The 60,948-nt window shown below is 33.5% G+C and overlaps 2 protein-coding genes across 2 annotated transcripts; both read right to left on the bottom strand.

The window, feature by feature from the left end:
* Positions 1 to 5,232: 5,232 nt before the first annotated feature.
* Positions 5,233 to 45,733, bottom strand: LOC140441521 (venom protease-like). The gene is made up of 7 exons (XM_072532299.1): positions 45,597 to 45,733; positions 43,474 to 43,668; positions 37,793 to 37,878; positions 34,896 to 35,005; positions 30,972 to 31,189; positions 11,429 to 11,640; positions 5,233 to 5,731 (listed from the first exon to the last, which is right to left on the bottom strand). Exons 1-7 carry the CDS (start codon positions 45,652 to 45,654, stop codon positions 5,531 to 5,533), a joined length of 1,080 nt encoding a protein of 359 aa, XP_072388400.1. The 5' UTR covers positions 45,655 to 45,733; the 3' UTR covers positions 5,233 to 5,530.
* A 5,479-nt stretch (positions 45,734 to 51,212) lies between these two features.
* Positions 51,213 to 58,463, bottom strand: LOC140440703 (aldo-keto reductase family 1 member A1-like). Its single transcript, XM_072531065.1, has 4 exons — positions 58,307 to 58,463; positions 57,044 to 57,337; positions 53,779 to 53,993; positions 51,213 to 51,561 (listed from the first exon to the last, which is right to left on the bottom strand). Exons 1-4 carry the CDS (start codon positions 58,364 to 58,366, stop codon positions 51,291 to 51,293), a joined length of 840 nt encoding a protein of 279 aa, XP_072387166.1. The 5' UTR covers positions 58,367 to 58,463; the 3' UTR covers positions 51,213 to 51,290.
* Between the last annotated feature and the right edge of the window lie 2,485 nt (positions 58,464 to 60,948).

The following is a 60,948-nucleotide window of genomic DNA, read 5'->3' as shown; positions in this document are numbered from 1 at the left end:
ATAAATTTTTTTTAAGATAAGCCTAATTCCAAATTTTTAGCAAAATCAAAATGGCTGTAGCCAATGCGGATGAATCAATCGCAAGTAAAATAAAAAGAAATCACAAAAACGAGTGGATGACGGAAGAGATACTTGAGCTAATGGAGCAGCGCCGACAGTACAAAATACATCAGAACCAACGTAAATACAATGAAACTCAACGTACGATAAGAGCAAAAATTAAAACCGCAAAGTAAATCTGGATGAAAGAGCATTGTGAAGAATTAGAATCACTACAAGAAAAGGGGGACAGCTTTGGACTACACAAAAAGGTTAAAGAAATTTCGAATATATACAAGAAACACCACGAGACAAACCTGAAAAATGATCAAGGCGACTACGTACATACCCAGGAAGAACTAGATAAAATCTGGACAGATTATGCTTCGTCCCTCTTTGCAGACGACAGACCGAATCTGCCAACTACTAACCTATCTACAGAAACTTTGTCCGGTCCTCCGATTATTCGCGCCGAGGTGGAGTACGCTATAAAAATAGCAAAACTGGGCAAGGCCCCTGGACCGGATGGCATTACTACGGAAGCCCTAAAACTGTTAGATGATGACAACATCGACACCCTGGTAACAATCTTCAATGCCATATATGACACCGGCCACATTCCAACGGATTGGCTTTGTTCAACCTTCATAATGATCCCTAAATCACAAAGAGCGACAAGGTGCAAGGACCACAGACTGATTAGCTTGATGAGTCATTAACTTAAAATATTTCTTCGCATACTCCACACAAGAATGTTCAGAAAACTAGAAGAGCTGAGTGGCGAGACACAATTTGGTTTCAAGAAGGGACTCGGGGCGCGCGAAGCATCATTCTGCTTGAATACCCTGGTACAAAACTGTATGGACCAACGAAAATATATAGTCATCACATTCCTCGACTACGAAAAAGCTTTTGACACCGTAAACCACGATGAAATAATAAAAATGCTACACAATGCTGATATTGATGAGAAAGATATAAGAGTTATCCAGAATCTCTATTGGAATCAAAAGGCACGTGTGAGGCTGAACAAATCAACAAACACAGAGGAATTCGAAATTTTACGAGGGGTGCGACAGGGGTGTATTTTGTCTCCTATGCTGTTCAACCTCTATGTGGAGAATGTTTTTGCAGAGGCACTTGAAGGCACTGATTGTGGTATAAAGGTCAACGGGTACCCGATAAATAACATTCGTTACGCTGACGACACCGCAATAATCTCAGATAACGAACATGATATGCAGTTGAGACTAAATAAAATAAACACCACAGGAAAAACATATGGCCTGAAGATAAATGCTGGAAAAACAAAATGCATGACAATAAGAAAGGGCGCATTTTTCAGAGTACAACTGCACGTAGATAATGCTCCAATCGAGCAAGTGAAAACAGTCAAATACTTGGGAATGATGGTGAATGACCAATGGGATCCTCAACAAGAAATAAAATGCCGTACCGAACAAGCAAGACAAGCTTTTCTTAAATTTAAACCGCTACTTTGTAACCGCAATCTTTCCTTCAATCTCCGTTACAGAATGGTTATGTGCTATGTATGGTCCATATTGTTATACGGCATGGAGACATGGACGTTGAAAATATCTTCCATTAACAAGTTGGAAGCCTTCGAAATGTGGACCTTGCAAAGAATGTTCCGCATACCATGGACAGATAGGGCGAGAAACGAGGAAGTCCTAAGAAGAGCAAATACTGAGAGAGAATTGCTCAGCTTGATCAAGGCACGAAAGATTGGATACCTGGGCCACATCCTGAGAGGGGAAAAATACGCAATCCCTCAACTAATTATCCAAGGAAAGATTGAGGGCAAGAGAGGAGTAGGTCGCAAACAAATGTCGTGGCTGCGAAATATAAAGAACTGGACAGGCGTAACTAACACTGGCGAACTTTTGCATGCCGCAAAAGACAGACGTCTGACCTTAAGATAATTCGCCAACGCACTATAGGTGCACGGCACCATAAGAAGAAGAAGCAAAATCGATTCAGTTATAAAAAATTTAGAGGTATTGACCTCTTTTCCTCCACAGTGACTGGAGTAAAAGTGTTGAAAATGTGTTCCGAGTACGACAGTGAATCTCTTGACTCCGAAGTCGGTGAAGAACAAAGTGGCAATTTGCGCTTCATAGAGGCTTTATCTAATCAAAAAGTTTTATTTGATAAATCGCAGTTGCCAATAAAAAATAAGGAAATTTCCTTAATTAAAATGCATCAATCATACCAAACGATTTATGGCAAAAGTGTTAATGTAAAACAATTGAAAAAAAAAAAGATTCAAAATATGAAAAACGAATTGAAAAAGAAAACAGATATGAAAGCAACTGGAAATAAAAAAAATATTTTGAAAGATTGGGAAAAAATTGCTGGACATTATAGATAAAGATGAGAAAAACCAAACATTGCATAAAATTCCTGGAGCGGCGACAACGGGATTGAAGCCATTGGAAAATGTAGAAATGCAAAAACCAGCGAAGACAAGGCACGTTTTAATCAGACCTCCTCCCTTTCCTCTTATATTACACCATCACAAGCAAAAAGAAATAAGCTGGAAGGGCAAGAAACAGATGAGACTAAAAAATTATGCACAACAGATCTACAAAGACTGGTTCTTCTTGAGCAGTTAAAATTTACGCGCATGCAGATCGAGCGAGAATAACTTTTATTGAACAAGCTACGTCAAAGTCTACCCGAAACCCAAGGTCACGAAAGCGAAGGTCCCGAAATTTCAACTTCTTTATATTTAGATAAAATATATACAATGTTATAAATTATGAAATATGATATATTTTTTAAGGTACACACCCTGTACCCTGTTTTCTGTTATAGTATTCGTCTCCATGCTCAGATGGTTTCGGAATTCTTATATGTGTACAATCAACAGCACCAAATGCACAAGCAAACTGATACTTAGCACTCCACTCTTGTTGTGCTTCAGCAATGTTATTTAAAGGAAAACGTAACCAAATATGTGATTTTTGAATTATTTTAGTCAAAACAAATTTCACAGTTTTATTCACTGTTGTTCGATGAACACCTTCATCCTTGCCAACTCCAATTTAAAATCCAGGATCACTTAAAAATCGAAGAAATATCTGCATTTTTTGTCTGGGATTTAATGCTCCTCCTCTTGTTTCTCCAGTGTCTTCAAGGAAATTTTCTGCTAACTTCTTCTTCTTCTCGTGCCACTCCTAGCGGAGATTGGAAATCATCATGGCCGCTGCGACTTTGTTAGCAGCGCGCCTAAAAAGTTCAATCGAACTACACCCGAACCATTCACGTAGATTACGAAGCCACGATATTTTTCTTCTTCCCACACTTCTTTTGGCCTTATTTTTGCCCTGCATGATATTTCTTAAAAGTTCGTACTTTTCACCTCTCACAATGTGCCCCAAGTATTCCATCTTTCTAGTTTTTATCTCATTTAGAATTTCGCATCTTTTGTCTAAAGTTTGGAATACTTGCGTGTTAGTGACGCGGTCCATCCATGATATTCTGAGAATGCGCCTATAGCACCACATCTCGAAAGCTTCGATGTTTTTTGTGGTCAACTGTTTTAGTGTCCAAGCCTCTACTCCATAAAACAGGGTAGAAAAGACATAACACCGCAGCATTCGTATTCGTAACTTTATATTGATATCACGATTGCAAAAGAGTTTGCGCATTCTATTAAAGACTGATCTAGCGATTTCTATTCTACATCTAATCTCTTTTGTTTGATCAGTATCGTCTGTGATCCAAGCACCTAGATATTTATAACAGGACACACGCTCAATCGTTGTATTGTCTATTACAAGATTAGCTCTGATGTTTTGCTAACTACTCCACATTAATTCTCGAAAAACGATATAAATTATGATATTCCTCATCCCGAGACTCACTTCGTTGGGAATAATATTTTCGACGTCTGATGTTCATAAAGTGAGCCATTTTTAAACGTGTTCGATTGAAGTTCTATACAAGACTAATTTTTAAGCTGCACATTACCTGGCTTGAAAAATTCAAAGTTGTTACTTTAAAATTTCAGTAAATGCTGTATTTTATTCGCATCTAAATAAGCTTTTACCACAAAAAGACAGAACATACTTAAAGCAAACAGAATAAACTTATGTTTAAGCTACGACTTAATATTATTCACAAAAATGTTAGCTTTTGCCACGAAAAAGGTACTTTAAGTGCATACTACAATTTTATTTACACTGCCCACTATGTACAATTTAATAAAATACAACAAATTATAATAAACCAAAGATTCCGCAACGTTATAGAATCGAGTAAAGCTTATTCAGGGGCACATATAGCAAGTGACCAGAACCTGTTTTAGAAGACATACAACTTAAATGAAAGAAAATAAAAAAAGCCACAGAAACACCTTAAATTACTCTAAAAAGATTAAAAGAAACTGATCTCTACTAACAGGCCAAAGAACAAAAACACAAGAGAGTTCAGAAAACAGAAAGACTAGGACAACGTAATGCTACAGAAAAATCGAAAGAGTGAAAGAAAATCCTGAGAAACATTATGCAACAACAACTGGAGGGCGATACATCCAATAAAAGCAAACAATGACAAAGAGAAGTAATAAAGTTATTGATATCGTAAAGAAGAAAATAAAAAAATAAAAACGAACAACACTACAGAAGCTTAAATAATACAATCAAACAAAAAAATCAAAGAAGCGAAGGAGTTGTGGCTATCAGAAAAATATTTAAAAATAAAAAGGTTAGAAAAACGACATGACAGCTTCAACATATACTTGAAAATTAAAGAAATAGCTGGCAGATACAAAAAAGATGTATTGGACAACATAATGGACAATTTAAATAATAATTAAAAGTGAAGAGAAAATACATAGATGGGAAGAATACATAAAAGAGCTATTTGAAGAAGATGAAAGAATTGAGATCATAGAACCAAGAAGCAGAAATGGATATTATATAATTACCAAAGGGGAAATTTAAAAAGCTCGAAATTGTATAAAAGATTGTTAAAGCCATGGTACCGGATGAAATACATACAGAAGTCTTAAGACTACTAACAGAGAATCACATTGATATACTAGTAGAATTATTTAATGAAATTTACTATATCGAAAAAATTCCAAAAGAATGAAAAGAATATCACACTACAAATTTATACCAATATTAGAAAGTTGGTGCGACAAATTGGCAATGATTTAACAGATACAATAAATCAGAAACTACAATGAAGAAAACCTCAGTGGGTTGAATATGTAATGATGAAGAAGCTTCATCATACTTGGAACAAAGAAATCAATTTAGCTAGGAAGGAGTGAAGCGTAGAGGAGGAGTAATTGGAGGGAGAGAAAGACATTGAGACTAAGACTGTCTGTATACACGTAATGTCATTCAATACTTTGTTTTCTTAAAACGATCAGAAAGTAAAATTTTATTAACAATACTTTAATTGTACAAAATATTATATCAAAATAATTTTAAAAACCATGCCACTCTGGTGTGATTTACGGATGCGCCATTTTGTATTCCTCGGGCCACACAATACTCTCAATCCAGTCAACGTAATAAGAAACCCTGGTGTATATGGATGGACTGTTAGTGATACCGCATGCTTTACCAAACGATGTGATTCCAACTATTCTAAAACCTTTTCCATTACCATATTTGTAGTCATTTTTGACTTGAAGAGGTCCTCCTGAATCTCCCTAAAAATATAAAAGACTTTAGATAAATATAATTAGCGGTTAATATATTAACGAAAGTGAGGACAAAATATAAAGAAAAGAATAAGACCTTTTTACCATACAGAATACAACAAACACAACGGTATTCAACCACTATAACGAATCAAAAATGAAACGAGTATTTTGGCCAGAAAACACAGGGGACACTAGAATCTTCAATGCAAAGAAAGAAAAAGGAGTTAAAGAGGAAAGGTTTAAAGTAGAAGCGTTGAAGAACTCTGAGATAGCTAAGAGATTCGAGAAAAGTCTCGAAAGCAAGCTGGAAGGCTGCACGGATGTTATAGTTGAAGATATTAACACCTATTGGAGGCAGTATAGAGCCATATTGGAAGAAGTGGCAACTGAAGTTATCGGAAAGCAAAAACGTAAAAAATTAAGGCCAGACTGGTACGATGAGGAATGCGCACAAGCAATGCAAAGAAAAAATCAGGCATATAGAAGAATCCAAGGGCGAAAAACGAGACAAACAGGAAGAGTATAGGCAGCTGAGATGAGAGAAAAAAACAAATACTTAAAAAAAGAAGAAAGAGCATATAGAGAGCCAACTAAAAGAACTAGATAACTATAAGGCACAAGCAAATACGCGAAAGTTCTACAAAAAAATTATCCAGAAGAGGAAAGAATTCAAACCTAATTTTTCAATCGTTAGAAATAGAACAGGGGAGATCATTGGTGATCAGGACCAGATACTAAAAAGAAGGGCAGAAAACTTCGAGGATAGGCTAAATATAAGAGGTGAGACAGGGCTTCACGAATCAGAAATCCAACTCGAGGACATTGACGACGAAAGAGAGAATGATAACATACCAACAGAGGTAGAAGTCATACAAGCTATACAAAAATTGCAAGAAAATAAAGCTCCTGGAACAGATGGCATTCCTTCAGAACTTTTAAAGCATGGCAAAAAAACCTGACATACTATATATGTAGACTTGTAGAACTGATCTGGAAGCAAAAAAAGACTGGAATGTAGGTATAATTTTACCTATCCACAAGAAAGGAGATCAAACAATATGTGACAACTACAGAGGAATAACCCTCCTAAACGTAACATACAAAATATTGCATATATTCTTTACTACCGACTATCGGGATATTGTGAAGATATAATAGGTAAATATCAGTGTGGGTTTCGTAAAGAAAGATCAACGACCGATCAAATATTCCTTCTAAGGCAAGCTCTGGCAAAAACATATGACTATGGCATTGATAGTCATCACCTGTTCGTTGATTTTAGATGTGCCTGTGATAGTGTTGAAAGAAACGCACTGTACAAGGCCATGATAGAATTCAGCATACCAGTACACTTAGTAAAATTGGTGAAAGCGACCCACTCAAGAGTCGGATGTAAAGTTAGAGTGCAGAACGGTGTTTCCAGAACGTTCCAGTCTCAGATAGAACTTAGACAAAGAGACAGCCTATCATGCTTTCTATTCAATATTGCACTAGAGAAAGCAATAAGAGAATCTGGAATAACAACCAGAGGAACTATTATCAATGGCAGCGTACAATTACTAGCGTACGCCGATGACATCGACATTATTGCAAGAAGGAAGGCGGACGTGGTCGAATCATTCAAGGTGCTTGAAGCAGCAACAAAAAGAATGGGACTAGAGGTTAACACTACTACTACCAAGGATTTCCACAGTTTTCACTGTCTTCCTTCACTCAACCGTTTTCTCCAATTTTCCCTGTCATTCCAGTCTCCATCTCGCAGGGTTCTTTTCTCCATAGCCTCATCGATTTCATCTCTGAATGACCTTCGGGGTCTTTCTCTCTTTCTTCTTCCAATCAGGCTCCATTCTGTGATTTTGTTTATCCAGCGTCCTCTGTCCGCTCTTCTGACGTGGCCGTACCAGGATAGTCTCTTCTCCTCTATATAGTCGATTATGTCTGATTGCACTCCCATTCTCCGCTTAATCTCTGCGTTTTCAATTCTGTCTCTTTTTGTAAGTCTACAGCTTCTCCTCAGGAACTCCATTTCTACTGCTCTTATTCTACCTCTATTTCTCTTGTTTATTGTCCAGTTTTCGGACCCATATGTCAGGATACTTCTTGTCAGGGTGTTATATATTCTCTTTTTTGTCTTTATCGTAATGTTCTTATCCCACAACACTGAGTTTAGTTGTCTTATACAGTTTCTTGTTTGTCTCAGTCTGTTGTTTATATCTTCTTCTGTTGTTCCCTGGTTCGATATTATGGTTCCTAAATACTTGAATTTATCTGTTCCATTTATTTGTCTTCCCTCGTCTATCTCTAGGTTTCTCATATCCTTGTTTTCTGTTGTTAGGTATTCGGTTTTCTCTAAGTTTATTTCCATTCCGTTGTTTTTATATTCTTCTTCTAGTTTTCTGAGCATAAAGCTGAGATCTTCTTCATCTTGTGCGATGACTACTTGATCGTCGGCAAAACTTAAGGTGTATAGGTATTCGTCTCTTACTGGTATGCCCATTCCTTCGCACTTTCTCCTCCATGGTTTGAGTGTCTTTTCCAAGAATATTTTAAACAGAGTAGGGGACGTAGCACAGCCTTGTAGAAGTCCTTTTGTCGTCTTAAATGGATTGTAGGCTTTATTTCCACATTTAATAGCTACTTTGTTTTCTTTGTATAGTGCTTTAACTGCTTTTATTAGTCTTTGTCGGATTCCGAGATCATTCATTGCTTCCCATAATTTGACTCTAGGTATTGAGTCATATGCTTTCTTTAGATCAACAAAGGCCAGATGGACCGGTCTACCTTTTGCCATTTTCTTCTCTATCAGTTGTTCTAATGTGTACGTATGATCTAGGCATGATTTTCCTACTGTGAACCCTGCTTGGTCTTCTCCAATTTTTCCTATTATTTCAGTTTCTAGTTTTTCTTTAATAATTTTCCCGTAAAGTCTACCTACCGACGATATTATACTAATTCCTCTATAGTTTTCACATTTTTTCCTGTTTCCTTTCTTATGTATGGATGTGATGTATGCTTGTGTCCATTCCGCAGGTATTTCTTCTCCATTTAGTCCTCTTTCGAACATTCTATGTAGCATGCGGAATAACTTTTCCGTTCCGTTTTTAATTAGTTCGTTTGGTATTCCTCCGGGTCCTTTGGCTTTTTTGTTCTTCAATGTCTTGATTGCTCTCTTAACTTCTGCCAGGCTTATTTCTATCTGGTCGTATGCCCCATTTCCTGCATGTTCTATATTCTCTTCCTGAAATTGGGGACGGTTTTCTGTAAGTAGTTCTACGTAGTATTCTTGCCACTCGTTTTCACTAATTTTGCCGATCTGGGTTTTCTCTGTCTTATTTCGTTGAAGTGCTTTTAATATTCGCCATGATTCTGAATTTCTCGTTCCTCCGATATGTCGTTCTATCTCTGTGCATGCTTGTTCCCATCGTTCGTTCTTTTCATTTGTTACTCTTTTCTTTACCTCTCTGTTTTTCGCTCTATATAGGTCTAAGTCTTCCTGTTTTTTGGTGTTTAGGTATTTTATGTGTAGTTTTTTCTTTTCTTTTATGCATTTCAATGTGTCTTCCCTTAATTTGATATTCTGATGGGTGTTCCTTTGGTCGTCTTCTCCAAGAGCTTCTAAGGCCGCTGAAATCAGGCAGGTTTTTATGTGTTCATGCATTTCATCTAACGTGTCATATCTGAATTCTTCTAGTTTTTGGTCTAGTCTTCTTTTGTATAAATCTTTTATTGATTCTTCCTGCAATAGATGTAATTTGAGCCTCTTTTCGTTTATTGTCGTTCCCGTTGTAACAATCGATGTATGTTTTTGTTTTGTCCAGATATAGGGGAATTCCATCCATGCCACCACAAGTTTGTGATCTGTTCCACACTCTGCCCCTCTTTTCACTCTGATGTCTTTCACTTTGATGGAGCTTTTGTGGTTCATGATAATGTAGTCAATAATGGATCTTAGTTTTCTTGTCTCTTGAGTCCATGTGTACTTACGTATATTTTTGTGTTTATAAAATCCGTTCATAATTTTCAAATCATTTACTTCACATAGTTCTATCAATCTTTCTCCATTGTCGTTAATTGTGTCTTCTTCAAATGGACCAACTGTTCTGTCATTGTCTTTTCTTCCGACTCTTCCATTTAGATCCCCCACTATTATTATTTCTTGTTTAGGTTTTCTCTTATCCATTTGTTCTTGAAGTTGTTCGATAAATCGTTCTTTCTCATTGGCTGGACTGTCTTCCGTTGGACCGTATGTTGCTAGTATTATAATTTCTCTGCCATACATTTTGATTTTCAGTTTGGCAATTCTCTCGGTTATGGGTTCCCAATCGTCTATAGATTTTTCCCATTTCTTCTTTAGTAGAATTCCAACTCCAGCTTTTGCGCTAGACGTTAACACTAGTAAGACGAAGTATATGTAAGTATCAAATTATATACAAGCAGCACAACCCGAAGATCTAACGATCGGAACATATAATTTCGAAGAAGTAAGAGAGTTTATATATCTAGGCTCACAAATTAATCAGAATAATTCCGTAAGTGCAGAAATTAACAGACGGCTATATCTGGCACATAGAGCATATTATGTATTAAAAAAAATTTAACAACAAACCTAATTACAAAAAGAACGAAACTAGTGGTATACAGAACTCTTATCAAGCCCATCCTCACCTACGCGTCGGAAACATGGACGGTGACAAAGAGCGATGAAGAAAGTTTAAGATGCTTTGAACGTAAAATCCTCCGGAATATCTATGGAGAACTACAGGAGGGCGGATTATGGCGTAGACGCTATAATTGTGAACTTTACCGCCTGTATGACAAATCTGATATTATTGGGTCCATCAAAATAAACCGGCTGCGGTGGTTAGGTCACATAGAGAGAATGAATGAGATGGAGCCGCCAAAACATATTTATAACCAAAGAATAGATATAGTGAGAAGGAGAGGCAGACCCAGAGCACGATTTAAGGATCAGGTGGAGGAAGACTTGAAAATGTTGGGAGTACGAAACTGGAAAGCCAAGGCGAAGAATAGGAAAGAATGGAGACTTATCCTTAAGCAGGCCAAGACCCACCATGGGTTGTGGAGTCAATGATGATTATGATATTTACGAAAGTGATAACAAAATGTCAAGAAAAGAAAAATGCCTTTTTAGAATACAGAATACAATCAACACAACGGTAAACACCACAAACGAATCAGAAATGAAACGAATACATTAGTTAGATAAAGTTTAGTACTTAATTAAAAGACTTTTTCATTTATTTCTTTTACATTTTTTATGTTAGAATTTGTTTTTTAATTTAAAGTTATACTTTTCGATTAGTTATTTTTCTTTCGTCAACTTATCAACGCTTATGGGTAAGATGACGAAGATTGCATATTTAAAAAAAAAAATTATAATACAAAAATGTGTTTAGCTATAGCTATATTTTGTAGGTTGATTACTGTGACTACTAGAATTCAAAATATCAATAAATAAATATTTTTAATTCGGAAAAAGAAGAAAGAAGAAATCCAAATTAATAATTTGGATATTAGCCTTAAGTTTGCCAACTTACCCCCCTTTTCCCTACAAATTACAACAAATTTATGGCACTACAGAAGTAAGAAATTGTTGGAATAATATTCTAAAGATTTTTAATCTGTCTAAAAATATTTTATTATCACAAATCGTCTTTTATTAGAGGTATACAAAGTACTTACTTCACATGTATCTACTCCTATTTCTCCTCCAGCACAGATCATCGTATCACCATCAACGCCGTGTGATAGAAACGATTTTTTTACGTCGTTATATAATAGGTTGCATGTCTCTGTATCCACTTCATTTAAACGAACTTTAAGCAAAAAGCGACTTTGCTCATCAGCAAATCCTACTTTACCCCATCCAGAAGCCGTCATATTATGATATGAATCTAAAATAAAACATACTCTAACACTATTGGTCAACGAATTCTCTGAAGTAATTGCATATTTAATCATAGAACAATTCGAATAACAAAAACAAACGAGGTAACAAATTGTCTTGCTGGGAGTAACAAATAAGTAAATTACATTTCTTTTTATTCTTCTTCTTTTTATGTCGTTCCATCATTTTCGTGGTCTTCCTACTGATCGTCTTCCTATTGGGAGACCCGGATCTCTAGCCGTCTTGACTAAAATTGGTGCAAGGTCCTTATCCGTAAAATGTTCTTCTTCTTCTTCCTCTTTATAAGCCATTCTGCTTATTCATTAGCGGATTAATACCTCTATGGAAGGTTGTCTCCTCCGTTCTGCTTATGTGGTTATTTCATTCTTTTTTATTTTGTATCCATTCATTTATACACTGTACATTACATTTTCTTCTAATATCTGCACTTCTCTTTAGATCTCTCAACGTATTTCCGGTAATTTTCCTCAGTACTCTCATCTCTGCTGTTTCCAGTAGCCTTTCTGTTGTGGCTGTGTCGGGTCTTGTTTCTGAGGCATATGTCATTATTGGTCTTACACTGGCTTTATAAATTCTTGACTTACATCTCAGTGTTAATGTGTCTGTTTCACCATATAGTGTTATTAAGGTATCCTGCAAGTCTATTTGCTTTTTGTACGTGATCTCTCACTTCTATATCCAGGTCTCCATAGTGTAATTCCCAGGTAGTTTATTTTCATTACTTGTTCAATACTGATGCCATCTGGTTGGTTCTTTGCTGACTACTATTATTTTATTTTTCTGAGATGAGATTGCTATATTAAATTCTTTTATCTGTGGACCAGTCTTTGCAGACTATCTTCATCTTGAGCTATCAATATTGCGTCGTCTGCGTAACAGACTATTTTTATTTCTTTGTTTCTCACTCTGTATCCTCTTCCTTTCTCTTTTGTTAATGCTTTTGATGATTTCATTCATGATCAAATTGAAGAGCATGGGGCTTAATGAATCCCCTTGTCTTATTCCAATGCTTATTTCTAAAGGTTGTGTATAATATTTCTAAAGGTTGTGTAAGTTGTCCATCTATTTTGACTTCCATTTTGTGGTTTTGGAAGATGTTTTCGATAGTTTTTGTAGTATTTAGGGGAACTTCTGTATTATGCAGAAGATGGATTACATGTTTAAGTGTTACTTTGTTAAACGCTTTCTTTAGGTTAATCAGACACAGAATTCAGAGGATGCAGTCAAAGAAGATCTAGAGAAAATGGGAGTGCGACAATGGGAATTACTGGCACAGGACCGACAAACATGGAAGGCAATAGTAAACGAGGCAAAGACTCACGAAAAGTTGTAGCGCCATTGATGATGATGATATTCTTTCAGAGGTATATTTACATTCTTGTACTTGGTGTAAAAAATTTTTGTGTACTAACATTGCGACTCCTTCTTTGGCTCTGGTTTCTTCGCAATACCACTGTAAATCATCAGGTAGTCACCGAGCATAATTTGACTCTTTCTCTTTTACTTTGTCTCTTGTAGTGCACATTTCATTGTCCTCTTTCTCGCTTAAGTCGTCGTAATAAAATCATTCCTGTTCCGAGGCATAATCCTGTTTCTATGAGCTGTATGGTTTTAAAGTCTATCAGTGGGGTGCTAACCTGGCTGTAGACCCCCTCCTCCTTTATCCGGGCGTGTAACCGGCAACAGTTATGTCGGGCTTCTCGATCCACCCAACAAGGTTGGGTGGGCGGAGTTAAAAAAAAGTTCGTAAAATGTTTAAGACCAAAATAGAAGGATTCCGATGGTTTTATGTTAGAAGTTTAGATTTTACATAAATGGCTATAACTGCTGGTTCTTTTGTTTTCACTTCTTGTGAATGGCTGCAGTCTGTCGAACAAGATCTTTTACTAAAAGTATCGGCATTGTAATGTTAAGTAGTCTTTAAATGCTTATTCTTTGTTATGATAAAGTGCTACAATTATGCTTCCTTTGAGCCATCGAAGACTAAATTCCTGCAGTGATCAAATTCTCTACATCTTCAACATCTCAGAACGAGTGTGCGGCTTTTATTTACAGATTTCTTTACACTTTTGTCAACTTTGTCACAAAGATCACCAAGTTTATTATAGCTATGGTAAAACTTCTAGAAACGTTTTTGATTGCTTAATGCTCTAGTGCATAGGCCAATATATGTCCTAACGTTTTATCACTAGTGTGATGTTGGTGCTAAAATAATTTAGCTCAGGCTCAGCAGATAGGAAAAGAGATCTTCTTTTTTTATTCGTTGACAAATATAACATATTGTTTCAATGAGATACGTTTATTAATAAATCAATATGATTTTACAATCTTTATGTAGGTCATTGTTTTTTCTCAAAACATTTTCTTCGTTGTCATTAAATTTAAGGGTCTAATAAACAGCGGTCAAGCGTGTGTAGAATAACTAAAATAAACATTAAATTTTTTTGTAAGGGTTTATTTAAGACTATTCCTGTTCCCACTACAAGGAAAACGAGTGCATCTATTCTTAGGAACTACTGTATTGCGGTAATCTTCTTAGCCGTAAAATATTTGCTTTTAACTCCTGGAGATATTCACCTAATTTCTGATGCATAGACCTAAGTAACAATGATACACTTGCTACATATATTAATTGAAGACATGAGATGATAAAGGTGCCATGTCCACTTTTTCAGATATTGAGTAATTGAAGGAAACGTGTTTTCACTTATATATTTTTTTAATAAATGTTATAAAAATTACCAATATCTTATTAGATTAGAATCGTTTTGTACTTTTTTATATAATATTTTTTGTTTTTCTAGAATTTAAACTTTTTTAGTAATTTTAATTTTAATGGACATAGCACCTTAATCAACCAACATTTTATGCAGATGTTGGTATAAACTTGAGTAGAGAAAGGTGTTATGTCACCTATGTTGTATTTAAATTTTAAAAAAATAATAAAAAAAAACTATTAAATAATCTGGAAATTAAATTTTATTTGCAGATTAACAAAAGCAAAGTAAGATACATTAAAAATTTATAAACAAAGACACAGAAACATTTAAATTTAACATGAATTACGCTTTTTCTTAGGGTTTTTCAAACATTCTTTTAAAACAATATCATAATACCATTTATACTCTGCTGGAATAAACGTAAGTTGATCTTGTAGATTTGAAATTTTTTCAGAAGTCAAACCACCGCATTTAGGTACCTTTTGTAAAACAACTTGATTACTTTGTACTATCAGTTCTCTTTTTTTTTGTAAGTCAACTTCCATAAATGGAGTAAACGGATCTAAACTAGTTTTGTAAAAGTATTTTCCAAAACAACTTACTCTTAGCCACTTCACTTTATCTCGAAAATTTATTTTTTTCAGAGCAGAGTAGAGTTTCAAAGCAATAAAAAAAAATGTTCCATGTTAAGGCATACACTTTGTTTGGTACTCGCAGATCTAATAATTTCCCGATATTGGTCTGGTTTATAAATATTCTGATGTTTTCTAAGAACCTTTTCTATTCTTCCAAAGTCTCTGTTAGAGTCAAGGTAACTGTGACCAACTTCGGAAAATTTATGGTCAATGATCTTAAACATTTTATTTAATATTAGGTATTGAAAAAGGTTAATAATGGAGAAGTTTTTGTTTTGTTCCCCACATTGATCTGACCAAATTATTAAATGACCAATTTGGGGATTTTCTTCTTTAAGAAGCAGACAAAATCGTAGCAAACAACTTGCTATTTCATTACTTCCCCTATTGGCAATATCCTCAGTCCATCTAAAAAAATAGGACTTATGACCAGAACTGGTTAAACAGTGGACTCCAAAGTTGTATAGCCACATTTGTCTTAAGTAAAAAGATTTTGACGTTGATAGCTTTGGTAAAGTCATCGTTTGTTGAAGATCCATTGTTATGTAAAATTTTTATTTGGAAATTTTTACTGCTTCGCGGTCAACTTTCTGCTGCGCAAAAGCAAGTTGAAGATTATTCGAGTGCTCTAAAGAGTTCTCTCCAGCATCGCATAAACTGCAAGTATCACTTTTTGGTACACCAAAAGATAAGTTAAACCTTGTTTCAAATATATGTCTGTAAAAAGAGGCCTTTACGAAATATTTAGTTTCGAGCTTTTTTGTTTGACAATCCTCTATATACAGTTGATGAAGTCGGTTAATATTTAGTAAAGGGAAAGGTATTTTTTATGTGGGTTTTTAGTCCTAGAATAATGTGATTCTTCTGAAGGAAACTGCTTGATATGATTTTCAATGCAGTTTATTACTTCATCGGATATTTTTTTTGGATTTTTGTGATGCCCTTGCTTATGTGGTGAGGGCATTACCTGGCCAGATTTTAAGTCATTTTGAGCTTTAAAGACTTTTTTTCGTCCAATTCAGTATAAAGAGCAGAAAGCATCTTTACACACTAGTGTATTTTCTTTATCACACGTAATAAAATATTTAAAGCTGTAAGCTTTCGTTTTTATATTTTTACGAGGGCGGTGACGATTAACTTCCTGCATCTTAATACTTTTAAAAATTAAAATATTTTTGGAATTTGTATCTAGCTTATAAAATTTTCTTAGAATTTCTTCTCTGCTTGCTATACTAAACTTCTCAGTACAGTTTAGTCTACAATTTTCTTTGCGCAGTAAATCTGTTTTAATTGTTTTTTCTTCCATCACTTTACCAGTCTTTTGAGAAATATATTCTTTACCTTGTCGTCTTAACCTTGCAGCTTTATTTCGTTTCCAATTATCAGGTTTCCGGACTCTTTTTTTAGTTATTTTTAAAACTGGTTTAACAATTTCTCTTCTACTTATTTCATCGGCAGTAACATGGAATTGCTGGTTATGGACTTCTATAGGTATTTCTCGAGGTATTTTCTCCTGCACTTCGTCAATCCTATCCGGGGTTTCTCTGCTGTTTGTCGAAACCTTAAAAATATCTTATTTATTAAATTTATACTTATTTCTAATTTCTATTTTTATTTCTTAATCTTAACTTTTTTTAGCTTTACCTTTTTAATTTCTTGGTTATCAGAAAACATTTTACGTTTGACTCTATCAACATCCGGATATTTGTTTATGGGACTCGTCGAATAAGAAATATTTGAGTTATCAGAATCCTCTTCTGAATCTTTTTCACTGGAAGGGGAATATTCGCTGCCTGATGTAACACTTTCATCAGTACAATTATCCATATAGTCTAAAAATTTAATTTATGTACATAGGTAGGTACACTTCATCTAATTTAGTTAACGATGTACGTCATCGGCGTCATAGCGTGTGACGTCACATGATACCAACACGAAATATTTAGGGTGTAGGTGTGTTCTTTTTTAGAATCACTTTACCGAGTACACTGGCATTACAGCCACTAGACATATTTTAGTATATACGCGTAGAACTAATATTTAAAAGTTTCTATTAATGTTAACTTAAAGAAATACACAATAATATGTTTCATTTAATTTGTATAAATGCATTATAAAGCGCTTTTATCAAGAACATTTGTTCGGAACACACTGTAACTGTAATTGAACGAAGGTAAAATTTTGGCATAAATTGGTAACACCTATTTGACAGTTGCGGTGTTGACACTTTTTGTACTTTATTATTTTAAATCTTAAAGTGAATACCTCTTGTTTTATATTTTTAACTATTTAATAAAATCTGTTCTTTTTAGAACAAAATTAGTGTGTTTTATTTCAAAAATGTCATGTAAGAATTTAAATAGTCGTTGTAAAGAGTATATTAATAATTATGTGACCTATTTGATTTAAAATGGATTCAGGATTTTTTTATACTTTGGCAACTATGTCAACTTCAATCTCTGACGTATATAATGACGTAAATCGTTATCTAAATGAGATGGACTGTATGTATGTAATAATAACTCAAGTAATGTATATTATATCTATATTTTTTTAAATAAAAAATTGAATTGCAGAAGGGGTAAATTTGTAACGAGTCCGTTACTTAAATAATCGTTTACCTTCTTTTTGTGACTGGAATCTTTTAATTTAATTCTAAATTAAATTCATATTGAAATATTCTTAAACTAAATATTTAAATAACTCCCAGTAAATTTTATTTTCTGAGGTTGGCATTAAACTGCGCCCTCAGTGGTAAAATTCTGAAAGTAAATTCATTCTGCGACGTGTAAAATCTCAACGTGGACTTGTTAATTGGATGTGATCGAAGGAACATCGATCTGAGTAGTGCGGCTGGGAAAGTGCCACTTTTTTCCCGAATTTGGTTTAAGCTTATTTTTATGTGAAGAGCTGTTTATGTTAGAAGAAACCATTTGAGTTATTTTGTTGTTTTGTACGAGGATATTTTCAGTTGGATCACCCTAGCCGGTAAGATAACATTACAAATAAATTATAAGGAAAAATCCTTCACATCATCCGCCATTGTTAGTAAACTTCAGACCTATTTTAATTTCGTCTTTGATAGGTATTTCATATATTTTATACATGTTATATTTCACCTTATTTCATCAAGGAAAAGTTTTATACCTAAATAAATTATAAGTATTAGATTCTATATCTATCTCAAATTTTTATTTCCTTTCAAGAGTTAAAGCGAACAATTATTTATTTCAATTTCATACCGTTTAAACCGGCTAATATTTCTTTTTTTTCCTATTCTATAATATATAAAGATCATGTTTTCCTTTAAAATTATCTATTTAATATATCCATACATTATAAAAACATTGTCATACCATTCGAAGGTCACTATTTACCGAAAACCATTAAGGTTTTTATTTCAATTAAGGTCACTTGCTGACATTTTTTGTATCGCCTTTCAAGATTGATAACCCTTGTGTTTTTACTTACCTTTTGTATGTACAAAAACATGGATTAACACAACTATTCCTTTTAGCCTACTCAAGAATCCAGTTACAAGTCAGGGGAAGAATTTTTTTTAGTTTTGGGGTTATCCTTACTTAGGACAAGGTGAAAAAGTTTCAAGTTGGTTTTTTATGGGAAATTAAGAAGAATTTTAAATTGAATTATTTGTCCAATAGTACCTGATCCAGGGAATACAGGTTTGGTGTCTTGTTACCACCTGAGTCCAGTTCTCCACCGGATCATCTTCGAGGGAAACCTACGGAAACCGGCAGGAAGAACTGACTTATTTTTGTTTATCATTCAATTACTTTAAATAATTTTTGCTATGTCCTCTTCAAGGTTTTAACTTTTGGTTCTATTTTTAATAAAAAAAACTATCCTTAATAATAAATATCTTCAATTTTTTTAAAAAAACATTAATCATTGTAACTTAATTTAATTATTCATTGTCTACCAAGGGATGAGGTTATAACTCTCCCTTGAATTTCTCTTTGTTAGGTTATTGTGTGCACACATATCCCGGAGAATTTTTACTTAAAAACCTAAACAATTTTTGAACGAAAACTAACTATTAGTGAGTAGTATATATTTATATTTATTATTTATACATTATTATTGGATATAATCTTTGTCACAATTTGAAATTTTAAGGGGAATATCAGGGGTAAATTGTTTTATAATTATATTCAGGGATTTTACTGTAAATATAGCTATAGTTAACTGTATATAAGAGGTGGTGGTTTAGTATATAAGCATTTAAAATAGTTTGTACCTAAGTTTGGTAATTATTAAAGGTGTGGTTAAAATTTAATATTTCAATTAGTACCTATCTTTCTTATTTCAGCAATACAAGATATCTCGGAAGAAAACATTTAACTTCCTGGCGCCCAAGCATTCACTAGAGCAACTTTTACTTTTCATCTGTTTATTTCTTGGTGGTTTTCTTGTCATTAGTTCTTATATCATACGGTCTCTGTAGGGCATGCAAATTGGCCGAATCCTTCTTTGAGTGTCAAGTGGTCATTCTCCTGCATAGTCGCTAGCCAACACTTAATTCTGCTATAATTTAACATTCATAGTTACTCTTTATTTATTTCTTCTACATAATTTATTTCTATCTAATCCCTTCCATCTTCTGTTATTCCACATATTAATTCGTTGGTGTATCAAGGTACATTTTAGAGTTTACCCTTTTGCTACACTGGATAGCGTCACCCAGACTCCTCTAGCACAATTTTTGTTACATTAACATATTTTTGTTACATTGGCGAGCCCAACGTGGTGCCTATTTTCAGTTCAGACCGTACATTCTGTAGTATATTTCTCTTTGCAAAATATTCTTTATTATTTCTAATTTGCTCCTGTTGCTCTTTGTTCAATTTTTTTTAACTTCTTTATTTATTTATTTTTCCTTATTAGATTTACATTTATAGGTATACTTGTATTGCTGTAGGTTACTTACATTCATATTTAAACCCTCACCTTTTTAATCTCATTGTGTGCAGTTAACAAGTTATTTTACTATTATTGAACTATAAAATTTAATAATTTAGATATTACTATTTTTATATATATATATATATTAGCCAATATTGGTGGGTTTTTTATATTCAATTATTTGTTAACCATATACTTGTTGAAACCATTGTGTGTTGCTTCAAGGATTCAACTTTAAATATTTAACTTAACTTTACTTAATTCTTTTTAAACACTTAATTATATATAGATATATATTTTTTGGATAACTTTAGTTCCTTGGATTGATTTTGTGGTGTGTTGGTAAATATATATTTATACTTTTTTTTGGAAACTTTAGATTATTCTTCGATTGACTTTGTGGTGTGTTAGTACATTATTTCTTTTGTCTATCCTATCTAGTCATCTATTATTTTTTGTTTTCATAATGTCTGCATTTAAGGTAGAACATTTGTTAGTGAAGGAATTGGATTACGAGTTAAGGATTAGGGACATCAATATTGATGAGTCTTCCAATGTGGATTTAAAACGCAAACTATTGCGTGGAGCTTTAAGGCAAGAAGAAGGAAACAGAAGCTTTCGACAAATTTCTGCCACAAGTATTCCTTTTCTAGAGCAGCAAGAAGAGATTGATGAGACTGTGGATGATTTGGCTAAAAGGATATCCGATTTTAGAGGGACTGTCCAAGATAGCCTATACTCCAGGCTGATATCACGTCTAGCTTATGTCTCAGGCCGTGTTCATTTATTGTCGTGTTCGAATGAGGAGCAGCAATCTTATAAACGCTCAATTTCAATCCGAATTCTTAGCCTAGAGGGTGAACTTGATTCACGAGTAAATCCAATTGCTACTTCAACTCCTATTTCTTCTGTCCAAGCAGCTAACTCATTTCTACACCCCAAACCTGTTCAGGTACATAAATGGGGCATTACATTTTCTGGTGAAGGTCATTATGACCAAGTAATTTCTTTTTTGGATAGGGTGGAATGTCTTCGAGTATCGAGAGGAGTAAGTGAAGATGATCTTTTTGCAGCTTCTGCTGAATTTTTTACAGGCACAGCTTTTACGTGGTTTAGAAACAACCGCAATAATTTTTCTAATTGGTCTCATTTGGCTCAGAAACTTAAATCTGATTTTCTTCCATATTCATTTCAAGATGACCTTCTAGACCAAATCAAAAATCGTAGACAGAAGCCAAATGAGTCTGTTACGATGTTTATTAATAACATTTTGGGTATGTGTAGTCGCCTTGAGACTCCTCTAACAGATTCTGCAAAAATTAAGATTATTCTGAAATGTCTATTGCCTTTTTATCACCAACAATTAGCTTTAGTAGACATCACCAGTATAGCAGACATCACCGAGAAATGTAAACGTTTGGAGGAAACTTTATCTTGGTCTTCTCAACCTCCCACCACTTCCAAACACTCTTCTGACTCTTTCGGTCACCAAAATCCTTTTAGACACCGTTCTTGGCAATCTAAGGGCCCTGAGCGTAATATCTCAGTTGTAAGTTCTGTAGTGTGCTGGAATTGTCGTGAGTCTGGCCATACTTTTTATGATTGCGGCATCCCTCGTACCCGTATTTTCTGCCACGGTTGTGGTAAAGAAAGTACCCTCAAACGCAATTGCTTTAGGTGTTCGGGAAACGAACGATCGGAGGTCCGTCCCCTGAGCGTTTCTCCGTCCACACCCCCATCAGGGAATCAAACCGTTACATCAAACGAAATCACTGGTCCAACCACGTCAAACCACCCAAACCCACCTTCCAGTCGGAAAGGGAAAGGGGTTGTTAAAAAAAAACCAACACACACCACACCAAGTCATTCCAAGAAGTAACTTCTCAATATAATACATTTGATTCGCATAGATTATCTTCCCCAAACATCTTCCCAAATTTTAGTAATAAACATAATAGTAGCAGTGTAGTAGTTCCAGTATCTATACCAGAGTCTACCACAATTCAGGAGGATTCTTTTATTTCTGATTCTTCTTGTTTGCCTATTGCATCCTCTGATTGTGTAGGTAGAGATGATAAGTTTAGTTTAGTACCATTTAAAATTTTTGATCAATCAGATAATAATTGTTTTGATTTGAATTCGTTATAAGTGAGAAAACATAATGATAATAGACCTTATCTTCCTATTAAGATTTTAGGACAATCTTGCTTAGCTCTTTTAGATAGTGGCTCGAACATTTCTGTGATAGGTTCACATTCATTAGCTTTACTGAAAAATGCTGAGGTTTCCATTATGCCCATTTCTTCTCTGCAAGTGTCTACTGCAGACGGTACAGTTCAGTCTATTACAGGCAAATTCGAAACCGAAATCACAGTAGCAGATTTATGTAAGCAAATTACATTCTATATCATTCCTTCAGTTCAGAATTCCATAATTTTAGGTATGGATTTCTTAAATGTTTTTAATAGCACACTAAATTGCTCAAATTTTTCCTTTTCTATTTCTCAATTTAATCTATCCTTACTTAGTGCTATTCAGGATTTTACTAGTTTATCTAGTTCCGAACAAAGGCAATTAGAGAATATGATCTCTAAATTTATAACTCTTTCGTCGAAAGACAAGTTAGGTCGTACATCCTTAATATCTCACACTATCGAGGTGGGAGATACCACACCTTTTAGACAATATCAGTATCCTATTCCTCAGGCTTGGCAAGTTGACTTAGAAAAGGAAATTGATTCCATGTTAGAGTTGAAGATCATTGAACCTTCCACGTCTTCTTACTGTAGTCCTTTGTGGTTAACCAAGAAAAAGGATGGATCTTTTAGGGTTTGCTTCGATGGTCGAAAGTTGAATAATAATACTACAAATCGGGATGCTTATCCTATTCCTCGAATAGACGTCATTCTAAGTAAACTCCAGAATGCTAGGTATATTTCTTCTATCGACCTATCTAAAGCTTTTTTACAAATTCCTTTGAGTGAGGAAAGTAAAAAGTATACAGCTTTTGCAGTTAGTGGGAAAGGATTATTTCAGTTTGTCACTATGCCTTTTGGTCTTGTTTCAGCTCCTCAGACAATGTGTCGTCTGATGGACTTAGTCATTGGTCCTCAGTTAGAGCCCTATGTTTTTTATTATTTGGATGACATTTTGGTTGTCACTCCTGATTTTTCTCTTCATATGGAAATTTTGGATAAGTTGTTTTTACGTCTCAAAGAGGCTAATTTAACTATTAACTTAGATAAATGTCAGTTTTGTCGTCCTAGTCTTAAATTTTTAGGATATGTAGTCGATAGTAAAGGTTTAAGGACTGATCCTGATAAAGTTACTGCTATCAAGGATTTTCCTATACCTAAGACTACTACCCAAGTCTGATACTGATAAAGTTACTGCTATCAAGGATTTTCCTATACCTAAGACTACTACCCAAGTCCGTAGGATATTAGGCATGTGTGGATATTATCGTCGGTTTGTGCCGTCTTATTCTACTTTGTTGTCTCCACTTACAGATCTCCTTAAAAATAGGAAAAAAGGCCAAACTATTACATGGACTTCAGAAGCCGATGATGCTTTCCGGCGTATAAAGAAGCTCTTACTAGTGCACCTGTCATGACATCTCCGAATTTTAAAGAGCATTTCTATCTCATGACAGATTGTTCCAACACTGCTTCAGGTGGTGTACTATTTCAAATGAAGGATGGTTCGGAACATCCAATAGCTTATACCAGCAAAAAGCTCAATAAAGCACAGAAAAATTATTCCACCACAGAGAGAGAACTTCTTGCAATTATCCATGGTGTTGATGCCTTTCGGTACTATCTTGAGGGTCGTAAGTTTACTATCATCACAGATCATAGTTCTTTATTATGGTTACATTCCATGAAAAATCCGTCACAACGTTTATCCCGTTGGATTTGTAGGCTTTCTGTCTTTGATAATAATATTGTTCATCGCAAAGCCAATGGTGTTGTGGTTGCAGATGCGTTGTCACGTACATTCGATATCAATCTTTTAGATCTGTCCACTTTATCTCCAGATAATTGGTATCGAAAGATGATTCATAATGTCACCCAAGAACCTACTAGATATCCTGATTTCAAGGTAGAGAATAATATCCTGTATAAACATGTAATCAGTCCAGTTGAATCTTAATCAAATATGTCTGATTGGAAAATAGTAGTCCCAACAGCAAATAGGGATGAAGTCTTGAGAACTTTTCATGATGATGTGACATCAGGTCACTTTGGTTTTTATAAAACATTTAGTAAAATAGCTGAGTTATATTACTGGCCTGGTCTGCGCAACTCAGTTAAGAAATACATCTCTAGATGTAGAGTTTGTGCAACATGCAAGCCGAGTAACCTACCTCAAGCTGGATTAATGGGTTCGTTTAGGAACATTAATTTTCCTTGGCAAATGATCTCTTTAGACCTTATTGGACCGTATCCACGTAGTTGTTCCGGTAATACGTATTGTTTGGTAGTTGTAGATTACTTCACCAAATTTCCTTTAGTTTGCCCTCTTCGTAAGGCTACAACTCCAGCTATTTTGAAGTTCTTAGAGGAGCAAGTGTTCTTACTATTTGGTATTCCCCAAATAGTATCATGTGATAATGGTCCACAATTTATTTCTAAAGCCTTCAAAAATCTTTTAAGTAAATATAAGGTCCAAAAGATATTCTACAATGCAGCTTATCATCCGCAAGCTAACCACACTGAACGTGTAAATCGTAGCATTGTTACTGCTCTTCGATCTTACACTTACACTGATCATAGAGCTTGGGATCAGTACATTCATTCAGTTGCTCAAGCCATTCGAACTTCTGTTCATGAAACCACTCAGTGCTCTCCAGCTTATGTTAATTTTGGTAGGCATGTTCCATTGTCAGGTGATTATTTCGGTTTAATTTCTGAAAATTCAACAACTCTTCCTCAAATTTCTGAGAAACTTCACCGTATGGAAGATCTCCAAAACTTACCTCCAATATTCGCTGACATTAGGAAGAAGTTGAAAGCTTCTTACCGTAGAAATCAGCATCAGTATAATTTGAGGAAACGAGATTTGCGATTTTTTGTGGGCGATCGAGTTTTGAAACGGAATTTTGTAAAATCAAATAAAGGTGATGCCATTTCTGCTAAGTTTTGTCAGAAATATGTTCCCTGTACTGTCGTTAAGGTAATATCTCCTTTAGTATATGAATTAAAAGACAATTCGACAAATAAACGAATTGGTCAATTTCATATTAAGGATTTACTCCCTGATAATACAACAGATGAGGCAACATCTTCATCTTCAGAGGAAGATTAACTTAATGTCTATTAAGCTAACCTATTCCTTTGATTGTTATTGTTTTGGCTCGGTTTGGTTACGATTTGGTATTTTCTTAGATTTTTGGTTATTAATCACCAGATTTGGTATACCTACAGCTTATACTTTGATTAGTATCTGTTTATAATAAGTTAAAATTATTAAGGCCATTAGAGTATTTACTTATATTAGATGTTGCACTGGTATGGAACTAAATATTGTAATGCTACTATACTGTGCTATATGTTTATGTGTTGTATAACCTATGTTCCCATTTTGCTTACTTGTTTTGCCAGGTTGGAAAGAATGTTGTAATTTTTTTTTATGGATTTGATTCCGTTTATTGGTCATGATCAAGTTATATAGGAACATGTATCTGGATTTGCTATGTGGGATGGTTTTTTTTATGTCATTAGGAATTTATATAGACAATAATTATGCATAATTTTAGGACACTCCTATATTATATAGACTATTCTGCCTGTGATAGGTGAATGAATACGTGGGTTCGAAGTTTTAGTTCAATTGTTGGCCCCAGTTGTTCAATGAATTTCGGAATTCACCATTTTCATGACAAGTTGTACAGTTATCTAGGCAGTAGAATGTCTTCCATAGACAGTAAATTATTGTTAATGTTAATTAGGATTTGAATATTTAGCTTTAATCCTTAATATTTACAGACTTTGGTCTAATAACAGAATTGTTCCTTAGCTGATTTATTATTCTTACTTATATAGTTTACTCAATCCATGACATATTCCCTCTACAGCTAGCATGTTTAGATTACAATTATGGATAGTATTTCATATTTTGGCAACAAATGACCCTTCATAGTTATTTTCGCTTCTTTCCTCAGGCACTTATCTATATTTTGATATATTGAATTAGGAATTATCCTGTTCTCTGTTTTTAGTATCAGAACGAATTATAAATTTGCAGTTTCTTCAGAAATTGGTCTACTCGTTCTTGATGTTTTGTTTTGTTATTACTTCTACCTTACTCTTACTATTTTGCTATGGTTGTTAGAGTTTACTGGCACATTAAACTCTTTTTAGTGCTCTTATGCTAGATATTCTTATAAATTTGTAGTAGCTACATGCTATAGTTATCGAGTATCAGCATAAGTTAATTTTGTTGTAAGAAGTTACCACAGCAGTTCACATGCTTTGGTACTTTACCTTTTTGAGCTCAAGTTGTTCAGCTTGGCATTTGCTAGGATGATTGAGTTTATAACACCTCCTAGTTTTATTTTTGGTCTTTATTTTGGATCCCAAATGTACTGATGGCAGATCATCAGGATGGAATCGATTTTATGGCTGTCCTTTTGTTCAAGCCGTTAGTCCCACATTTTGATCCAATAATTTATTTGATGAATTTTTAGGTTAGGCACATATTACCGGATGTGGGTATATGTGGACCTACCCTATTTGGTTTATTTGGTTATAGTGTGAATTGGGTCATTATTTGCCTGATTGATTATCTTTGGATATGCTACTTTATAAATCTGTTGTCCACTGTATGGTCAATTTTGGATTTACCATCCAATGCGACACTTATATTGTTGTCTATACATTTGGTATTTTTATTGTTACTTATATTGTTTTATATAAGTACGTTGGTATTTTTATTATTACTTATTATTGTGTATCGGTCCACCTATTTGCCTGATTGATTATTCCTTGGATATGCTCTTCTATAAATCTGTTGTCCATTGATGAGTCAATTTTGGAACCAGGGTCCGATTTCACATTATTTTGGATTATTTGTATTAAGTATTTGTATTACTAGTCTATACTATGCTAGGTTGGAGTTTTACCTTACTTTAACTTTACTCTAAATAGTATGTGACTTTTTACTTAGTTACATGTGGGTATCTTTAGATGAAACCATTTCTTTATTCCTACATCACTCATAATCTGTGGTTAATTATAATCATGTGAATCGATGTAGATTGTTTTGAAAGTATTTTAGTGAGTTAATATAGTTTATAGCTGTACTTGGCAAATTGTTGCCATGGCTATAATTTTTTATATATAAGTTTATTTTTTTTCTCGATTCTTGATTGCTCCACATATGGTTGAAGTATTGGTTAACCTACATCTAACCAATCAGTCAAGTAAAAAAAAAAAATTTTTTTTCACTAAAAATTTTTTTTCTCCAAGTAAGAGGGGAATGTAACGAGTCCGTTACTTAAATAATCGTTTACCTTCTTTTTGTGACTGGAATCTTTTAATTTAATTCTAAATTAAATTCATATTGAAATATTCTTAAACTAAACATTTAAATAACTCCCAGTAAATTTTATTTTCTGAGGTTGGCATTAAACTGCGCCCTCAGTGGTAAAATTCTGAAAGTAAATTCATTCTGCGACGTGTAAAATCTCAACGTGGACTTGTTAATTAGATGTGATCGAAGGAACATCGATCTGAGTAGTGCGGCTGGGGAAGTGCCACTTTTTTCCCGAATTTGGTTTAAGTTTATTTTTATGTGAAGAGCTGTTTATGTTAGAAGAAACCATTTGAGTTATTTTGTTGTTTTGTACGAGGATATTTTCAGTTGGATCACCCTAGCCGGTAAGATAACATTACAAATAAATTATAAGGAAAAATCCGCCATTGTTAGTAAACTTCAGACCTATTTTAATTTCGTCTTTGATAGGTATTTCATATATTTTATACATGTTATATTTCACCTTATTTCATCAAGGAAAAGTTTTATACCTAAATAAATTGTAAGTATTAGATTCTATATCTATCTCAAATTTTTATTTCCTTTCAAGAGTTAAAGCGAACAATTATTTATTTCAATTTCATACCGTTTAAACCGGCTAATATTTCTTTTTTTTCCTATTCTATAATATATAAAGATCATGTTTTCCGTTAAAATTATCTATTTAATATATCCATACATTATAAAAACATTGTCATACCATTCGAAGGTCACTATTTACCGAAAACCATTAAGGTTTTTATTTCAATTAAGGTCACTTGCTGACATTTTTTGTATCGCCTTTCAAGATTGATAACCCTTGTGTTTTTCCTTACCTTTTGTATGTACAAAAACATGGAGTAACACAACTATTCCTTTTAGCCTACTCAAGAATCCAGTTACAAGTCAGGGGAAGAATTTTTTTAGTTTTGGGGTTATCCTTACTTAGGACAAGGTGAAGAAGTTTCAAGTTGGTTGTTTATGGGAAATTAAGAAGAATTTTAAATTGAATTATTTGTCCAATAGTACCTGATCCAGGGAATACAGGTTTGGTATCTTGTTACCACCTGAGTCCAGTTCTCCACCGGATCATCTTCGAGGGAAACCTACGGAAACCGGCAGGAAGAACTGACTTATTTTTGTTTATCATTTAATTACTTTAAATAATTTTTGCTATGTCCTCTTCAAGGTTTTAACTTTTGGTTCTATTTTTAATAAAAAAAACTATCCTTAATAATAAATATCTTCAATTTTTTTAAAAAAACATTAATCATTGTAACTTAATTTAATTATTCATTGTCTACCAAGGGATGAGGTTATAACTCTCCCTTGAATTTCTCTTTGTTAGGTTATTGTGTGCACACATATCCCGGAGAATTTTTACTTAAAAACCTAAACAATTTTTGAACGAAAAGTAACTATTAGTGAGTAGTATATATTTATATTTATTATTTATACATTATTATTGGATATAATCTTTGTCACAATTTGAAATTTTAAGGGGAATATCAGGGGTAAATTGTTTTATAATTATATTCAGGGATTTTACTGTAAATATAGCTATAGTTAACTGTATATAAGAGGTGGTGGTTTAGTATATAAGCATTTAAAATAGTTTGTACCTAAGTTTGGTAATTATTAAAGGTGTGGTTAAAATTTAATATTTCAATTAGTACCTATCTTTCTTATTTCAGCAATACAAGATATCTCGGAAGAAAACATTTAACTTCCTGGCGCCCAAGCATTCACTAGAGCAACTTTTACTTTTCATCTGTTTATTTCTTGGTGGTTTTCTTGTCATTAGTTCTTATATCATACGGTCTCTGTAGGGCATGCAAATTGGCCGAATCCTTCTTTGAGTGTCAAGTGGTCATTCTCCTGCATAGTCGCTAGCCAACACTTAATTCTGCTATAATTTAACAGTCATAGTTACTCTTTATTTATTTCTTCTACATAATTTATTTCTATCTAATCCCTTCCATCTTCTGTTATTCCACATATTAGTTCGTTGGTGTATCAAGGTACATTTTAGAGTTTACCCTTTTGCTACACTGGATAGCGTCACCCAGACTCCTCTAGCACAATTTTTGTTACATTAACATATTTTTGTTACAAATTGTTATTAAAAAGAGATGATTAATTAATAAAGGTAGTAAAAAATTTTTTAATATGCTTACCTGCTTTAGAGTTGACCTTCTTTTGAAGTCCACTAGTGCTTGGCTGCTCCAAAATCATCGCATTGGTATTGACCTCTAGAGAAGTACAAAATACAGTTTCTATCTACAAAAAAATTCTCTATTCGGACTTACCTTTATTTGAAACACATATTTTCTAGTTTTTTACTAATTCTAACATTCTTTTACTTCTCGAACCCATGTTGAAAGATGTGATAAACAACAAACATAACCTTAAAATGTCACATGGCACCTACCATGTAAATAAAACTTTCCCACTATCTAGTGGATAAAGGTGCTATGTCCTTAAATATGGACATAGCACCTTTATCTAATAAAAAAGGGTACTTAGTCATAGGACATAGTACCTTTATCAATTAAAATAATCCTTATTATTAACAATTTAAGAATCTTGAGTTATTCAGGGGTTGTATTACGACTTTAGGTAACCAAATATACAAATAAGTCATTTTTTGAAAAAAAATGGACATAGCACCTTTATCAACTCATGTCTTCAATTATCATATATCATATCTACCTGAAACATTAAGTTCTTTTAGTCCTTGGAAGGAAATTACAAGTAATGTTGCTTTTTCTTTGTTGGATGGGAAGCTAGCCTTTGAAACTGACAAAAATGCTTTGACTATCCGCATTGCAATCTTCTGGGTCACTGATCCTGTGCATTTTGTAGCTTTAAAGGTTTTGCAACGATCACTAAAACCCACTTCTGACACCAGATGTTGCATGGAATTTAAAATCAAAACGCTTACTCAACAAAAACTCCAATACAACTAAACTTCAACGTTTAGTTGAAAGTTTCAAAAGAAAAACGTCAACTTGACACCTCGACTTTAAGAATCAGGTAGATAATCAAAAATAATCCTTCTTATGTCAACTCGGATCCTTTATATAGTAATCATTTAGTCTAGAATATCTAGTAACCTCCAAACAGTTCTATAGTTCTCACTGTATTCTAAATTCTGTGGTCATGCCGCTGTCACAAAAAGAAAAAAAAAATAATAACATTTAGACTTAAACAAAAATTATTTAGACAATTATCATTCCATAAATTGCAATATTTTTGTTGAATCCTAACTATTGGGAATAATTCACACACGCTGAGTAATAGAGTTTATAAATTATTGCAATATAAAAATTAAAAAAAAATGAAAAACATATATCTTAAAAATAGTAACCAACATTCAAAAAGAGCTATCAGAAAACGTTAGTACAATTTTTTAAACAAAACTCCTTAAACCAGAAAATATCTAATACGATCAAAAAATAAAATATTCTAAACAAAAAAAAACACAAAAATATTCAAGGAAGGGATACAAAAAAAATACCTACCATATATCTTCTTCGCAGTTTGTAAACAGGCTATTCCTACATATTCCGTCAAAACAACATTTCGATCCAATTGAAGTAGAGCAATATCGTGATATTTTGAAGAAAATGAGTAGTTTGGATGCGCAATTGCTCTAATTATTTCAAAATCCTGGGGTTCTGCGTCGTCTTGATCTGTGGAAATATCCAGATCACCTAGATGGACCCATTTGGCTTCACCACTGTAAGCAGATTAACCAAAATAACTTATTTAATTTCAAAATTATTTAAATACTGGTGTAGACATTAGTAGCTAAAACGTCAGATTTCTCGGCTAAGAAATGTTCAGGAATATTAGATTTTCATTTCAAGAAAGCTTATGGCAAAGGAACCGTGTGATAATCTTAGCTAAAAATGTAATTTATTAATGACGTAGTTGATTTTGAAATTTATTGTGTACTATTGTTACAAAATTTTGATAAATGTCAATATTTGTTGGGGATTTTTCGCATAACGGGAACGTATAATACAGTGATACCTCGACATACGAGTGTAATTTGTTCCGTAATCTTGCTCGTATGTCAAATTGCTCGTATGTCAAAACAATTTTTTCCATTGAAATTAACTGAAATGTCATTAATCCGTATACGGAAGCGTTTAATTTTCGTCAGTGGTCTTCGTCTACAGGTCGTTTAAAAAAAACTGTCCAACGAGGTTTATTTCTTCCTACCTTTTAAAATATTGCAGAAATGTGTTAGGAAAAATTCGTTAAACAATACCAATACACGACCACTTGTAACCTTTTCGGGGTGATTTTTATCCACAATCTCTGCAACTTTCTCCCAGATTTCCAGGATCTCCTTTATATCTCTTGTAGAGACAACGTCTTCCAATTCTGGCTCCTCTTCAAAACTAATTTTTCGTTGAACCACTGTATGCTGCTGCGAATGTAGTTCGTCTAACTCCTTGGTTGTCAGCTCCTAAGACTGTTCTTCGACAAGTTCGTTCACATCTCTTTCATCCACGGGTTCCAGTCCTTCGCAGACTCTTTCATCTACTGCCTTAGATCACAGCTTCTTCCAAGCAGAATTTAAGGTCTTTGTTGTAACACCTAGCCAAGCCTGCTCAATAATTCTTAGGCATATTACTATGTTTAAGTGGTCCTTCCAGAACTCTCGAAGGGTAAGGTTTGTGTTCTTCGTCACCTCAAAGCAGCGCCAAAAATGTGCTTGGTATACAACTTCTTAAAATTAGAAATCACTTGCTGATCCATGGGCTGCAAGATAGGAGTGGTGTTGGCTGGTAGGTAGAGAATCTTTAGAATTTTGAACTTTTGGAGTAAATCATCTTCGATATTTGGTGGGTGAGAAGGGGCATTATCGAGGACAAGGAGGATTTGCATAGGTAGGTTGTTTTACTGTAGATATTTTTTAACAGAAGGGGCAAACACCAGATTTATCCACTCCACCAAGAATTTCCTGGTGACTCACGCTTTTGGATTTCCTCTACAGAACTGGAAGTTTTTCTTTTAAAATCCTATGTGACTTAAAGGCTCTGGGATTTTATGAATGGTACACTAGAAGAGGTTTGATTTTACAGTCGCCACTCGCATTAGCTCAAAGTAGTAGAGTTAATCTATCTTTCATAGGTTTGTGACCTGGCATCGTCCTCTCTGCCGTTACGTAAGTCCTATTTGGCATCTTTTTCCAGAAAAGTCCTGTCTCGTCACAGTTGAAGACTTGCTCGGGGATGTATCCTTTGGCTTCTATCAGTTCGGAAAACGTTTTGATGTAAACCTCAACTGCTTTTACATCCGAACTAGCTGCCTCACCATGCCTGACGACGAAGTGAATGCCGGTCCTATTTTTAAAGTTGTCAAACCAGTCCCGACTGGCTTTAAACGGGTTTTCTGATTCATCATTTGTGGAAGTGTGTGGGATCTGCTTCAGCAAATCTTCGTGAATCGCTCGTGCATTCTCACATATGATGCTTTCTGTTAAAGTTCCTCCTTGAAACTGCTTCTCTGTCACCCACACCATTAGTAGTTTCTCCATCTTCTCATGGAGAGGTTTGGAGCTTAGAAATTATTGTAGCGCCTGTTACGGCACTGTGCCTTCGGCCGTCATCGATTTCGCTGCGGACGACGCATTTGATCAAAACAGATCACTGTCAGCCATAGAACGAACGGCATATCGGAGTGAATTGTTTACATTTAAATTAATATAAATTGAGTTTAATCGAGGAGTTTTAGTTAGGATAGTCAACCCAATCCAAACAAATAAAAAACGTTGTATTCACACAACAGCGCCCTAAGCTGGCAATATACCATTTATCACCTCTTTTCGTTTAAGTACAGTACATATCATTGATGTGGCACGTCCGTACATCTTCACGAAGTCAGTTACTAGTACACCTTGCACATGTTTTTCAATGATTTTACGTTTTAGTTCAATAGACATCATCTTCTTCTTTGAACCCATGGTTGTAAAAATAAATGTAAAATTGTAATGTACAAAAAGCACAAAACGCGAACCCAACTTATCAACAATACGTCGAAAATGAGGGAGACAAGCAAAGCAGACACACTGAGGTCTATAGTAAAAATTTACACAGTATAACTTACAGCGACATCAAGTGTGCAGTATGGTTAGTATTAGAATCCGAATTTTTGTCGGATTTAAATTCCAATGACCATTTAATTTGTCGGTCCAAGTAATAGTCACGTACAGACTCGTAAAATGATCTTTATGGCGAGGCCGTAAAGATCTATTACCAGTAAAACTACCTTTAATTTACAAAGCACATTAGAAGTAGTCAAATAAGTCGTATGAATTTGAATAAAAACCGATTCCTCGTATCTCAAATCTTGCTCTCATCTCAAAGTAAAATATTGCTCGCTCCGCGGCTCGTATCTCAAAACACTTGTATATTAGGGCGCTTGTATATCGAGGTATCACTGTATATGTATAAGAGCAACACAGACGCACCATACAGTGCGACTCGACGCCACCGTGGCAACATAAACATTGTGTGGACGCGCATAATTAACAATTAGAAAACAACGAAAAGCAATCAGAGCTTATTTCAATTAAGTCAACGACTTAATTGATTGCTTTTCAGAATTTTGAAAGTGAGTGTTTTAACTTTAAATTAGTACTTCGCAACCTCAAAAATAATGATTCAACTATGAGCTTCCCAGCCTTAAAAATGCGTATTTTTGTATTTTTCAGATTGTAAATCGCTTCTAACTCGACAACTGTCTGTTTAAAAAAAAATAACAAAAGACTTTTTTGTATCAAACGAAATAAAAATCTAAAAAGTTTCCAGGGCAAAAAAGGTGATTTTTGGAATTTGTTTAAAAAAATTGTTTAAAGATTTTCTTTTTTCCAAAATTTTTGCCAGGCAGGTTTGTTTAAAGGGGATATTTTTTAACAAGAATCTGCAAAAAAACCGATTCAGAAACATTTTTCCTAAGGAAGCGGTCTCACCATATTTTGATCAACAGATGTATTGTATTCCACGTTGATTTTTTTTGCATTGTTTCAGATTGTGCCTCATGAAATAGGCGATTTCACAGTATGTTTGCATTCAAGGTTACAAAATTACCATTATTCCCAGAATTACCATAATATTAATGCTATTTAAATATTAAATTTTACTATAATAAAGATTTCTACTATTATAAAGTTTTCTATACCAATTAGCGGGAAAAATCCTAATTAGTAGGCGAGTTTGTGCGGTGATAAATAAATCAGTATTTATCTACTCTATATTTATCTGCTATATATATCTTAAAATGCAAATATAAAGAGAATTGCGGTTACGAATAATTTCAGAAAATTAATAAACTATGTGTTTAAATATCTAGGGTTACAATGTATATGACAGATTTGTTACAAAAATTTAAACAAATCTGTAGTAAACAATAAAATAAACGAAGTAACTTACTAGTCAGTTGATTTAAGACAATGAGCTGCAGTTAAGACAAAATTATAACTGATCAACGAACCACCACATAACCATTGTTTATCCTCTTCTGGTCCAAACCCTATACGCGCCTAAAATATTTAAAGTAAACAAAAAATTAATGAGGGTGAATATCCTAAAAAAGATTGTCAAGTTCTCAACTATCATAAGATAATATCATAGCCTTAATAGACATAGAAACCGCCAGAAGACTGTGTAGTAGGGTGTCCCGAAAAATGGCTTTTTGTTTTTGTTTAATAGAAGACCTCTTAAAATTTATGTAATTGCCAATAGATTATCACAGTATTTTTTAAAATAAAATAAAAATATATCTTAAGGGTTCTACCGATCTTCAAAGTTTGGAAAAATTGTCATTTTTGTGATAATATTTTTCGGCTCCTGAACTAAAATAAATTGAGATTGTACTGTACTATTGTATAATACTGCGTCGTATTATAATTTTCGTTAAAGTTTAGAGAATTCTGTGAACTTTGGTTACGTCAGAGCTGCTTTAATGGTAGAAGAAAGTAAGGTAATTATGAAGGAGAAGGTGGCTCGGGGTGATCTATACATCGTTCGACATTCAACATCATCACAGTTGCGTTTGTTCTAGTGGCAAAAGCTGATTTTGTGAGTTTTAAATCATGAGTTCTAGGCGTAGTGAGACTACTTGTTCTATAATGGGACCTTACAAAGAATTTGACGATCGATAGCTACCAACTATAAGAGATGTTATGAAATGTATTTTATTTGTGAAGAACGATCTAAAATTAAAGTATAATGGAAAAGATCCATCCAATTCAACAATATATGCCATTGTTTCTGAAGGAGTTATTAATATTTGGACAAAAGCTTCGATTCCAATCGTAACTAAGGAACGGATTATTCAGTTACTAAAATATTATTTCGAGAAGTACAGAGTTTGAAAAGACATCCCAAAAGAAAACGAAATAACAGTTTTGAACACAAAGTGAAGTATTTTGTAGAGTCAACTGAAAAGCTTTTCGACGTTGCTGCTTGTAAATGTATTTTTATTGAATCTTATTAATGTTTAAAACATAAAAAAGTTCCCATCAATGATAGAGACTTTCTGTTGGATAAAAGAAATGACAGGAAAATGGTTATAGACGGTGTTGATAAGAAAGAAATTGCTAGATTCATAAAACGACAGCAGAGAAAAATAGAAAAATCTATGAGGGCAACAAAAATGTTGTGTGCTACTCAAACGACCGATTCTATATCATATCAGCAAATTGTGATGAAGAAGCAGTGCCTGACTCTTTCTCAAGAGAGACACCGTCGACTTCCACGTTTAATAGAAATACGTTGCGATTGCCAACAGTTGCTTGAGTCAGTGATAGATACGTTTTACCGATGCGATCTGTTGCTGCTGTTGCTTCTGCCGTTTTGTTTGACGTGGGTTTGGTTTCTACTGAAGATCTGACACTTGTTACTGATAAACACAAAATCCACAGAGCTGTCTGTAAAGCCCGAAAAGATGCTTCAGAAGATGTTGCAGGTATTGTTGTAAATAGCATTTACTTTGATGGACGAAAGGACAAGACCCTGATAAATGAGAAAATAGGGAATCGTTACCATCGCAAAGAGATTTTGGAAGAACACATCTCATTGTTATCATAACCCGTATCAATTCCAGTCGTGACACTGCAAATGGAATTTTTGACTTCAATCACAACTTTTTTTGAGGGTCAAAGTTTGAATTTAGATGATGTAATTTGCGTTTTTATTTGGAGAGACCGTAACAATGGTGCGTTTGTTTGCTTCATGCCAATAAGTTACCTTTTCGTTACTTATTCCTGACCATAGATGGTTCTACTTCGGGTCCTAGAGAATACTCCGGACCTATTGAAAAATAGTTAGTTGCTTATGAAAATAAACCCATCGTTACTTTTTCTGCTGTGAATGGTAATTTGCCTTACTTGCCAAAAAATGTAGTCAATGAATTAAGTACGGATCAAAAATATCTATATGAAATATGTCCAGCAGTATTAACCGGTTTCTGTACTTCTGAATTGGCAAACCGTCAACCTGGAAAAATGTCCTCAGAAAATCACGCCACCGTAGAGGAATAGACTTCCAAAAACCAAAGTATCTCAGCCCACTAGACTTCTCAACACAAAGGGGAACAAACTTCCCGATGAGTACTGGAATATCTTAGAAACAATCGCATTAAAATACCGTTTGCCAAAACGCTGATCTAAGAGTCGTTCCTAACAACCCTGAGAACTGTATAAGTGATAACTGCCTGGAATAGACAAAAAACGGTAAATAGTAACTTAACCTTAATAATAAATATACAATAAACAAATATGATTTTATAAAAATATATATAACTTTATAAAAATCACGCACCTGAGCAAGTGCTGCGAGCTAACACATACTTAAAAGCTTCTACCAGAACTTATAGTCCAAAACTACCCTTAATCCCCCTACTAAGACCCCCCGCAACAAAAAATGGATGGTACTTTTCCTTAGAGAGGCGAAAGCCTATATCGGGGTCATAATAATGTTTGTCGTTCGTTGCAAATCATTTTAATTTTTGCCTATCAGAACAACATCGTCGATATAGTAAATTTTTTTTATTTCCTTTTGGTATCTTTTTTTGTTTTTACTTATTTTACAACTTATATAAAAACTTACCAGGACACCAGACCAAAAGAGGGGCCATATAAAAAATGGTTTAAAAAAATTAGAGTAGATGAAGTATTTATTTGGGCTGTAGTACCAATGGAAGGAAAAGACAACAATAAAAAAGTAAAAGAACATATGCAATTTTAATGGGGTACGCACAGATAAAAGTAAACAGTCCATTCTATATCTAAATATATTAAATTTTAGTTCACTTGGACCATACCTACCATATGTGGAAATTGTTTTGGAAGTGACTTATTGCCACCTACTATAACTACACCAAACTTTTCTAGTGGATAGTATTCCGCACATTCTGAAAAAAAAAGAAATTGACAAAAAGCTATTTGAACTGTTTTATTATAAAAAAATATTTGAACTGTCGTTGGTAGAGTTTAAGAGCGATGGTAAAGAAGTATATATTTTTTAATTCGTTTGAGATGGTGTATTCTATCACAAAACGCGTTGAAATAATTTTCATATTTTTTTTTAATATGGAAAGTGTAATAACAACAGCAAAATTCGTATATTTAACATCAAGATAAGCTACATCATCACTCATTCATAAGTATTAAAGTTATTTGAAACATTTAATGAAATGGGATCAGTGGCCAGATCAGTAATGAAATTACCTAGGAGTAGAGATCACTAGTGACAGGGATATAAGAACAGAGACCACAAGGCAAGCATCAAAAGCGGCAAGAGTAAGTGGTTGCCTCCGAGAAACCATATGGAGAAACAAATATCTGACCATGGAAAACAAAATGAAAGAATACAAGACAACAGTAAGACCAATCCTAACATATGCAGCGGAGACAAGGACCGATACAAGAAAGACGAAACAACAAATCAACAATATCGAAATGAAAGTATTAAGATCAATAGCGAGCATATCATTAAGAGACAGACAAACCAACAGAAGTATACGCGAACAATGCAAAATTCAAAATATTAACAGGTGGATAAAAATAAGAAAAAAAACTGGAACGAACATGTAAACCGAATGGGACCAGATAGATTAGCGAACATCTGTAAAACCAACAAGCTGTGTAGCAGAAGACCCTTTGGAAGGCCGCCAAAAAGGTGGAAAGAAGAAGAAGAAGAAGGATCAGTAGCCGATAAAAAAATGATAATTTGGAACCTACTGTACTGTGTTTACTGTGTTTGGTACTGAATAAATAGCTCAAGAATCTAGTTATTCACGCACTGCTGTCTTCGATGAACATTGCAAATTTTATCCATAAAAAATACACTTGGTATAGGAAATAAATGAAGATGGTTGTGTGAACAACCGTAAGTTAGTGTCAAGATTTTGGCATCACCAACGACATTTTTATTTCTAAAATTGATACGAGTTGTTTACCGTGTTCGGAATGCACGAAAAGCCGTCGGTCTCCCTGGGCTAGTGTGTATCGACACTAGCTACGTAAAACAGGGTTAAAGATGAAATTGGCGGTAAAAAATGCAAAAGAATCTAGCTGGCAAAATATTTTTCATCTTCTTCTTCCTCAGCTTTTCTTTTTTCAGGTGTTACTGTTCCTTACTCTTCTTCGTCACTCATTTCTGTCCATCGTTTTTTCTTTACCTAACCTTTTTATCTCAAGTCCTCCGCATCACCGTCTTTTCATCTTCTCTTCGGTTTTCTTCTACCCCTCTTCCCATCAACTTCTAACAGCTCTATACTTCGTCTCACATAGTCTTTATTTCTACGTCTGTCGTGATCAAACCATTGCAGCCTTTATTCTTGAATCTTTTTTGGGACTGTGGTCACCCCGGCCTTTTTCGTAATCAAGTGAGTCCTGATGCTGTCCCTTCAAGTCGTACCCAACATCCACCATAACATTTTTATATCAGCTTCCTCCATCTTTTTTCCTGAATCTTCTTTACAGACGGCACTTCACCGCTGAACACACACGCAGGTCTCACCACACTCTGACGTATCTTTTCTTTTTCAAGTAAATCAACCAGCCTGTATCCTATGGGCAATTTCTCGACCTAGTGTCCCATTTTCCGTTATATTAGAGCCGAGGTTTAAAATGCTCTTACTCGTTCTAGTTTTTCTCCAAACAATTCTATGTCCCCGACCATTTATGTTCCTCTCAACCACATATACTCAGTTTTTGACGTGCTAACATTAAGTTCTCCCATAAAGCATTAACCAAATCAAGATTACACAAACACAAAGAAAAAATTAAGCCACAGCACAAAACATCGTCTAAAGGAAAGAAGAAAATTTAAAGAAAATCAGGATGATAACAAATAATCTGAGACAATACTAACGATGCAAATAACGAGAGTATTAGAAAAAAAACGAAAGCTTAAAAGTACTTAAACAAAACATGTCCATTGGAAGAAAAAACATCCACAAATTAAGAAATACAGAGGGGCAAATCATTGAGGATTGAGATCAAATTATTAATACTATAGAGAGTTTTTATAGAAAACTATACAAAAAACAGCAATGTATCCGAAGTGGATTATTCTTCTTCTTCTTCTTTTTCACTCGCTTTACAACTCGGGATGAGTCTTCACCGCATCCACTATCGTCCTCCATCCTCTACGATCTTGCGCTTCTATTTCTCTTTGTTGTACCCCAATTCTAGATAAATCGGCTTCAACATCATCCTTTCATCTTTTTCTCGGTCGGCCCACTGATCTTCTACCATCTGGTCTTTCAAGAAACACTGTCTTTAACACTCTGTCATCCTCTGATTGTACCACGTGACCTGCCCATCTTATTTGGTTTGCCTTGATATGTCTAACTATGTTTTAAGTTCCATACAGAGTCACCAATTCAGCATTGCGGTGTCTACTCTCATCCCCTGTAAATTCATCTCTTTGTGGGCCAAATATTATTCTGAGAACCTTTTTTTCAAATACTCGAAGCTTATTGATTTTTCGCTGGTTGAGAGTCCATGTTTCACTGCCATATGTAATAATTGGGCGAATAATCGACTTGTACAGTGTTAATTTAGATTTTATTTTTAGCAGCGTGGATCATTACCAAAGATAATTAACCAGGAATCTAAAATTTTATCGGCCATAACAACCAATGAAGTTCAAAGGTCAGTGCAAAAAATGAAAAACAATAAATTCCCTGGAGGCGATGAAACAGTGGCAAATGCCTTGAAAGTGACTGAAAAAGGATTATGACAGGTCCTTGCTAAACTACTCATTAGATGTCTGCAGAAAGCTGTAAGACCAACTTAGTCGCATAACGCAGAAATTATCCTACTTCATAAAAAAGGCGATCCTACTGACCTTAGAAACTACCCGCCCATAAGTCTACTTTCCCATAATTATAATCTATTTACAAAAATAATCACGGAGCGATTAGAAAATAAATTAAAATTTTATCAGCCCTTAGAACATGCGTGTTTTAGGACCTTCCTGGTAAGTTTTGCCCATAAAAGGGTAAAACTTACCAGCAAGGGCATAGCCGTAAATGGAAAAAAGCTTCACTATCTGAGGTTTGTAGATGATATTCTGCTAATAGCTGACAGAGTAGATGAGGCCAAAGTACTTATAAAATTAACTCTAACTTTCCTCGCTAGAAGAGGTATTGAAAATAAATATACCTAAAACACAGTGTAAGAAACAAGATGTGTAGAAACATGTATGTGTAGAAACAAGACCCATAGACCAGGTAATGGCCTATAAATACATAGGTCACTACAGTAGATGAACAACACGGCCATGACTACCAGCATAGGGAAAACAATGTGTTAGAGAGAGAGGCTGTGATGACTATAGGAATGGGGAAAACAATGGGTTAGAGAGAGACGTCGCATTTCGTGACGTGCTGGCGACGTCCGAGTGCGGTGCGCGATCCTATTTTTAGGTGGGTCGTACGGTGTGCGAACCAGATGTGCGGTCGGTACCTTAATATTTCACGCGATGCATCGGGATCCCGTAGATATGAAGGGCGCAGCTGTTTAACAGGCGTCAAATGAAAGCGTTGGTGGCACAGAGAAGCCAACTGTTAATTCCTCTGTCAAAGTTTAATAGTAACTAGCAATTCGTCTTCTTTTCCGTATAGTGCCTAACAGAACGTGACATTCGACGCAGGACGTGGCAGTCGACGCAGAATGTGACATTCGACGTGAGATGTCACGTGAAATGACGTGACATTCGACATGAGATGTTACGTGAAATAACGTGAATGACGTGACATTCGACGTGAAATGTCACATTCGACGCAGAACATGGCAACGCAAGGTGTCGCTTGACATATTCAGTAATAGTGATTCGTCTATTATATATGCTTGGTATCAAAAAGATGTGCCAAGTTTTGTTGATGATGATAAAAAGGCAATGAGCATGCTATATGGACAAACAGAAATTCCCTCTTCCATACCAACAACAACACCAGTTACGCAAGCGCAAACAATTTCGCAAACCAGGAGCTATGTACCGAAAACACCTGAACTAAAAAACGGGGCCTATTTGCCGAAAACACCTGCAATAAAAAACATATGTCTAATTCAGTATCCCGATTTTATGTTTCTAGCCACATCTTTACAGTTTCCAAATTATGGAATGTACGTTGAGTCTGACAAATATTTATGAAAGTTTGATTTAAATGAATTGCGTCTTTCAAAACATCCTGAATTAATTACCGATTATCTCTCTGAAGAGTTGAGGTCTACGCAAGTTTCACATGTTTTTCAGAATTCCGAGGGACACCTAATAACTGTAAGCAATAATAGGTATTACGCTGCATCGTTTCCCAATTTAAAACTTCAAAAAAGTTTTATGTTTCCTTCTATACCTGCGAGAACCAAAATAAATGCCTTATTTCAAACAAACAGCGGTCAAACATATTTATTGTACAAAAATAATTCATACACTAAATTTAATGAAGCTGGAGATGTCTTAAACCGTGGTCCAATAAATTATTTGTTCCCCGGAATACCAGATAAAATAACATCAGCATTCAGGTACACGGATGGGTATATTTACTTTTTTTAAAACAATACCTATTATAAGTACAGCGAATACATACGTAAAGTTGTAGCAGCAGGAACATTCAGTTGAGAACTTTTTGGGATATCCTGCCCTGAAGACGGTCTATTAAAACAAATAAAAACTTTGTTAAACAAAATTTTAAAAATATAAGAATAAAGATTGCTGTGTTCTTTCTTAGTGATAGTTCTTTTAATAAAAAAAATACATTGTTTATATTGTTGTTTTATTTAAATTCCAAAATTAAAATGGTCAACCGCGCCCGTCATATCTACGGGATCCCGATGCATCGCGTAAAAAATTAAGGTACAAACCGCACATCTGGTTCGCGCCCCGTACGACTTACCTAAAAATAGGATCGCGCACCGAGCTCGGACGTCGCCAGCACGTCACGAAATGCGACGTCTCTCTCTAACCCATTTCCTTATTCCTATAGTCATGACAGCCCCTCTCTCTCTCTCTAACACATTGTTTTCCCTATGCTGGTAGTCATGGCCGTGTTGTTCATCTACTCACTAGATTCTCATAGGAAACAATAACCAAACAGTTGAGCTTCTCCATCGTATAGGACTGACTTGGGCTTGGGCACCCTTCGGCAATAACCACATTTTCAAGTGGTCTGATATACCAATATGTATTAAAAGAAAAACCTTTAATCAGTGTGTTTCGCCAGTGTTGACTTACGGAACGAAACCGCCAGCAAACCTACAGCTTCGATAAAGATCAAGATCAATACTGACATTATCATCTCCGAAGAGGTCAAAAAATTTATTTTAATAATTTTAAATCTATAACCTCTATATCTTATATAGAGTAAAAATTAGCTTCAATGTTAAACAAATAGACAAAATTAGAGCTGAATATGTCAAAGGCGTGATAAAGTTAGCAAAAAAATTGAAAACTAAAAGATATAAATTTGTCAATAAACTTTGGTAAACAAACTCACTTTTTTCACTTATAGACGATGGATTCTCATCTTCTTCAACAGGTGAACTTGTTGGTAAAAACTCAGGACAACAAATGTAAAGTTCGGGTTCTTCCTCCTGACAAAAATTAATATCGCTCTTTGTCAGCATTCTAAAAACTTCGCTGCAAGCACTTATTGGCTGACAAGTACCCTGTAGGCCTCCAATAGAACACTCTGAAATAAATAAACTCAAATAATTATTGTTATAATCAGCTAATGAACCAACGATTTAACATTTTTGGGGTAAACTGAATTTATATAAATTGCATTTTGTCCTGGATTCGGATGATCATACTATTGCTGAATCTGGTATTTTTCCGTAAAAGGTTTGCATTATATCTTGATATATATATTTATATATATATATATATATATATATATATATATATATATGTTACGAGCAATGTCCAAAATTGGACAATCCTAGCATTGTACGGAAAATCTTGTCCACTTCTAGCATTGTACCCCTTTACTGTACAATCTCCGAAATAGACATAATCGTCGGACTTTGTATAAAAGAATTGCTGTACAATGTTCGAATTTCAATAAGTAGCCATTCGTCAAAGTTTGGGAGAGTATGACAGATATCGATTCACAAACATCTTCCCTATATTATAGTATAGTGATGTACCTATCTCTTGAAGCTTTATAATGTTTCACTCACATTAGTACTCTATTGCAGAACAAATTCTTATTATTTATATTTTAGTTTGACACAGCCTTTTATCACATTGACGATTCGAAAAAGAAGAACTCTATACATAAATAGAAAATTTAAAAATATCAAATAATTAACAAGAAATGTTCGATTTTTGATTTGGTGTGTCGCTTGTCAATAATAATCAAGACGAATCGATGAACGTTTCGATAATCATTTTTAATTTTGATCATTTCGGACATTGTACAGTTTGGGGATACAATGCTAGAAGTGGACAATAATTTCCGTACAATGCTAGGATTGTCCAATTTCGGGCTTTGCTCGTAACATATATATATATATATATATATATATATATATATATATATATATATATATTTATATATATATATATATATATATAAATATATATATATATATATATATATATATTATATATATATATATATATATATATATATATATATATATATATATATATATATATATAGTTATACAGGATGTGCCATGACGAGCTTATACTACCTATGTATCGGAAACTACCGAGATCGGAAAAGTAGTTTCCAATATTTTCGACTATTATCGGAAATCACTTCTGGTTATACCGGAAGTGAAGAGTAACATTGCTATTTTTTAATGGAACACCCAGTATATTATTGCATTTTAAAATTTTGCATAAAATTTTAGATACACATTGTGTAAAGTACCATACGTCAAAACTTATGACAGTGATAACTTTTGAAAAATGAGCAAGTCTACATTTAAGGCGATGTTAACTGATTCTTCGGTATACGCGATGTATTCACATGAAATGGGTTTCATAAGGTTAGATATTTATCCGATATTACCATTTAAAGGTTTTACGAAGACTACGAGAGAAAATTCGCAAAATGTTCTACACATTTACCAAATGTTCAGAGAAAACTTCTAGATAATTTATTCTATTCGGTCCAAAATTAGATCAAAGTTATGAAGTATCCACTTAATTCGTTAAATTTAGCACTCTGTTTCCAAAAATCAAATTAAGTAATGGATTTGACCGTCACTTGATAGAAATTTATTTTATTTATCAATAAAAAATCAAATTCTAATTGAAAGAACACCGCCAAAAGATAAAGCACAAATCGGCGTAGCTACCTAAGAGCCTATCCAAAGAAAACCTGCAGCACTGCTTTTCACTGTTAAGGTTTGCATGGGGCGATGTAGGGATGGTATATTATATTAAAGTAATTCACGTGTGATCGTACTATATGACGTTAAAAAGAGTACCGCTTATTTGTAGTAAAATTTTATTTACCAATATTTGCAATCACAGCTATTATACGTTGTTGGTAAAAACGTAAACTTAGTTCTTTTAGGGCATACATAAACTTCCATTCACTTTTAAATATTTATTTCAAATATCAACTGATTCTGGAAATAAAATAAAAATAACATAACTTACCTTGGTCAACTGCGTTTAACTTCGCAATAAAAGTGACAATAATAAAGATAACAAACATAATAAGCACTGTATTTAAAAAACTAAGTAGTTACCTTAAACAATCTTATAATAATAATATCTATTTATGTCAGATTTATTAGTACTAGTATTTTCCAGTACGAGATTGCGCAAATTATGAATAAATCTAACTGTAGATATAAAGCGTTGTCTTAAGAGACAGGTTCCAGTATTACAAATACCTTAACAAAATTCAAACATCATCAAAATTTTTGAATAAAATATTCGTAAAAAATGATAACTTATAATGTATGAGTTTATATTGCTCTAAGTTATAACATCTTACCATGATTTTTTATAAAGACATGACTTTGTCTGTTTTTCAATGTACCTCCAGTATGCTGTCGTTCCATTGTTTTCGTGGTCTTACTACTGATCGTCTTCCTATTGGGGAACCGTCTCTTGCCTTCTTTTTTATGTATTTATATATATATATATATATAATTATTTATATATATATATCTTTTTTTAATGGGTTAAATAAATAATAAACAGTTATATATTTGTTCCAAACGAGTCACAAGTACTTCTTTTTTCTTATATATATATATATATATATATATATATATATATATATATATATATATATATATATATATATATGTATATATGTATATATATATATATATATATATATGTATATATATATATATATATATATATATATACAATATATAAGCTAGGTTCCTACAGCCTCTGCCGCTTCTCGCATTTCGACCGCCATCGTTTTCTGTCCATCCATTCGTCTTCTTTGATGGCTCTATCTCTCATTCTGTGCCGTACATTTTCTTCCCAGGCAACTGAAGGGCTTCTCCTTCTTCTTTATTGTGGTATATAATTTCAAGCTTTTTTTGGCCATCTATCTTCATTCATTCGCTTCACGTGACCATACCACACTAGTTGTCTCGTTTCAATTCTGTCTACACTGGAATATACAGTATTTGTCCTCCTTCTAATATCTTCATTCCTGATATGATCTTATTACGCACGTTCTCCTTCTTCTTCTTCTCACGGCGCCGTCTCCTTTCGAAGGTTGGCGATCCAAATGGCAGTTGTAGTTTTGGAAACTGCTGCGCCAAAGATTTCTGCGGATGAGCGGTCGAACCATCTCCTCAGGTCTTTCAGCCACGAGTTCTGGCGTCTTCCTACTGATATTTTACCCTGTACTTTTCCTTTCAGTATAACGCTCTTCTTAGAAAATCGTTTTCGTGATCTGCCAAACTTCTGCCCCATAAGTCATAATAGGCTCTACCAAGGTTCGATAGATTGTCATTTTCGTTTCTTGTCTAATATCTTTAGACCATAGTAGAGAGTTTAGAATGTTTACCGCCTTTTTTCCCTGCTGCGTTCTGTTTTCGATGTTTTGTACTTCTATGTCTTCATATTCTGATTCTATTCTTTCTTTTATTATTCGACCGTACAACCTCCCCACTGAGCTGAAAACAGTTATTCCCCTATAATTAGAGTATTTGCGTTTATCCCCTTTTTTAAATATTGAGCTGATGTATCCAACATTACAATCATCAGGGATATTTTGTCCTTTCAAGTATTTGTTAAATAGTTGAACCAACATCTTATGTAATATTTTTGGTCCATACTTTACCAACTCAATTGGGATGTCTCCAGGTCCTGCTGCTTTACCGTTTTTCGATCTTTTGAGGGCATCGCTTAACTCTCCGGTTGGTATCTCAATTACTTGTGTATGTTCGGATATTTCTTCCATTTCGATCTCTTGGAATTTTAATCTATTCTCTGTCAGTAAGACCTCATAATGGTGTTTCCACTGTTTTAGATATATTAACTGTAAGTTAGATTTTTCCTTTCCTTCCTTCCGGAGAGACTTTATCACCTTCCACGCTTGCCCAACTCTTGTTCCACCCATATACCCATCCACTTCTGCACATCTTCGATCACACATCTCATTTTTACTTTTCACTACTTCTCCTTTTACATCTCGGTTTAATCTTTCTCCTAATCTTAATACATCATGTTGTTATCTTCCTCCTTTCTCGTTGACATCCATTTCTGATAAGCAGTTTTCTTCTTGTTTACTAACGTTTGCATATTCTCCGATCACCATTCTGGATTTTTTGTTTCATGTTTGTCTTTATGCCCCAAAGCTTCACTTGTAGCCTCATGAATGCATTTTTTAAGTTGCTGGTATAATTCTTCCGTTGATATATTTTCTTGATCCACATTTTGTAATTTTGTGGCCAGTCGTAATTTGTAAAGAAATTTCGTTGAATCTCCTTTTAAGTTTTCTAGGTTGTTTTTAGGGGATGTTACTTCTTGTCTTTTTTCTATATTCTGTACCTCAGTGTTATTGTTTTTGCGATAGTTAACTATCACCTTCATCATAAGTGAACGATGGTCGGATCCACATTCTGATCCACGGTATACCTTTACGTCAGTTGTTTTCAGCTGGGAAGTTTGACGTTAAATTACAGTCGATAGTCGATTATCGAGCGCAGATTCCTATTAGGTTGCATCCATGTAAATTTGTGGATACCTCTATGTTGAAAAAAGCCATTCATAATTTTGAGAGACATTGTTTTACAAAAATCTCTAAGACGAATTCCGTTATCTTGGTTATTTGTTTCCCATATCTTCCTACGACTCTGTTATTTTCTTCTCTTTCTACTTTGCCGTTTAAATCTGCTAGTATAAAGATTTCACAGTTTTCTTTAACTTCAGAGAGTATTTTATTCATCTTGTTGTAGAAATCGTCTTTACTTTCTGGATCTGCATCTTCATTTGGGGCATACACTCCGACAAGAATTACGATGCTGTGCCAATTATTTTTCATTTCCAGTATTAGCAATTGTTCATTTGCTTCGGTCCACGATTTAATATTTTTTTGTGTTTTTTGAATGGCAATAGAAACTCCTCTCTTAGCTATGCTATCTTTACTCACTCCACTGTAGATATGTATATATTCTCCCATCTCTTCATTTTCTTTTCCCTTTTTCTTGGTCTCGATGAGAATACATATATATCTCCTTTTCTTTACACTAATTTTTTTGAATACTTCTGCTTGTTTGGTTCTAAGTCCTTGTACATTCCATGTACATTCCTGTTGTGTTTGTTGTGTTCTGTATTGTAAAAAGCCTTTTTTCTTTTCTTGGCATTTTGTCTTCACTTCCTCTCTAAACCATGGTGTTTTCTTTTTTGATATGTTAGTGTTCGTTACTTTTCTCTCTCCAAGTGATTCTGTTACTGCGTTAGTTATGATATTCTTGAGTTTTTACCAGCTTTCCTCGATGTTACCGTTTTCTAATATTTCATTGCCTGCGATCTTCTCTGATATTCTTTTCCTCTGTAAGTATTCCGTGGATTCTGTATTGAGTCCTTCGACTTTTATTTTTAGTTTGTGTTGACGCCGCTCTCTTGAGTGGGAAGTATTTCAGGATGATTCTTTACGTGTCTTAATTTCTTTGGTTTGGTCCTACATTTGATGTTTTCCAAGTTACTAAGTATTTGTAGGTATCCACACTCTTAATTACAGTATCTTTTATAATCAATTGGATGTTTGCATCTGCTGATTTAGTTATGATCATGCATTTTGTTTTCTTCAAATTCATCCTTAGTCCGTATTCATTAAGGCAGTGCATTACGTTCTGTAAATCATTGTTGTTATCCGTCATTATTACTGTATCGTCTGTAAAACGCAAGTAATTCAAAACTTCGCCATTAATAGATATACCTTCTATTGGATCTTAGAAAGCTCCTTTAAATACCGCTTCACTGTAGACATTGAAGAGTAGTGGTGACAGCACGCAACCCTGGCGGACTCCTCCCTGTCTTTTGATATCTCGGTTGTTCTGATTGTCAACTCTTACCTGGGCAGTTTGATTCCAATATAAATTAGAAATAATTTTCATATCATCATATCACGACTGTCAATATTTTTGATTTTTAATATAGCGCTACGCTTCTGATGTTTGAGTGTCCAAATCTTTTTCAATTTTGTTTTTTAATGTTTTAACACTAATACGGCAATTTCTGTTCTATGTTAATCATGTATTATACACCTAATGCTTCTAATTTATTATTCTGGTAAATCTGTTTGTCATCTGACAGTTGACTTTCGTATAGATGTCTTTGGAGTAAAGTCTACTTGGTTTTCATTTATCCAGAGATCGTTTGTTCTCTTGTTACCTTATATTGTATACACCCCCTGCATTTTACAAATTTATTGTCGATAAGTTCGTAATTATCTTTAAAAATATTTTACGCGTCAGCTCAAACTAACAATAAAACAATCAGTAGCGCCGATTCAATCTAGATACGATGCAAGATCCTGCAAGCTTTGCCCCAAATTCAAGAGAAAAGTGCATAAGTTGACAAATTTTAAGATTATAACGAAACTTAAAAAATTATTTAAAATAAGTAACTGGTATTTTTATCTACAGTTAATGATTTGTTGAAATATTGCCAACAGTTGCCATTAATATTTTTAGTATATGATTTTTATATCAAAGTTTAAGAATATTCATTTTCTTATAAATTAAGTTAATAATTTCTAATTTCGAGGCCGCCTTTTTAGTATATACTAGAAAAGAACTCTTAATTTTTACATAAAATATGTTCAACATACATTTACAATAAACATAATTAGGATATACTTTACTAATATTATTAACAAAAAAAATACGCATGTTGGAAATATTTTCGAACTTTTCAGTCAAATTCACCAGCGGTCAACTGCACCCCATTTTACGATATTCTACGATATTTTAAATATAATCTAAATGTTATTTTGACCAGTAAATTTGTAGGTCGAAGAGGACCTCGGAGAAGGCAGCCTTCCTAGAGACATAAGAAGCTAGTGCAGCATAACTGATGTCAGTACGAAATAAGAAGAGCGGAAGATGGATCTCTGTACATTCGACGTATAAACGCCTATACGCTGCATACCGTACGCGATCCAAAGAATTGTGTATTGGTAAGACCAATTTTAAACTACGGTGTATATGTGTGGTCATCTTGTTTAGAAGCATACAATATAATAAAATTCTTTATTATATTTCGTTTAAGACCAATCTGCCTTATGAATATGCTTCTATTGAGATATTGCTTAATGTTCTTGTACGTAGAGATTTGGTGTATATTTATACATTATTAATGTTGAGTCTAGTGCCCTGTCTGCTCTGAGCAATTGGAAAATATGTTTCCACTAAGATAATCACATTAGCCCACTACATTCTTCTTCTTCATCGATCATTTTTGGACATAGTACTCTCCCAAATTCATTCATTCATCTCAATACTGAGCAACATACTTTTAATTTGTTCTGACTGTTTTTTTACGTCATCTGTCTATCTTATTTGTGGTGTTTTGTACGGTCTCCAATGTTGTATTCTGTCGTTCCAATGTTGGACTTCTACTACGTTATGATAATTAATTTTAATTATTGTAATTGATAATATATGATTAAAATTGTTATTGTCTTTACTTTTATACTCTTGTAATCTGTTATATTTTTATAAAATAAGAGTTACATTGTCAATAAATAAATATATAAATTATCTTTTAAAAAATTAGAGATAACACAAAAAATTAAATGTCTTTGTTTTTATTAAGAAATGTTTTTAAGCATATTAATATTTGTAAATTAACTTTTATATTATATAAATTTCAGTCTTTTTTAGGTGGTCTTGGTGGTCCAGTCTTGAAGACATTTTTATCCAAGGCTTCTAAAATTTTAACATCCTCATCGCTGATGACGAAATCGAACACATTAAAATTTTGATCTATCCGTTCTGGGGTTACACTTTTTGGAATTGGTACAATGTTTTTCTGGATTAGGAATCTTAAAGCTATTTGTGCAGGCAATTTATTGTATTTTTTGGCAATTTGTTTTACAGTATCGTTCTCAATAATATCTAGTCCACCTCCATGTTTACTTCTGAAATATAAAAAAAATAAATTTTACAATATTTGCTGAAGTAGCAGCTCGAAACATGTAAGTTTGAGAGGTAAAAAACGCAATTTAATAATGTTTTCAAGGCAAAAATTTGTACAAATAAAACTGTATTAATTAAATATTAATAATTAATTAATTATTAATTTGAATAATATTTTTAAGGTGGAAGTTATTACAAAATAAAGGTGAAAGAAATAATAAGTTAGACTTACTCACAATCAATTTAATTTAACTAATCGGACGACCGGTTTCGCTTTCTATAATATGCAAAGCATCATCAGGTCACGATACAAAGTTAAAATGCTGAAAACAATAATCCCATATTAGGGTGTTGTCTAATAAAGATAAAAAACATAGGTAGGTGATATAAATTATATAAATTACAGTAATTATGCCAATATTACATGTCTGTGGTTTTATAAATGAATAAAATAATAATAATAAAATGTTTAAGCAGACAAGGTAAGACCCACAAATTGGTAACATCGTCTATTAAACTGTAATGAATCAATAAATAAATAAACAACTAAATAAACATTACTTACATGCCGGTACTCTATTAATTGATGGTTGAAAGAACATGGTTCAAACTATCTTGGATTGTTGATTGGAGAATTCAGGTTAACTATTGTAATTACAATCAAAATCAAATTACAATAGTTAACCTGAATTCTCCAATCAACAATCCAAGATAGTTTGAACCATGTTCTTTCAACCATCAATTAATAGAGTACCGGCATGTAAGTAATGTTTATTTAGTTGTTTATTTATTTATTGATTCATTACAGTTTAATAGACGATGTTACCAATTTGTGGGTCTTACCTTGTCTGCTTAAACATTTTATTATTATTATTTTATTCATTTATAAAACCACAGACATGTAATATTGGCATAATTACTGTAATTTATATAATTTATATCACCTACCTATGTTTTTTATCTTTATTAGACAACACCCTAATATGGGATTATTGTTTTCAGCATTTTAACTTTGTATCGTGACCTGATGATGCTTTGCATATTATAGAAAGCGAAACCGGTCGTCCGATTAGTTAAATTAAATTGATTGTGAGTAAGTCTAACTTATTATTTCTTTCACCTTTTGAAATGGACTCACACAAGCAACACATTCATGATATTACAAAATAATTTAAAGCTTTATTTTAGTTTATATTTAAATCATATCAAAGCCTGAATTATTTTTTTTTTGTAAAACTAGTGGTTTTTTGCTATGTTTAGTTTAGCAAAAATACAAATAAGGAGAAAAATGTATTAAATTATATTTTTTTATCGAACATATGACATTACAAACTGTGACCATATGGTAACAATAAATCAAAATACTATAAAAATATTATAAGATTTACTCTTTATGAAATATGACAAAGCATTCAATGCAGAATCCAATAACGCATTTCTCACACTGCGTACGTCCTACTGAGCAGCACCCTTCTCCTGCGCACCGCCTTCGTTTTTTATTAGGAACAGGTATAATGAGATGGTTAACATCATCGTACCTAATGTTTCTGTTGGTAAACTATTTCTACTTGTTGGTCTACAGTCTACCAGGTCTAATGGGAAGGTTTTTTAATTTGGTAAGGTAAGTACTCGCAATTTCATGTCGAAAAATCAAATTAGTTGTCGGTCTTCCTGAACACTTATAAAGTATCCACGCATAAGTTAATTATTTTAAAAATTTAATTTTTAATTTTTTTTTAAATTTTGTTGATCCTAAAAAATTGGCTGCAAATTTAGTAATCGGTAAAAAATATAATACAAAACTCGAGCTTTCCCAACAAATAAATTGCTAAATTAGAATTATGCTGGTTTTATACATAGGTCGATTTAATAAGAAGACTTATTAAGTGGAGTTATTGGAGTTATTGAAGATGCAATTTATTGGATCTCCCATCGCATGGTGACGGGCAAAATCACTAGCTCCCTATAAATAACTACTTCAATTTGTAAGTAGTTTGTGATTTTTTAAACCAAATATTAATTGCAACAAAAATTAGATAACATTGTGTGTTTAATATGTTTAACACTTGGCCGTATATATTCATGTTATAGCGGCTCTCGATATGACATATAGTGAAAAATATAACAATTAAAACTGCGGAGCAACATAGGATAACACTTAAGCATATCCTTTGCGCTACATTCTTATGATCTAATTATAATAATTAAAACTGACTTACCCTGGAGCTCCTAAAGGAGTATACGCTACTACTGTGATATTGTTCTTTTTGCAATACTCTACAAGCTCTTTACGTTGACCATACAAATGTAGTTGAACTTGTAAATTGACAGGTTTTATTCTGGCATTTTGCAAAATATATTCTATTTGTTCGACAGTAAAGTTGGATAGACCAATATATTTGGCCCTTCCTGCATCCACCTGTTCTTCTAGTTTCTAAAAACAATAATTTTATTAGAACTTTTTTTTAAAATAAAATGTTAGAACCATGTATTTTCAATTTTAATTTATGCGACAATGGTATAAAAAAATTTGTTAGGTAGTTAATAGTCCAATCTATTAATCACAAAAATATTTGGGCACAGTTTTATTAATAAAACAACAATATTTGGTCGCTATATACGTATATCCGCAAAGTCCCGCAGGTTTTCAGTGTTTTATACATTTCGAAGATATTTAATTCTTTCTTTCTATAGCTATTTCTATATTGCAAATTTTTCCTTAATATTCAATCTCCGTATTTTTATAGATTCTATTGGAGTTCTTTTAGGAGATTTCTTTAATTCTCTTTCTATTTTTGCATTCTAATTAAAGTTTAATTAGTAGAGTACTTTTCGTCTTTTATTAAATTTTGTAGTTTTTTCATACGAGATTCTGTTGTCGATCTAATACAGATTTCTAGGCGAGGACGAAGCAGATCCCCGCAACAAGAAATAGAAATAACAGATAGAGAAATGGGACCGGCCATATAAGCAATCAAAAATAAGAAAGCACCGGGAAGTGAAGGCATCCCACCTGACCTTATAAAGTACGGCTATAAAAAAATTACACCGAATGATAAAATGGATATTTTAGAAAGCCATAAATGGAGAACAGCTCCCAAAGGAATGGACGGAGGCATATATATGACTTCTATATTTAAGAAAGGAAATAGAAATCGATGCGAAAGCTACAGAGGAATGTGTTATATCATCAATAGGAAGATTATATGGGAAGACACTGCGAGAAAATATAGAGCAAGCAATAAAAGGCAAAATCGGCGAGGATTAGGCAGGCTTTACGGCAGGAACATCATGCATAGACTACATATACACACTGGAACAACTGTTGGAAAAGAAAAAAATAAAAAAATAGAGATATACATTTTACATTTGTGGACCTGAGAAAGGTGTATGACTCTATAGCGAGGTCAGAACTATGGGAGGCAATGTACAAATAAGAAATACAGACGAAACTCATAGAAGCTATAAAAGCTCTGTATAAAGAAAATAAAGTGCTCAATAAAATGAGAACACGAATCATCGGAGACTCAACCACAACAAAAGGGCTTCTGCAATGTTGTTCCACATCTCCAATCCTATTCAAAATATACTTAGAGAAAACCTTAATTCATGGAAAAAAAATGCGAAGGCATGGGAGTACCGGTACGAAACGAATTCCTATATACGTTAAGCTTTGCAGACGATCAAATAGTGACTGCACAAGACCAAGAAGGCCTTGGTTACATGACGAAGAAATTGCAAGAGAAATATACCAAGGCTGGCCTAGATATTAACCTCGCGAAAACAGAGTAGTACCTATCTACAAGTAAAGAAGGCATAGAAGATTTACAGATTGACGACAAAGTAACAATCAAAGGAAAGGATAAATTCAAATACTTGGGGTTTATAATCACGAAAAAGGCAAAAACAGAGGAAGAAATTAAGCAAAGATTAGGACAAACAAGAACACCAATCCGACAACTTAACTCAGTATGGTGGGATAGGCACTTAAATATGAAGACAAAAACACAGATTTATAAAACATTAGTGCGAAGTATTATGACATATGGGGCTGACAATTGGATCATAAATAAGAAAAACAGCAGTAAGATAGTAGCAAGAGAGATGGAATGTCTGCGAAGATGCTGCAGAGTAATAAGAAGGGATAGGAGAAGTAATGTCGAAATAAAGCAAAGAACGTGAATAGAAACAGACATACTAACATATATAGAACAAAAAATACTAAAGTGGTATGGACATTTAAGAAGAACTAGCGAGAGCAGATAAATAAAGAGAATTACCGAATTGAGCCTTATAGGAAGTAGGAAAAGAGGACGACTTCGAAGATCCCAGAGGAACGAAGTAGACGACGCCATGAGTAAGAGAGGCTTTAATGATGGAGAATGGGACAACAAAGAGACATAGAAACGGTTGAGCTAGGGAAGGCAGTGAATACTGTAGAATCCCTGAATATATATACTGATGTGGTTAAATTTACAGTACGACTTAAAATTGACACGTATCACACAAATTCGAAATGTTTGGTGCTATTGAGCCTGCGGAATAGGTCTTAAATTTCTAGCACTCCTTTACTGGTTTACTGTACTGTTTATATATATTTATGGAGTCATTCTTTGTGACCCTTGATAATTTTTTTTATTTCTTGAACCAAGAGAGGGTTTCGGTGGCTATTAACCATCATTACTTCGCAAAATTGGATCATCTTCGTTTAATTCCTGTACAACTGTGCATTTTACTTACTTTACTTACTTTTATGTACTTTTTGTACCGTTGTTTTGCAAACATCGAGATCACTACTAAAGTTACGAACAGAAGTAGAACATCTAATGTTGTAGAACATAATTTACAGAGGGACGACCTGATTTGAGTGCATTTTCAACCGTACCAGTTTCTCGAAATTTCTTTTCAATCTTACTTACTGTTGACTGCGTAATGGGTATTTCTGAATATTTATCATTAAATAAATTACACACTACCATCTGAGTTCGCGATTTGTCTCCATACCCAATCATCATGAGTATTTCAATTCTTTGCTTTAAACTCAATTTCATTTCTACTCAAAATTAATTCTAAGCAATAATACAGAACATTCACGAATTAATACAATTATTGTACTACTTAATTGTTATTGAACGTTACTAAAGGCTTTTCATTTGGGAAATATCGAATTTATTCCATACTTTACGGACACACTGTGTACCTTTTTTGCACTTTATCTGTAGTTTGTGTGACTGCTTTACAGTATCTACAGTTTGTATAAATGAATATATAAATATTTTCATTAGCTTGCTGAATATATTATATTCATAAAACATTCAAGAAAATGATAATTACCAAATAATATAATATTACAGTATAGTATCCTTCCAAACTAAGGCCAAAAAACAAAACAAAAAAATAATAGTATTTAATCCAATAGTTTTAAATAGTTTTGGTACTAGTCACTATCTTAAATTATACTAAAACAAATGTTGTTGTACTTACCCTCCATATTCTTAGATTATTTTCATTATCATCAGATGCCCTATGAATTAAATATAAGTCAACATAATCCAGCTGAAGATCCTCTAAAGTTTTTTTAATTGTCTCTTCTGGATCAAATCCGTCTCGTGGGGGAAATTTGCTGGTAATAAAAATATCTTCCCTTTTTATTTTATTCGGAATCCATTTTTTTAAAACTTTTCCTATAAGAGCTTCGCTTTGGTAAACGTAGGCGGTATCGAGATGGCGGAAGCCTATTTCTAGAGCATGATCTAGGGCATTTTCTTGAGCAGCTGTCTGCAAAATACATATAAACAAAACTTGGATTAGTAAATAGGCTATGATAGAACGGATTATTTTCTGTAGGTGATCAATGTTATTTCTTACGGGAAAAGGCCCGCATTAGCTTCTAAGACATTATCTAAATTTAAGTACACGACAGTATACCAAAGAAGAACATTAACACCACTTTACTATTTGACACCATACCTATATGTAAGGCCAAAAATACACAGAGCCAACGTACCCTTTAGATCAATTTGAAGAAGCATGAATTCCTTGCAGTAAACTCTCCAAATTCCTTCTACATATAACACAACCACTGGCAAAAATAAGAACGCTTTTGTAAATAATACACATTTTTTGTGAAAACTGGAGGAAATAGATTACAACCCCAACAAGATGTTAGGTAATTTTGACGTAATTTGTCTATTCATTAATGTGCCTCTGAAAAAAGAAACCTTACACATAATAAGAAACAAACTAAAGAAGGACGATACATTGACAACTAAAACAAAACTGAATATATCAGCTTTAATGAAGCTATTATGCCTATTATGCATATTATGCATTAACAACACCTATTTTTAATTAGACAACGATTTTTAGAAACCAAAATTTGTCATGGGCTCTTTATTATCTCCTTCATTAGCAGATGTATTTATGGAAGAGGAAAAATTAAAATGTAATTTTTTTAGTTAAAAGTAAAATGAAAATAAAAATAGCTTGTATTGTATGTCTGCTTTTATAAATAAATAGAAAAATGATTTAAAAATACAAGCTAAAATATTAATTAATTTTTCAGAGAAACTTAAATACAAGAAAATGGTGAATTATATTTCGTCGAAACATCTATAATCCTTTCCCACTAAAAGGAAAATGTGTTTCGAACAGATAATTGACCAGAAATATATGAAATCTTTTCCTCCATCTCTTCTAGCAAAAAACTGAACTAAAAGTAATAAATAAAATGTTATTCCAACTTACTGTTCCATATCCAATAGAAGGAATTTTAAAACCGTTAGGCAAAGTTTGAAATGAAGCCATTGTTGAAGGGATTAGGTACACTGAAATATTTCACCAGAAATATATTTATATATCATATTTTATTATCTTCAAATCATTGTTTGGTTTTATATCTAAACATTCCAAATAGAATTGGCCTTGATTCAGACAATGAAGTAGCAGTGACGTAGTAGAGATTTTTACCTCGTAAATGAATTAAAAACGTGATTTCAAAATTCCGTCAGTTTGTTACGTATATCTACGCAAAAAGCGTAACAAGACATAGGAGTGGAAAAAAACTGCTTAAGAGGGTATAAAAATTAGTCCGAAAATTAAAAATATAATTGTAAAATACAAATAAAAATAATTAAAGTATATAAAATAAGAATTAAAGAAAATACTTACCTCGAACGTATGGAATAGAATTATTATAGAATATAATAAACTACTTAACAGACTTAACTACTCCAGACATACTAGTATAAAAGCTTAGAATGAATTGGTGACACGTAGTATGTCTCAACTGAAATTTACATATTGACCTAATAGACTAGGCGGGATCTGTAGAAATTCAGACCATAATGGACATTTTCCATAGGAAGCTATTTTTTTGCTGGAATCCCTTCAGGATGTGCCCAATATCGATAATCACGATATGCGCCAGTCGCAAACCCTGTGCTAAATTTTTTATTTAACAAAATCTGAAGACAATTGAAAATTTCTCATTTTTTTGCTCCTATTTTCGTTTATAATTCGGAAAATATTGATCGTAGAGAAAAAATTATAAAAAGTTAAAAGTAGAAAAACTTTTTAATATGTTTAAAACGTGTGCTAAATTTTGTTAAGATCGGTCGGATAGGTTTTGCATAATAATTTTGTAACCCAGCCTACTGGAAAAAAATCGCAAATATTCAAATTTATAGTGGGCCCTAAATAAGGCTCTCAGATAGTTGCAATTTTTTTTACATATAAAGAAAGGCTCAAAGTTTCAAATGCTTTTTGTAAAATTCAAATCGGTTCACTAGGAGAGCCTAGAAATTTTTTTAAAGTTTTAAACATTTTTTAGGCTTATAAACAAATTGAATAACTATACGAGCTTTAAACATATCAATTTCAAAATTTATACACTTAGAGAACATGAAAAGACGCTTGTTTAAAAAAAAACGATACATTCGGCTTACTGGTTGCCGAGATATTGAAGGTCAAGGTCAGACCTGAAGATTCTTGTCCTTCCAAAAAAGAAAAAGACTTTAAAAAAATTATTGAAGATTGAGTCAAAATAAAGTTTATTTATGAAAAAAAAAATTTTTTTCGTTCGCCTTTGTTTTAATAATTTTAATTATTTATTAACAATTTATAAATACATATTTGTTTACTAAAAGTAACAATTTACTTCAATGTATTGCAAGCCCAAAAAAAATGCATGAAGAAAAAATGCAATTACTTGTTTAACATAACATACAATTGTTTATTGCAAATTTCCCAATTTTGCAATTAAAAATGGTATTTGAAAACATGTTATTTAAAATCCTTGTCGTCCGAGACACCGATTAAAAAAAAAAGAGCAAAATTGGTTAACAAGAAGCCAAGATAATGCAATTTTTAGCGCGCGCTATGATTTTAAACTCGCCGATTCACATTTCGAGTCACCACCACCTCTCATGCATTCCGAGCGACATTTTACGCGAAAACAAAACGGTTTTTTATTTGTCTTTTTTATGGATGTTGCTATAAAGCGCATTACGTAAAACTTTTCATATAAAAAGAACTTGACAAGACGAGGTTATTTGTTTAAAAACGAGCCTTCTATTACTCATGGTTACACGGCAAATGTATGCCAACTTTGACCTTCAATATCTCGGCAACCAGTAAGCCAAATGTATCTTTTTTTCGAAGCGTCTTTTAATGTTCTTTAAGTGTATAAATTTTGAAATTGATATGTTTAAAGCTCGTAAAGTTATTCAATTTTTTTATACGCCTAATATATATAAAAAATATTTAAAACTTTAAAAAATCTTCTAGGCTCTCCTAGTGAACCGATTTGAATTTTACAAAAAGCGTTTTAAAGTTTGAGCCTTCTTTTATGTGTAAAAAAATTTACAATTATCTGAGGGCCTTATTTAGGGCCTACTATAAATTTGAAAATTTGCGATTTTCCATAAACATACCATATACAACTTGGCTGCTCCATGCCAAAACACAGGAACTGACATAAAATTCGAAACTGCGTTTTTTGCATGTATGTACATACTGTGTTATTGCGCATTTTTAAAGCCGACATATGCAGTATTATCTTAACTGGTTTTGAAGATATGGCTTACCCAAAACACAGTATCTACACTGCTAGTTCCATTTTCCCATGTCAAAACATAGTACTTGGTTTATTTCGTTTCAAAACACAGTAAATACCAGTTGCTGTGTATTGGCATCTTCAATGTTAATCATTACGTTTATGCAAATACACAGTATCTACAACAGCAGCGGCTGCTCAGTGAGGTCACATGATGATAGTGTCAACAAACAGCATAATACCATCAGGATAGTCTTAGTGTCGATAATCCAAACGTAAGAATATACTCAATGGATTTGCAAAAAGTTATTTTACTTCCTAATATGGTAGCCGT

Source organism: Diabrotica undecimpunctata, chromosome 5 (assembly GCF_040954645.1).
Source record: "Diabrotica undecimpunctata isolate CICGRU chromosome 5, icDiaUnde3, whole genome shotgun sequence".
Taxonomy (NCBI): Eukaryota; Metazoa; Arthropoda; class Insecta; order Coleoptera; family Chrysomelidae; genus Diabrotica; species Diabrotica undecimpunctata.
The sequence above is the reverse complement of the archived record's forward strand: the minus strand, read 5'-3'. Positions and strand labels throughout refer to the sequence as shown.

Excerpts from the sequence above, each read along its gene's own strand:
- LOC140441521 (XM_072532299.1), bottom strand. The coding sequence starts at position 45,654 with ATGTTTGTTATCTTTATTATTGTCACTTTTATTGCGAAGTTAAACGCA. Across the intron at positions 31,190-34,895 it reads TGTCTTAAATCAACTGACTA|TGGTGAAGCCAAATGGGTCC; the intron begins GTAAGTTACTTC and ends ATCTGCTTACAG. Across the intron at positions 11,641-30,971 it reads AACTGCGAAGAAGATATATG|ATTCATATCATAATATGACG; the intron begins GTAGGTATTTTT and ends GTTTTATTTTAG.
- LOC140440703 (XM_072531065.1), bottom strand. The coding sequence starts at position 58,366 with ATGGCTTCATTTCAAACTTTGCCTAACGGTTTTAAAATTCCTTCTATT. Across the intron at positions 53,994-57,043 it reads ATAATCTAAGAATATGGAGG|AAACTAGAAGAACAGGTGGA; the intron begins GTAAGTACAACA and ends TATTGTTTTTAG. Across the intron at positions 51,562-53,778 it reads ACTCCTTTAGGAGCTCCAGG|AAGTAAACATGGAGGTGGAC; the intron begins GTAAGTCAGTTT and ends TTTATATTTCAG.